Source organism: Oncorhynchus mykiss, chromosome 17 (genome assembly GCF_013265735.2).
Source record: "Oncorhynchus mykiss isolate Arlee chromosome 17, USDA_OmykA_1.1, whole genome shotgun sequence".
Taxonomy (NCBI): Eukaryota; Metazoa; Chordata; class Actinopteri; order Salmoniformes; family Salmonidae; genus Oncorhynchus; species Oncorhynchus mykiss.
The window spans coordinates 93,144,816-93,216,904 of NC_048581.1; the positions used below are offsets into that span (position 1 = coordinate 93,144,816).

The 72,089-nt window shown below is 44.6% G+C and overlaps 1 protein-coding gene across 1 annotated transcript; it reads left to right on the forward strand.

Moving 5' to 3' along the window:
• Positions 1-7,410: 7,410 nt before the first annotated feature.
• On the forward strand, positions 7,411-39,168 carry LOC110511384 (extracellular matrix protein 2). The gene is made up of 12 exons (XM_036950973.1): positions 7,411-7,712; positions 12,913-13,321; positions 20,398-20,586; positions 21,710-22,423; positions 27,537-27,652; positions 31,738-31,873; positions 32,101-32,258; positions 34,073-34,212; positions 34,474-34,586; positions 34,683-34,896; positions 37,613-37,709; positions 37,808-39,168. The coding sequence occupies exons 2-12, from the start codon at positions 12,940-12,942 to the stop codon at positions 37,877-37,879; spliced, it is 2,331 nt and encodes a 776-aa protein (XP_036806868.1). The 5' UTR covers positions 7,411-7,712; positions 12,913-12,939; the 3' UTR covers positions 37,880-39,168.
• The last annotated feature ends 32,921 nt before the right edge of the window (positions 39,169-72,089 follow it).

The following is a 72,089-nucleotide window of genomic DNA, read 5'->3' on the forward strand; positions in this document are numbered from 1 at the left end:
AGTCCCGTCTGGTACAGCTTTAGTGGGCTCTCAGTCCCGTCTGGTACAGCTGTAGTGGGCTCTCAGTCCCGTCTGGTACAGCTGTAGTGGGCTCTCAGTCCCGTCTGGTACAGCTGTAGTGGGCTCAGTCCTGTCTGGTACAGCTGTAGTGGGCTCAGTCCCGTCTGGTACAGCTGTAGTGGGCTCAGTCCCGTCTGATACAGCTGTAGTGGGCTCTCAGTCCCGTCTGGTACAGCTGTAGTGGGCTCTCAGTCCCGTCTGGTACAGCTGTAACGGGCTCTCAGTCCCGTCTGGTACAGCTGTAGTGGGCTCAGTCCCGTCTGGTACAGCTGTAGTGGGCTCTCAGTCCCGTCTGATACAGCTGTAATGGGCTCTCAGTCCCGTCTGATACAGCTGTAACGGGCTCTCAGTCCCGTCTGATACAGCTGTAGTGGGCTCAGTCCCGTCTGATACAGCTGTAGTGGGCTAACCCCGTCTGGTACAGCTGTAGTGGGCTCTCAGTCCCGTCTGATACAGCTGTATTGGGCTAACCCCGTCTGGTACAGCTGTAGCAGGCTCTCAGTCCTACATCCAAAAACTGACCACACCTTGGATACTTCTCCCGGTAGACTGACCACACCTGGATACTGCTCCCGGTAGACTGACCACACCTGGATACTTCTCCCGGTAGACTGACCACACCTTGGATACTTCTCCCGGTAGACTGACCACACCTTGGATACTTCTCCCGGTAGACTGACCACACTTGGATACTTCTCCCGGTAGACTGACCACACCTTGGATACCTCTCCCGGTAGACTGACCACACCTTGGATACTTCTCCTGGTAGACTGACCACACCTGGATACTTCTCCCGGTAGACAGACCACACCTTGGATACTTCTCCCGGTAGACTGACCACACATTGGATACCTCTCCCGGTAGACTGACCACACCTGGATACTTCTCCCGGTAGACAGACCACACCTTGGATACTTCTCCCGGTAGACTGACCACACCTTGGATACTTCTCCCGGTAGACAGACCACACCTTGGATACTTCTCCCGGTAGACTGACCACACCTTGGATACCTCTCCTGGTAGACTGACCACACCTGGATACTTCTCCCGGTAGACTGACCACACCTTGGATACTTCTCCCGGTAGACTGACCACACCTTGGATACTTCCCCTGGTGACAGAAGACTCACACTAGGAATAAGATCAATGTAGTCACACCATGGAATGGATCAATCTCATCTCTTTCTGTGGTTGTATAGGTAGTACAATGAATCAATATAAATGCTTGGTTGACACCTCTGAGACCAAACTTCTTTATTGTTCTATCTAAAACACGATTTAGAAATTATCATGTAACTATATATTTTCAAATAAGTGCCCTTTTTTTCAGGCCCGCAAATTGATCTTGACAAATAAATGGGTCCAACAGCAATATGTGCGGCCATCCGATGAATTTCCCGAACCCTGATGTGACCGTTGAGCCCCAAAAGGTGTCCACCCTGGGCATGATTCTCTTCTCTGTGTCCCTGTAGACCTGCAGACTGCGGTCAACAGTCAGTCAGGTAGTGGTTAGACCTGCAGACCACGGTCAACAGTCAGTCAGGTAGTGGTTAGACCTGCAGACCACGGTCAACAGTCAGTCAGGTAGTGGTTAGACCTGCAGACTGCGGTCAACAGTCAGTCAGGTAGTGGTTAGACCTGCAGACTGCGGTCAACAGTCAGTCAGGTAGTGGTTAGACCTGCAGACCACGGTCAACAGTCAGTCAGGTAGGGGTTAGACCTGCAGACCGCGGTCAACAGTCAGTCAGGTAGTGGTTAGACCTGCAGACCACGGTCAACAGTCAGTGATTAGACCTGCAGACCATGGTCAACAGTCAGTCAGGTAGAGGTTAGACCTGCAGACCACGGTCAACAGTCAGTCAGGTAGAAGTTAGACCTGCAGACCGCGGTCAACAGTCAGTCAGGTAGTGGTTAGACCTGCAGACCGCGGTCAACAGTCAGTCAGGTAGAGGTTAAACAGAGGTTAGAAGACCATACCGTCGGCATCTACAGCCTGTTGGTCCTACAGTCCGTGTTGTGTTCTGACTGGTGAGGAGGGCGAGTAGAAGCCCAAGAAATCTTGTCAGGTAGTTTAGTCTGACTCAGTCACTTCTAGGAGTTGAAGTTTGTTTCATTCACATAAAAATAGAGTAGTCTTCTGAATGAAATACCCAGAAAAGGGAAATGTTGACGCCCTTCACTTGATCTGCCCCCACAAACCAAGCTAGCCAACCACAGCACTGCAAAACATGATACAGCCAATCAGACAATGGGATCCTGTAGAGTAGATGATCCAAGATCACACACAACAAGAGATATGGTCTGGCTGGATGGGTTATATAGAGCTATGGTTTGACTGGATGGGTTATATAGAGCTATGGTTTGACTGGATGGGTTATATAGAGCTATGGTCTGGCTGGATGGGTTATATAGAGCTATGGTCTGGCTGGATGGGTTATATAGAGCTATGGTCTGGCTGGATGGGTTATATAGAGCTATGGTCTGGCTGGATGGGTTATATAGAGCTATGGTCTGGCTGGATGGGTTATATAGAGCTATGGTTTGACTGGATGGGTTATATAGAGCTATGGTCTGGCTGGATGGGTTATATAGAGCTATGGTCTGGCTGGATGGGTTATATAGAGCTATGGTCTGGCTGGATGGGTTATATAGAGCTATGGTCTGGCTGGATGGGTTATATAGAGCTATGGTTTGACTGGATGGGTTATATAGAGCTATGGTTTGACTGGATGGGTTATATAGAACTATGGTCTGGCTGGATGGGTTATATAGAGCTATGGTCTGGCTGGATGGGTTATATAGAGCTATGGTCTGGCTGGATGGGTTATATAGAGCTATGGTCTGGCTGGATGGGTTATATAGAGCTATGGTCTGGCTGGATGGGTTATATAGAGCTATGGTCTGGCTGGATGGGTTATATAGAGCTATGGTTTGACTGGATGGGTTATATAGAGCTATGGTTTGACTGGATGGGTTATATAGAGCTATGGTCTGACTGGATGGGTTATATAGAGCTATGGTCTGGCTGGATGGGTTATATAGAGCTATGGTTTGACTGGATGGGTTATATAGAGCTATGGTCTGACTGGATGGGTTATATAGAGCTATGGTCTGGCTGGATGGGTTATATAGAGCTATGGTCTGGCTGGATGGGTTATATGGAGCTATGGTCTGGCTGGATGGGTTATATAGAGCTATGGTCTGGCTGGATGGGTTATATAGAGCTATGGTTTGGCTTGATGGGTTATATAGAGCTATGGTCTGGCTGGATGGGTTATATGGAGCTATGGTCTGGCTGGATGGGTTATATAGAGCTATGGTCTGGCTGGATGGGTTATATAGAGCTATGGTCTGGCTGGATGGGTTATATAGAGCTATGGTCTGGCTGGATGGGTTATATAGAGCTATGGTCTGACTGGATGGGTTATATAGAGCTATGGTCTGGCTGGATGGGTTATATAGAACTATGGTTTGACTGGATGGGTTATATAGAGCTATGGTCTGGCTGGATGGGTTATATAGAGCTATGGTCTGGCTGGATGGGTTATATAGAGCTATGGTCTGGCTGGATGGGTTATATAGAGCTATGGTCTGGCTGGATGGGTTATATAGAGCTATGGTCTGGCTGGATGGGTTATATAGAGCTATGGTCTGGCTGGATGGGTTATATAGAGCTATGGTCTGGCTGGATGGGTTATATAGAGCTATGGTCTGGCTGGATGGGTTATATAGAGCTATGGTTTGACTAGATGGGTTATATAGAGCTATGGTCTGGCTGGATGGGTTATATAGAGCTATGGTCTGGCTGGATGGGTTATATAGAGCTATGGTCTGGCTGGATGGGTTATATAGAGCTATGGTCTGGCTGGATGGGTTATATAGAGCTATGGTCTGGCTGGATGGGTTATATAGAGCTATGGTCTGGCTGGATGGGTTATATAGAACTATAGTCTGGCTAGATGGGTTATATAGAGCTATGGTCTGGCTGGATGGGTTATATAGAGCTATGGTCTGGCTGGATGGGTTATATAGAGCTATGGTCTGGCTGGATGGGTTATATAGAGCTATGGTCTGGCTGGATGGGTTATATAGAGCTATGGTCTGGCTGGATGGGTTATACAGAACTATAGTCTGGCTGGATGGGTTATATGGAGCTATGGTCTGGCTGGATGGGTTGTAGATTACAATGTCTAGTCAAGTAAGTAACCTCTCTCTCTCTCTAACCCATTACACTGTCTTGTAGGTAACCTCTCTCTCTAACCTATTACACTGTCTAGTAAGTAACCTCTCTCTCTAACCCATTACACTCTCTTGTAAGTAACCTCTCTCTCTAACCCATTACTCTGTCTAGTAAGTAACCCCTCTCTCTCTAACCTATTACACTGTCTTGTAAGTAACATCTCTCTCTCTAACCCATTACACTGTCTAGTCTAGTAAGTAACCTCTCTCTCTAACCTATTGCACTGTCTTGTAAGTAACCTTTCTCTCTCTAACCCATTACACTGTCTAGTAAGTAACCTCTCTCTCTCTAACCCATAACACTGTCTAGTAAGTAACCTCTCTCTCTAACCCATTACACTGTCTAGTCTAATAAGTAACCTCTCTCTCTAACCCAGTAAGTAACCTCTCTCTCTCTGACCCATTACACTGTCTAGTAAGTAACCTCTCTCTCTCTAACCCATAACACTGTCTAGTAAGTAACCTCTCTCTCTAACCTATTACACTGTCTAGTAAGTAATCTCTCTCTCTAACCTATTACACTGTCTAGTCTAGTAAGTAACCTCTCTCTCTAACCCATTACACTGTCTAGTCTAGTAAGTAACCTCTCTCTCTCCCTAACCCATAACACTGTCTAGTAAGTAACCTCTCTCTCTAACCCATTACACTGTCTAGTCTAGTAAGTAACCTCTCTCTCTAACCCATTACACTGTCTAGTCTAGTAAGTAACCTCTCTCTCTAACCCATTACACTGTCTAGTCTTGTAAGTAACCTCTCTCTCTCTCTCTAACCCATTACACTGTCTTGTAAGTAACCTCTCTCTCTCTCTCTAACCCATTACACATTCTAGTCTTTAACTAACCTCTCTCTCTCTAACCCATTACACTGTCTAGTCTAGTAAGTAACCTCTCTCTCTAACCCATTACACATTCTAGTCTTTAACTAACCCCTCTCTCTCTAACCCATTACACTGTCTAGTAAGTAACCTCTCTCTCTAACCTATTACACTGTCTAGTCTTGTAAGTAACCTCTCTCTCTAACCCATTACACTTTCTCGTAAGTAACCTCTCTCTCTCTAACCCATTACACTGTCTAGTCTAGTATGTAACCTCTCTCTCTCTAACCCATTACACCGTCTAGTCTAGTAAGTAACCTCTCTATCTAACCCATTATACAGTCTTGTAAGTAACCTCTCTCTCTAACCCATTACACTGTCTTGTAACCTCTCTCTCTAACCCATTACACTGTCTAGTTTAGTAAGTAACCTCTCTCTCTAACCCATTACACTGTCTAGTCTTGTAAGTAACCTCTCTCTCTAACCCATTACACTGTCTAGTCTAGTAAGTAACCTCTCTCTCTCTAACCCATTACACTGTCTAGTAAGTAACCTCTCTCTCTAACCTATTACACTGTCTGGTCTTGTAAGTAACCTCTCTCTCTAACCCATTACACTGTCTAGTCTAGTAAGTAACCTCTCTCTCTCACTGACCCATTGCACTGTCTAGTAACCTTTCTCTCTAACCCATTACACTGTCTAGTAAGTAACCTCTCTCTCTAACCCATTACACTGTCTAGTAAGTAACCTCTCTCTCTAACCTATTACACTGTCTGGTCTTGTAAGTAACCTCTCTCTCTAACCCATTACACTGTCTAGTCTAGTAAGTAACCTCTCTCTCTCACTGACCCATTGCACTGTCTAGTAACCTTTCTCTCTAACTCATTACACTGTCTAGTCTTGTAAGTAACCTCTCTCTCTAACCCATTACACTTTCTCGTAAGTAACCTCTCTCTCTCTAACCCATTACACTGTCTAGTCTAGTATGTAACCTCTCTCTCTCTAACCCATTACACTGTCTAGTCTAGTAAGTAACCCATCTCTCTAACCCATTACACAGTCTTGTAAGTAACCTCTCTCTCTAACCCATTACACTGTCTTGTAACCTCTCTCTCTAACCCATTGCACTGTCTAGTTTAGTAAGTAACCTCTCTCTCTAACCCATTACACTGTCTAGTAAGTAACCTCTCTCTCTAACCCATTACGCTGTCTTGTAACCTCTCTCTCTAACCCATTACACTGTCTAGTAAGTAACCTCTCTCTCTAACCCATTACACTGTCTAGTCTTGTAAGTAACCTATCTCTCTAACCTATTACACTGTCTAGTAAGTAACCTCTCTCTCTAACCCATTACACTGTCTAGTCTTGTAAGTAACCTCTCTCTCTAACCTATTACACTGTCTAGTAAGTAACCTCTCTCTCTAACCCATTACACTGTCTAGTCTTGTAAGTAACCTCTCTCTCTAACCCATTACACTGTCTAGTCTAGTAAGTAACCTCTCTCTCTAACCTATTACACTGTCTAGTAAGTAACCTCTCTCTCTAACCCATTACACTGTCTAGTCTTGTAAGTAACCTCTCTCTCTAACCCATTACACTGTCTTGTAAGTAACGTCTCTCTCTAACCCATTACACTGTCTAGTAAGTAACCTCTCTCTCTAACCCATTACACTGTCTTGTAAGTAACCTCTCTCTCTAACCCATTACACTGTCTTGTAACCTCTCTTTCTAACCCATTACACTGTCTTGTCACCTCTCTCTCTAAACCATTACACTGTATTGTAAGTAACCTCTCTCTCTAACCCATTACACTGTCTTGTAACCTCTCTCTCTCTAACCCATTACACTGTCTAGTTTAGTAAGTAACCTCTCTCTCTAACCCATTACACTGTCTAGTAAGTAACCTCTCTCTCTAACCTATTACACTGTCTTGTAACCTCTCTCTCTCTAACCCATTACACTGTCTAGTTTAGTAAGTAACCTCTCTCTCTAACACATTACACTGTCTAGTTTAGTAAGTAACCTCTCTCTCTAACCCATTACACTGTCTAGTTTAGTAAGTAACCTCTCTCTCTCTAACCCATTACACTGTCTTGTAACCTCTCTCTCTAACCCATTACACTGTCTAGTTTAGTAAGTAACCTCTCTCTCTCTAAACCCATTACACTGTCTAGTTTAGTAAGTAACCTCTCTCTCTCTAAACCCATTACACTGTCTAGTTTAGTAAGTAACCTCTCTCTCGCTAAACCCATTACACTGTCTTGTAACCTGCGTAGCAGAGCAGGCTCCTCTCTGTCTCTCCGTCTGTTTTAAAAACTTGTATCTGCTTGGCAGAGTAGAGCACACTGTCTAGTTTAGTAAGTAACCTCTCCCTGTGTTTAGCTTTCAGACTCTGACTGCGGCTAGGCTAGCCTTGGCGTCCCCAGACTTCTATGAGCGTAGCGTAGCAGAGCAGGCTCCTCTCACTCTCTGTCTCTCCGTCTGTTTTAAAACTTGCATCTGCTTGGCAGAGTAGAGCACACTGTCCTACATCTGTCTTGGGAGAGGGAAGAAATTACTTGGCCTTGCACCGTACAGACAGCCTGCCTGCGAACCTCCGGTAAAGTATACTGGGTTGTCTCACTTTTATTTAGCTTTCTGGCCATCGCTGGTCATTAAGTTTACTGTGTTGGAGTGTTGATAAGGCTGCAGTGAGGGGTGTGTTCTGCATTGTGAGGCTTGTATTGATCCTTGTCCTGTCTGGAGCATGTTTTCTGTTTTCATGTAAGCGATGAGCATCAACTTTTAGTTTACTGCAATGTTAGTTATAAACAGCTTTTAAAAGTCACTTCCTGTTTCTTGCTGGTTAATCGAAGAACTTCAAGTCTTTCTCCTTCTGATGTTGGCAACAAATCCTTTCAGCATTACATCATATCCAACTATCTCGTAAGACTTAAACAAGTAAATATTTTTTTTAAAGTTAAAATAGTTGTTACAGCCTTGAAAAAGACTGTTCCAGAGGCAAACTATCGTGGGTTTCATTATTACAGTCTAAAAATGGCCTCTTTCAGTGTCTCATCCTCTCCTCTAGGTTCGTTTTTATTTCAGTCAGCTCTGTATCCCTCCCTCCCTCCCTCCCTCCCTCCCCTGTTTGTTTCGAGTTCCTTCCTCCATGTGAGCCTAGTCATCCAGAGGGTCACGTTAATCACAATGTTTTCCTCTCTTCTCCCTCTCTTTCCCCTCCTCTCTTCTCCCCTCTGAGTGGATGGAGGGAGGGTTTGTGTCCCAAAGGGCACTTTATTCCCTTCAAAAGTAGTACACTATATAGGGAACACGGTGGCATTTTGGACAAAGAAGGGGTTTTAATCCTTATATTCCAGGGACTATTTATGACTAAACACTGAGTTAACAGTACTGGCATTCTGTTGAAGGATGGTCTCCTGGGAAGGTTGGGGAAACAGTTGAGATATCCCAGGATCTGTTTACAACATAAACTAGTTTGGAGTAAATAAAACCCAATCCTCAACAGGACTGATTCTCCTCTGCCTCAGCGCTAAAGCTCAACACACTGCTTTTTGGCAGAGACCACTGCTTCATTGAGGCAGGAGCTGACGAAATCAAACAAGTACGTCAAACAGTGAAACCATTCTGCTTGTTCAAGGAATACAGGTCTTTGTTTTCTCTAGAAGTTATTTTCAGATGCAGAATAATTGTAGATCTGTATTAATAGCTGTTGTCTAGGTGACAGGATGGATGTAGATCTGTATCAACAGCTGTTGTCTAGGTGACGGGATGGATGTAGATCTGTATTAACAGCTGTTGTCTAGGTGACAGGATGGATGTAGATCTGTATTAACAGCTGTTGTGTAGGTGACAGGATGGATGTAGATCTGTATCAACAGCTGTTGTCTAGGTGACGGGATGGATGTAGATCTGTATTAACAGCTGTTGTCTAGGTGACAGGATGGATGTAGATCTGTATCAACAGCTGTTGTCTAGGTGACGGGATGGATGTAGATCTGTATTAACAGCTGTTGTCTAGGGAAGGGAGAGACTCCTTCGGGGAAGGAACCCTGCTGAGCACCGCCAAACTTCCACCAGACCAGAGCGCCGTCCGGCTATGCGGGCGTGGGTTTCCCAGTAGCTTGTGTAGGATTGCTACTTGCTTGCTAAGATTAGCCACTTTGCTCACATAGTCCTGTGCAAGCAAGTAGTTGCTACATTGAAAGTCAGCGCGGTCCACATCGTCCCGGAACAAAGCAAAGTAAACACAGCTCCTGCAGCGCTGGAAACGTTCAATAGCGACCTCCATTTGAGACCGGTGAGTCAGCTAGGCTAGCTGGGCTTTCACGTCTCTCCCCCTATTCGGAAACTGGCCAGATCCCGGGACACATAGCAGCGCTCACAGCAATTTAGCCCAACAGAGCTGCAGGATTCAAAATAAAATTAAAGTCTAGGAAAACACTGTCAGCTTTCAAAGGTCTTTAGTTCAGGTTTCAGCATTCAACAACAACAAACATACGTCGTGCTTTGATGACACGCTTTCCCTCATTTTTATTTAATTTATTTCACCTTTATTTAACCAGTGCCTTGCGAAAGTATTCGGCCCCCTTGAACTTTGCGACCTTTTGCCACATTTCAGGCTTCAAACATAAAGATATAAAACTGTATTTTTTTGTGAAGAATCAACAACAAGTGGGACACAATCATGAAGTGGAACGACATTTATTGGATATTTCAAACTTTTTTAACAAATCAAAAACTGAAAAATTTGGCGTGCAAAATTATTCAGCCCCTTTACTTTCAGTGCAGCAAACTCTCTCCAGAAGTTCAGTGAGGATCTCTGAATGATCCAATGTTGACCTAAATGACTAATGATGATAAATACAATCCACCTGTGTGTAATCAAGTCTCCGTATAAATGCACCTGCACTGTGATAGTCTCAGAGGTCCATAAAAAGCGCAAAGAGCATCATGAAGAACAAGGAACACACCAGGCAGGTCCGACATACTGTTGTGAAGAAGTTTAAAGCCGGATTTGGATACAAAAAGATTTCCCAAGCTTTAAACATCCCAAGGAGCACTGTGCAAGCGATAATATTGAAATGGAAGGAGTATCAGACCACTGCAAATCTACCAAGACCTGGCCGTCCCTCTAAACTTTCAGCTCATACAAGGAGAAGACTGATCAGAGATGCAGCCAAGAGGCCCATGATCACTCTGGATGAACTGCAGAGATCTACAGCTGAGGTGGGAGACTCTGTCCATAGGACAACAATCAGTCGTATATTGCACAAATCTGGCCTTTATGGAAGAGTGGCAAGAAGAAAGCCATTTCTTAAAGATATCCATAAAAAGTGTCGTTTAAAGTTTGCCACAAGCCACCTGGGAGACCCACCAAACATGTGGAAGAAGGTGCTCTGGTCAGATGAAACCAAAATTGAACTTTTTGGCAACAATGCAAAACGTTATGTTAGGCGTAAAAGCAACACAGCTGAACACACCATCCCCACTGTCAAACATGGTGGTGGCAGCATCATGGTTTGGGCCTGCTTTTCTTCAGCAGGGACAGGGAAGATGGTTAAAATTGATGGGAAGATGGATGGAGCCAAATACAGGACCATTCTGGAAGAAAACCTGATGGAGTCTGCAAAAGACCTGAGACTGGGACGGAGATTTGTCTTCCAACAAGACAATGATCCAAAACATAAAGCAAAATCTACAATGGAATGGTTCAAAAATAAACATATCCAGGTGTTAGAATGGCCAAGTCAAAGTCCAGACCTGAATCCAATCGAGAATCTGTGGAAAGAACTGAAAACTGCTGTTCACAAATGCTCTCCATCCAACCTCACTGAGCTCGAGCTGTTTTGCAAGGAGGAATGGGAAAAAATGTCAGTCTCTCGATGTGCAAAACTGATAGAGACATACCCCAAGCGACTTACAGCTGTAATCGCAGCAAAAGGTGGCGCTACAAAGTATTAACTTAAGGGGGCTGAATAATTTTGCACGCCCAATTTTTCAGTTTTTGATTTGTTAAAAAAGTTTGAAATATCCAATAAATGTCCTTCCACTTCATGATTGTGTCCCACTTGTTGTTGAAAAATACAGTTTTATATCTTTATGTTTGAAGCCTGAAATGTGGCAAAAGGTCGCAAAGTTCAAGGGGGCCGAATACTTTCGCAAGGCACTGTATTTATATATATAACCCTAACCCTTTATTTAACCAGGTAGGCCAGTTGAGAACAAGTTCTCATTTACAACTGCGACCTGGCCAAGATGAAGCAACGCAGTAAGACACAAACAACACAGAGTTACACATGGAATAAACACACGTACAGTCAATAACACAATAGAAAAGTCTATACACAGTGTGTAAATGTAGTGAGATTAGGGAGGTAAGGCAATAAATAGGCCATAGTGGCAAAATAATTTCAATTTAGCATTAACACTGGAGTGATAGATGTGCAGAAGATGAATGTGCAAGTAGAGATACTAGGATACAAAGGAGAAAAAAAATAATAATATGGGGATGAGGTAGTTGGATGGGTTATTTACAGATGGGCTATGTACAGGTGCAGTGATCGGTAAGCTGCTCTGACAGCTAACGCTTAAAGTTATTGAGGGAGATATAAGTCTCCAGCTTCAGTGAGTTTTGCAATTCGTTCCAGTCATTTGCAGCAGAGAACTGGAAGTAAAGGCGGCCAAAGAGGTGATGGCTTTGGGGATGACCAGTGAAATATACCTGATTTAGCGTGTGCTACGGGTGGGTGTTGCTATGGTGACCAGTGAAATATACCTGATGGAGCGTGTGCTACGGGTGGGTGCTGCTATGGTGACCAGTGAGCCAAGGCAGGGCTTTACCTAGAAAAGACTTATAGATAACCTGGAGCCAGTGGATTTGGCAATGAATATGAAGCGAGGGCCAGCCCACGAGAGCATGCAGGTCGCAGGGGTGGGTAGTATATTGGGCTTTGGTGATGAAACGGTTGGCACTGTGACAGACTGCATCCAGTTTGTTGAGTAGGCCAGTTCAGAACAAGTTTTCATTTACAGCTGCGACCTGGCCAAGATAAATCTGGAGACTATTTTGTAAATGACATCGCCGAAGTCGAGGATCGGTAGGATAGTCAGTTTTACGAGGGTGTGTGTGGCAGCATGAGTGAAGGATGCTTTGTTGAGAAATAGGAAGCCGATTTCTAGATTTAATTTTGGATTGGAGATGCTTGATGTGAGTCTGGAAGGAGAGTTTACAGTATAACCAGACACCTAGGTATTTGTAGTTGTCTTCGTATTCTACTGTCTGTCTGACTGGGACTAGAGACCAGAGGCTTGTTATTATGGCGGTATAGCATGTGGAAACTGCACAATTTGGAAAAATTGAAAATTATTCCCTATGTAGTGCACTACTTTTGACCAGAGCCCTATGGGGGGAATAGGGAATAGGGTGCCATTTGTTACGCCATTTGTTACGCAGTCTCCCACAGCTCTCTATATCAGCTTTACCGGCATCTAAACCCCTCGATCCGATGTGTTACCCACAGCCATGAAGCTGTAATTGATGAACTGTTTTATGAGGTCTTCCTATTGGAAGATGTTGTTGCCTGTTTTCCCCAGAGTAGGATAGAAAAAAAACACTGGAATCAGACTATTCTTTAGGGATACCATGGTGCCTTTGTGTCTTCATAATATTTTTTAAATATTTTTTTAAAATCATGTCTTGTCATTGTAATTCATTGACAATGCATGCTGGGATAAAACAATTTCCCAAGTCGGGCTTAATAAAGTAATACTCTACTCTCTCTCTCTCTACTCTACAGACTAGCCTGACTTTCTCCTGAGCCTCTATGGAGCGCTGGGTTCTCTTCTCTCTATTGCTCCTGGTCTCCCTGTATTTGGAGGTGTCTGGAGCTGAAGCTGGGGCCCAGGACCAGAGAGTGCTGACTGGCCAGGGGAGGAGGAGGAGGAGAGGGCCATGGGAACCAGGGGGCCCGGAGTTCAACCAGCCCCAGCGAGGAGAGCTAGAATGGGGGAAGAGGAGGAAGGCAGGAGGGCCTGGGCAGGGGAGAGCCAGGGGGAACAGGGACAACCAGCGATCTCAAACCCCTCTGGGTCTGACGAGGCTGGGGAGCCTTCCAGCCAACGCCGGAGGAGACGATGGAGCGTCTATTTTCATTGAGTCATACAAGAGTGTTGACGAGAGACAGACTAACTACAATGTCATCCCGGGTTGGTTCACCACCACACCTCTCTTTGTCTTCCTCTCCCTGGCCCTCTCTCTCCCTCTGGCCCTCTCTCTCTCTCTCCCTCTGGCCCTCTCTCTCTCTCTCCCTCTGGCCCTCTCTCTCTCTCTCTCTCTCCCTCTGGCCCTCTCTCTCTCTCCCTCTGGCCCTCTCTCTCTCTCTCTCTCTCTCTCTCTCCCTCTGGCCCTCTCTCTCTCTCTCTCTCTCTGGCCCTCTCTCTCTCTCTCTCTCCCTCTGGCCCTCTCTCTCTCTCCCTCTGGCCCTCTCTCTCTCCCTCTGGCCCTCTCTCTCTCTCTTTAATTCTCTCAATAACTCTATTTGCCTTCCATCTGCCTCTCTCCCTGATTTTCTCTCTCTCTCGTACTAGATGGTTGTTCTCTCCCTTATTTTCTCTCTCTCTCGCACTAGATGGTTGTTCTCTACCTGATTTTCTCTCTCTCGTACTAGATGGTTGTTGATATTACGCACCAAGAGTTATACTCACAGTCCTTTTATTTCCTACACAGTCAAACATTTAACCAGTTTGATTAGGTTTGGTGTGTTAGTACAGTTGTAGAACTGAAAAAGGCAGCAGATTATTTCAACAGGGACCAATGTCCTGTATTAGACTAGTAGGTAATGTACTGAAATAATTATCTTGTATTTAACACTAGTAGACCACAGTCAGTGGTTTCCAGGGTGCCAGTCTGCCTGTGCTATCATACCAACTCCTTGTAACTCATTGTCATGTTTGACTTGAAATTGACAGCAATGGTGGTGTCAAGGGCACCGACAGATTTATGGAGGTGTCAAGGGCACCGACAGATTTACGGAGGTGTCAAGGGCACCGACAGATTAATGGCGGCGCCGGAGTGAAGGGCGATTCTGGCAGCTCCTGGCTGGCTGACGGCTCTGGCAGCTCCTGGCTGGCTGACGGCTCTGGCAGCTCCTGGCTGGCTGACGGCTCTGGCAGCTCCTGGCTGACTGACGGCTCTGGCAGCTCCTGGCTGGCTGACGGCTCTGGCGGCTCCTGGCCGGCTGACGGCTCAGGCGGCTCCTGGCTGGCTGGCGGCTCAGGACAGACTGGCGGCTCTGGCGGCTCAGGACAGACTGGCGGCTCTGGCAGCTCAGGACAGACTGGCGGCTCTGGCAGCTCAGGACAGACTGGCGGCTCTGGCGGCTCAGGACAGACGGGAGGCTCTGGCGGCTCAGGACAGACGGGAAGCTCTGGCGGCTCAGGACTAACGGGAGGCTCTGGCGGCTCAGGACAGACGGGAGGCTCTGGCGGCTCTGGACAAACGGGAGGCTCTGGCGGCTCAGGACAGACGGGAGGCTCTGGCGGCTCAGGACAGACGGGAGACTCTGACGGCACTGAGCAGGAGGAAGGCTCTGGCGGCGCTGGACAGGCGGGAGCACCTGTAGTGAGAAGACGGAGAGACAGCCTGGTGCGGGGGGGTGGCACCGGATAGACCGGACCGTGCAGGCGCACTGGAGCTCTTGAGCACCGAGCCTGCCCAACCTTACCTGGTTGAATGCTCCCCGTAGCCAGGCCAGTGCTGCGAGGTGGAATAGCCCGCACTGGGCTGTGCTGGCATAAGGCTGGTGCCATGTACGCCGGCCCAAGGATGCAGTTTATCACAGTGCCATCAGTGCCATCCGTTTTGTTACTAAAGCACCTTATACCACCCACCACTGCGACCTGTATGCTCTAGTCGGCTGGCCCTCGCTACATATTCGTCGCCAGACCCACTGGCTCCAGGTCATCTACAAGTCCATGCTAGGTAAAGCTCTGCCTTATCTCAGTTCACTGGTCACGATGGCAACACCCACCCGTAGCACGCGCTCCAGCAGGTTTATCTCACTGATCATCCCTAAAGCCAACACCTCATTTGGCCGCCTTTCGTTCCAGTTCTCTGCTGCCTGTGACTGGAACGAATTGCAAAAATCGCTGAAGTTGGAGACTTATCTCCATCACCAACTTCAAACATCTGCTATCTGAGCAGCTAACCGATCGCTGCAGTTGTACACAGTCTATCGGTAAATAGCCCACCCAATTGTACCTACCTCTTCCCCATACTGTTTATAGTTATTTACTTTTCTGCTCTTTTGCACACCAATATCCCTGTACATGACCATCTGATCATGTATCACTCCAGTGTTAATCTGCAAAATTGTAATTATTCGCCTACCTCCTCATGGCTTTTGCACACAATGTATATAGACTCTCTTTTTTTCTACTGTGTTATTGACTTGTTAATTGTTCACTGCATGTGTAACTCTGTGTTGTTGTCTGTTCACACTGCTATGCTTTATCTTGGCCAGGTCGCAGTTGTAAATGAGAACTTGTTCTCAACTAGCCTACCTGGTTAAATAAAGGTGTTCTCAACTAGCCTACCTGGTTAAATAAAGGTGAAATAAATAAAAAATAAATAAAAAGGAGACGCACTGGAGACGAGATGCGTAGAGCCGGCTTCATGGCACCTGGCTCGATGCCCACTCTAGCCCGGCTGATACGAGGAGCTGGAATGTACTGCACCGGGCTATACACAAGCACTGGGGACACCGTGCGCTCCACCGCATAACATGGTGCCTGCGGTGGAGAGGACCAAAGCGCGGCGTGGTTAGTGTTCATCTTTTTAAAAGAGAAACTGAACACTTCAAAAATACAAAAACAACAAAGTAACAACCGAAACAGTTCTATCTGGTGCAGACACACAAAGACTGAAAACAACCACCCACAAATCACAAAGGAAAACAGGCTACCTAAATATGGTTCTCAATCAGGGACAACGATAGACAAGCTGCCTCTGATTGAGAACCATATCAGGCCAAACACAGAAATAGAAAAATATAGAAAAACTAACATAGACTGCCCACCCCAACTCACACCCTGACCATACTAAATAAAGACAAAACAAAGGAATAAAGGACAGAACGTGACAATATCTTAATCGGCGTCAGGTCAAAATTTGAAGTAAGCATACGCCAATTAAAACACATGGTTTTCTGAGTAATGTTTCAAATGGACATGTAAAGACCTTAATCGGCATTCCAGCTGTGTACTTGATCTGTGCTAGCATCAGCCAAGCTAGCCTGTAACGGTTCTCTTGGGGTGAAGTAGAGGCGGACCAAAATGCAGTGTGGTTGTTTCATTGTACTTTAATAAAGAAACTGTACATGAATAAACTAACAAAACAACAAACGTGAGAAAATCTAAAACAGTCCTATCTGGTGCAAAACACAGAGACAGGAACAATCACCCACAAACACACAGTGAAACCCAGGCTACCTAAGTATGATTCTCAATCAGAGACAACTAATGACACCTGCCTCTGATTGAGAACCATACTAGGCCGAAACATAGAAATACCCCAAAACATAGAAAAACAAACATAGACTGCCCACCCAACTCACACCCTGACCATACTAAATAAAGACAAAACAAAGGAATAAAGGACAGAACGTGACAATATCTTAATCCGTGTCAGGTCAAAATTTGAAGTAAGCATACGCCAATTAAAACACATGGTCATTTTTCAAATGGACATGTGAAGACCTTAATCGGCATTCCAGCTGTGTACTTGATCTGTGCTAGCATCAGCCAAGCTAGCCTCCCTCTTTAGCGCAAGTGAAGTGAGTTCGGAACAACTGAATGTAGTTTAGTAGAAGTAGTTTTCACATACTGTACCTTTACGTAGTATGTCTGAACTCAGAATAAATATACTTGCCAAAAATAACATGCTTGCTGGGTAAAATGTTTATTTTGATTGGCGATTATCTGCGTTTCTCAGAGTGCCATCAGGTAGCCTGTTTTCAGATGTGTCCATGTAAACATTATTATGCTCTATTGGGGAAAACCCCCTATGTTCTATTGGGGAAAACCCCCTGTGTTCTATTGGGGAAAACCCCCTGTGTTCTATTGGGGAACCCCTCCTGTGTTCTATTGGGGAACCCCCCTGTGTTCTATTGGGGAAAACCCCTGTGTTCTATTGGGGGAACCCCCTGTGTTCTATTGGGGAAAACCCCTCCTGTGTTCTATTGGGAAAAACCCCTCCAGCTAATTTGGTTCTGCTATGGAGGTGTCAAGGGCACCGACAGATTAACGGAGGTGTCAAGGACTCCGACAGAGGACTACCATTCAACTACCAACGTGGCGGTCCACTCGACTGCCACCGCGGCGGTCCACTCGACTGCCAACGCGGCGGTCCACTCGACTGCCAACGTGGCGGTCCACTCGACTGCCAACGCGGCGGTCCACTCGACTGCCAACTCAGTGCAAGAGGCGTCACTACAATCCCTGGTTTGATTCCAGGCTCTATCACATGCGGCCGTGATTGGGAGTCTTATAGGGTGACACACAATTGGCCCAGCGTCGTCCTGGTTTGGCCGGGGTAGCCGCCATTGTAAATAAGTCTGGACTTCCTAGACGATAATAGTCAGCTGCTGTTGGAGCTCCACTTCTACCACCATCACTCTCTGATAACATGACACAGTCATACTTGGAGGAACCTGACACAGCAAACACTTCCTCCCCAAGCTGGTCACCTGGAAGAACCTCACACAGCCAACACTTCCTCCCCAAGCTGGTCACCTGGAGGAACCTCACACAGCAAACACTTCCTCTCCAAGCTGGTCACCTGGAGGAACCTCACACAGTAAACACTTCCTCTCCAAGCTGGTCACCTGGAGGAACCTCACAGCCAACACTTCCTCCCCAAGCTGGTCACCTGGAGGAACCTCACAGCCAACACTTCCTCCCCAAGCTGGTCACCTGGAGGAACCTCACACAGCAAACACTTCCTCTCCAAGCTGGTCACCTGGAGGAACCTCACACAGCCAACACTTCCTCCCCAAGCTGGTCACCTGGAGGAACCTCACACAGCCAACACTTCCTCTCCAAGCTGGTCACCTGGAGGAACCTCACACAGTAAACACTTCCTCCCCAAGCTGGTCACCTGGAGGAACCTGACACAGCCAACACTTCCTCCCCAAGCTGGTCACCTGGAGGAACCTGACACAGCAAACACTTCCTCTCCAAGCTGGTCACCTGGAGGAACCTCACACAGCCAACACTTCCTCCCCAAGCTGGTCACCTGGAGGAAGCTCACACAGCAAACACTTCCTCCCCAAGCTGGTCACCTGGAGGAACCTCACAGCCAACACTTCCTCTCCAAGCTGGTCACCTGGAGGAACCTCACACAGCCAACACTTCCTCCCCAAGCTGGTCACCTGGAGGAAGCTCACACAGCAAACACTTCCTCCCCAAGCTGGTCACCTGGAGGAACCTCACAGCCAACACTTCCATTCCAAGCTGGTCACCTGGAGGAACCTCACACAGCCAACACTTCCTCCCCAAGCTGGTCACCTGGAGGAACCTCACACAGCAAACACTTCCTCTCCAAACTGGTCACCTGGAGGAACCTCACACAGCAAACACTTCCTCTCCAAACTGGTCACATGGAGGAATATCACAAGCTGGTGCTGTGCTCATTTAGCCCGGGGACAAGGTTATGCCGGGAGTCCTGAGATGGTAGTGAAGTCTCAGTTTTAAAGTTTAAAATAAGAACATAATCAAATTCCTAGAATAATGAGAATATAGTACACAAAATAAGTCCATCAGTTATTCCTGATTACTGACCATGCTGCAACTACGGTCCGTACTATCTGGGATCCTTGGGACGTCCATAAGACATTGAAGTTGACATTTAATTGTTCAAGGTTGGAAAATGCAGAAATTGCTCTGCCGTTTCCTGTTTGCTAAAATTTGAAGAGTTCACCTAATTTAAGTTGACAAAGCATGAACTCGGTGTAGAGAATCATTATACCATCTAAACTGCTGTGAAATATCTTTAACATTAACCTCCAGGTATCAGCCCCTCTGCCCCGTCTCCCCCTCCAGGTATCAGCCCCTCTGCCCCGTCTCTCCCTCCAGGTATCAACCCCTCTGCCCTGTCTCTCCCTCCAGGTATCAGCCCCTCTGCCCCATCTCTCCCTCCAGGTATCCACCCCTCTGCCCCGTCTCTCCCTCTAGGTATCAGCCCCTCTGCCCCGTCTCTCCCTCCAGGTATCAGCCCCTCTGCCCCATCTCTCCCTCCAGGTATCAGCCCCTCTGCCCCGTCTCTCCCTCCAGGTATCAGCGTCTCTGCCCGTCTCTGCCTCGAGAACTAAGGGACAACGTGTGTACCAGAGCATCGACATGTTTCTCTCTCCTCTCTTTGTCTCTCACTTTTCCCCCTTCTGTGTCTTTCCCTCCCCCAGCTAAGAAGGGCATATGTATGCCAAGGCCTCAGCACGTTGGAGTCGTAGAGAAGGAAAGAGGTCTCAACTTATCTGTGCCATTATGGCATGCGTGACAGCATGGGCAGCTCCATTGAGGATGTATTGAACCAGGCCTTGTGTCATGTATTTATTGTGACCACTAGACCACTAGGGAGACCTTACAGTGAAATGCTTACTTACAGAAGACAATGCTCTGATCATTGGCTGATGCCTCCCAACCAATTGGAATCCCCACCCAGCTAACTACTTTAAAATGGTGGCCCTCAATAGCAACACAGACAGAACAAGGAGCCAGATGTTTCAATGGATGTATAAATCTGAAACATCTGGTTGGATCTTCCATTCCCCACCAAATATGGTGAGGAGAGGAAGCCCAGTGGCCGGCCGTGGGAGAGTATGAAGCGAGATGGAATTGAGCCGACATTCTGACAATTTTTCTCACAGTTTTCTGTTCCCAAAACTAGGATCTGTTACACACAAAGTGCACAAAGTTTTGTAGAATTGACCCTTTGCCAAAGTTTCAAAAATGGCATTGTTGCACACGCGTACTTCACAGAGAAGGCATTCCTTAACCGACTTGATTGTTTTGCCCTCTATGCTTCATTTGCTCCCATTGGAAACGACACATATGAATTATCTTGGGTTAGTTATTAATATCTTTGATGGCAATGTTCATGCATTTTTTTTTGATTTCCGAGTAGAGATCTCTATACATTTCTATGGTTTGATCAGGCCACCGGTCCCCCAAGCCATGTGTCACCTAGCATCTCCTAACAAACCTGCCCTTCCCCATCTCTCCCGCAGGTAAAAAGGGCCAGTGTGTGTACCAGGGCATCACCATGTTTGAGCAGGCCGTCTGGTCCCCCAAACCGTGTGTTACCTGTCTGTGTAGCGGAGGGGAGGTGCTGTGTGACGAGGTCACATGTCCTCCTCATCGATGTCACTTCCCCTACACCCCCTCTGGCGAGTGCTGTCCTGTCTGTATGGACACAGGTAGGTGTTTGTCTGAATGATGTGGTTGTGTTAAAGGGTATCATTATCTAGCTTAACTTAGAGTTATTAGAGTAATTTTTTAAAATCTCAATATCCAATCATTTCTAGGTAACAATTAAGTACCTTACTGTGATTGTTTTGACTTTTTTAATTTAAAACAAAGTCAAAAATAAATCAAAATTGCTTCTTCGCAAAGAACAATTTCTCAAACAATAATTTTGATATGATTTTCTGAGTGGGGGAGGGGAAAACTGAAAACATATATTTTGTTTAACTAGGCAAGTCAGTTAGGAACTCATTCTTATTTACAAAACTAGCTGTTATTGGCAGAGGTTTGGAACTCTCTTTCTTATGCGTTTATGAACTAATTTACCACCTAGTGATTTAACCAGGTAGGCCAAAACTCCATCCCACCAAAACAGGCTGAAGTTTCAGGCAGCTTTTACACTAAAAGGGCGTTAACATAATTTTCACAGTATTATTCAGACTGTTTTCAGCAGCCATCAGACTGCTGAACGCTTGAACTCGACATCTGCACTGACTCTCTGCACCTTAGTACACATGCATAGACAGATACACATATACATTCATGCTACACGCACGCACACACACACACACACACACACACACACACACACACACACACACACACACACACACACACACACACACACACACATTCATGCTACACACACACACACACATTCATGCTACACACACACACACACACATTCATGCTACACACACACACACACACACATTCATGCTACACACACACACACACACACACATTCATGCTACACACACACACACACACACACACATTCATGCTACACACACACACACACATTCATGCTACACACACACACACACACACATTCATGCTACACACACACACACACACACACACACACACACACACACACACACACACACACACACATTCATGCTACACACATCACAACTGCTGCTTCCAGACTCTTATTAAACTGCTCAGTTTATACATATTATACAAATGATGGAGACATTAATTCTCACTGGGCCATTTCTGCTTCCCTCTTTCCCCTCCCTCCCTTCTCCGTCCTCTTCTCTAACACTCTGTGGTTCTGATTGGCTGGGCCAGCTTCCCGTGGTGATGTCCTTGACTTCTCTGGCGATTCCCCAGTAGCCAATGACCCAGACTCTGTGACCCCTGACCTTGACCCAATCCTTGACCCCGTGGTGACCCGCACCAAGGCCGAGATTGAGCTCCTGAATAGAGAGGAGGAGCAGCGCCTCCTCGAGAAGGAAAAGAGGAGGAAGAAACAGAAGGAGGAGGCGGATAGACAGCGGCGGCGGCAGGAGGAGAAGAGGCGGCGGCAGGAGGAGAAGAGGAGGCAGGAGGAGGAGAGGCTGCAAATGGAGAAGGAAGAGAGAAGGCAGGAAGAGGCAAGGAGACTAAAGGAGGAGGTGGCCATGAAGGAGCGGGAGAGGAAGCTGGAGGAGGAGAGGAGAAGACATGAGGAGGAGCTAAAGGAGAAACTGAGGGAACTAGCAGAGCTGGAAGAGGAAGAAGAAGAAGAGGAGGACGAAGAGGAGGAGATGGAGTGGCTGCTGAGAGGAGATGTTTTCCAAATGTTTCCAGATGAGCCGACCGAAGAGGACCTCCTTCCTCCTCCCCTAGCCAAGCCCACTGACAGAGAAGAGGAGGATGGAAAAGAGGTGGTGGTACATAGACCTGGGATCACCCTCCCGCTAGGTTGTGATATCTCTGATGTCACTGTGACGTGTGAGAACGCTAAACTGACCAACTTCCCTCCTCTCAACATCCCTGAGCTCAAGTCCCTAAGTCTGGAGGGTAAGTCTGTGTATGTTACCCTTCCCTGAACATTGTTACAGGCATAGACCAATACAGAGATTACAGGTCATCAACTTCTATTTAGTCTCTGTAGCCAGATAGGAATTACATTCACAACCACTCTAAACACAACAACTAAAACAATCCCTTTATTGAGAAGGGAGTAGTGTGTTTGGTAATACCTAATATGGCCACAGGGACTAAAGTGAACAGAGGTAAAAACTGAGGGGGGAATATAAACCTGAGGATAGACATTTTTCCATGCTGCAGTTTTGGAGGCTTTGCATAATTAGACAATAGAGGCACGCTATGAGAGTTTAGCCTCTGGAAAATGTTTTGACTTGCTGGACACGTAGTCATGCAGAGTACAACAGTTATTCTAAACACAAGCAGTGGCATACCGTAGTTTTGCAAGGTCCCATTATTGGAGGGGGGGAAATAACAGTTAACTTCCTGCAGCTCTACACATTTCACCTGAGGGGCTGAGAGAAAATGTTGTAGTTTTAAAACTGAGTGGTTTCCCAAAATATTGCACTTGAAAGTCGCTTGTTATTTACCTCAGACCACTCGTAGAACCTCAGTGTGTGAGGTAAGTCTCAGCCCCTCCAGGTATCAGCCCCTCTGCCCCTCCAGGTATCAGCCCCTCTGCCCCTCCAGGTATCAGCCCATCTGCCCCTCCAGGTATCAGCCCCTGGGGCATCGCTAGTTTTTACCCTTCCGTTGTATACACAGAAGACCTCTGCTAAACATACACTACATGACCAAAAGGTATGTGGACACCTTCTTGTTGAACATCTCATTAAAAAATCATGGGCATTAATATGGAGTTGGTCCCCTCTTTGCTGCTATAACACTCTTCCACTCTTCTGGGAAGGCTTTCCACTAGATGTTGGAACATTGCTGCTACAACAGCCTCCACTCGTCTGGGAAGGCTTTCCACTAGATGTTGGAACATTGCTGCTATAACAGCCTCCACTCTTCTGGGAAGGCTTTCCACTAGATGTAGGAACATTGCTGCTATAACAGCCTCCACTCTTCTGGGAAGGCTTTCCACTAGATGTTGGAACATTGCTGCTATATCAGCCTCCACTCTTCTGGGAAGGCTTTCCACTAGGATGTTGGAACATTGCTGAGAGGACTTGCTTCCATTTAGCCACAAGAGCATTATGTGAGGTCGGGCACTGGTGTTGGGTGATTAGGCCTGGCTCGCAGTCGGCGTTCCAATTCATCCCAAAGGTGTTCGATGAGTTCGAGATCAGGACTCTGTGCAGGCCCGTTAATTTATTCCACACTGATCGTAACAAACCATTTCTGTATGGACCTCGCTTTGTGCATGGGGGCATTGTCATGCTGAAACAGGAAAGGGCATTCCCCACACTTTTGCCACACAGTTGGAAGCACAGACTCGTCTAGAATGTCGTTGTATGCTGGAGCATTAATATTTGCCTTCACTGGAACAAAGGGGCCAACCCGAACCATGCAAAAAGAGCCCCAGACCATTATTCCTCCTCCACCAAACTTTAGTGCTGCCTCCATTGGGGCAGAAAGCATTCTCTTGGCACCTGCCAAACCCAGATTTGTCCATCGGACTGTCAGATGGTGAAGCGTGAATTATCACTCTAGAGAACGCATTTCCACTGCTCCAGAGTCCAATGGTGGCTTTACACCACTCCAGCCGACGCTTGGCATGGCCCATGGTGATCTTAGGCTTGTGTGTGGCTGCTCAGCCATGGAAACCCATTTCATGATGTTTCCGACTAACAGTTCATGTGCTGACGTTGTTTAGAGGTAGTTTGGAACTCGGAAGTGAGTGGCCCCGGTGCACAACTGTGGAAGAGGACAAGTATATTAGAGTGTCTAGTTTGAGAAACAGACGCCTCACAAATCCTCAACTGGCAGCTTCATGAAATAGTATCCACAAAACACCAGTCTCAACGTCAACAGTAAAGAGGCGACTCCGGGATGTTGGCCTTCTAGGCAGAGTACCTATGTCCAGTGTCTGTTCTTTTGCTCATCTTAATCTTTTATTTTAATTGGCCAGTCTGAGATATGGCTTTTTCTTTGCAACTGCCTAGTGACTAGTGATCCATTTATTGAAGTGGCCTTCTGGATGGTAACGGCGTGAACAGGCAGTGGCTCGGGTGGTTTTTGTCCTTGATGATCTTTTTGGCCTTCCTGTGACATCGGGTGGTTGTTGTCCTTGATGATCTTTTTGGTCTTCCTGTGACATCGGGTGGTGTAGGTGTCATGGAGGGCAGAATGTTTGCCCCCGGTGATGCTTTGTGCAGACTACACCACCCTCTGGAGAGCCTTACGGTTAAGGGCATATGTATGGCAACTGTGAAACAGCCTGACAGGATGCTCTCGATTATGCTTCTGTAAAGGTTTGTCATGATTTTGGGTGACAAGACACATTTCTTCAGGCTCCTGAGGTTGAAGAGGCGCTGTTGTGCCTTCCTCACCACACTGTCTGTGTGGACCATTTCGGTATGTCTGTGATCCGAGGAACTTAACTTTCCAACTTCTCCACCGCTGTCCCTTCGATGTGGATACGGTGGTGCGCCCTCTGCTGTTTCCTGAAGTCTACGATCATCGCCTTTGTTTTGTTGACGTTGAGTGACTCCGCACACTCCGAGTGCCCTCACCTCCTCCCTGTAGGCTGTCTCGTCGTTGTTGGTGATCAAGCCCACTACTGTAGTGTCGTCTGCAAACTTGATGATTGAGTTGGAGGAATGCATGGCCACGCAGTCATGGGTGAACAAGGAGTACAGGAGAGGGCTCAGAACGCACCCTTGTGGGGCCCCAGTGTTGAGGGTCAGCGAAGTGGAGATGGTGTTTCCTACCTTCACCACATGGGGGGGGGGGGGGGGGGGCCGTCAGAAAGTCCAGGACCCAATTGCACAGGGCCGGGTTGAGACCCAGGGCCTCCAGCTTGATGATGAGCTTGGAGGGTACTATGGTGTTGAATGCTGACCTGTAGTCAATGAACAGCATTCTTACATAGGTATTCCTCTTGTCCAGATGGGATAGGGCAGTGTGCAGTGTGATGGCGAATTCGTCGTCTGTGGACTTGTTTGGGCGGTATGCAAACTGAAGTTGGTCTAGGGTGGCAGGTAAGGTGGAGGTGATATGATCCTTGACTAGTCTCTCAGAGCACTTCATGATGATAGAAGTGAGTGCTATGGGGCGGTAGTCATTTAGTTCAGTTATCTTTGACTTCTTGGGTGCAAGAACAATGATGGCCATCTTGAAGCATGTTGGGACAGCAGACTGGGATATGGAGTGATTGAATATGTCCGTAAACACACCAGCCAGCTGGTCTACGCATGACCTGAGGACATGGCTAGGGATGCCGTCTGGGGTAGCAGCCTTGCGAGGGTTAACACGTTTAAGTGTTTTACTCACGTCGGCCACGGAGAAGGAGAGGGGTGGGCGTGGTCATTGTTAACGGGCCGCGACAGTAAAATCCTCACAGCGGGAAAAGAAGGTGTTTAGTTTGTTTGGAAGCAAGACGTCGGTGTCCCTGACGTGGCTGGTTTTCTTTTTGTAGTCCATGATTTCCTGTAGACCCTGCCACATACGTCTCGTGTCTGAGCTGTTGAATTGCGACTCCACTTTGTCCGTGTACCGGCATTTCGCCCGTTTGATTACCTTACGGAGGGAATAACTACACTGTTTATATTCAGCCAGACCTCTTGCCATGGTTAAATGCTGTGGTTTGCACTTTCAGTCTTGTGCGAATGACCATCCACAGTTTCTGGTTAGGGTACCTTGATGTCAAGAGACTGGACATTGGTGAGTACTATATTCGGGAGCGGTGGGCGATGTGCACGTCCACGTCTGACCAGGAGGCCCCTTCTGCGGCTCTGTTGTTTTGGGTTGGCTACAGGGATCTGATCCATTGTCCTGGGTGGTGGTCTGAACAGAGGATCTGATTCGGGAAACTTGTATTCCTGGTCGTAATGTTGGTAAGTTGACGTTGCTCTTATATCCAATAGTTGTATGTATGTATGTATGTATGTATGTATGTATGTATGTATGTATGTATGTAATAAGACTTAATATTTCCTGGGGTAACAATGTAAGAAATAATCCATTAAAAACTAAATACATAGTTTCCTAAGGACTCGAAGCGAGGCGACCATCTCTGTTGGCGTCATCTTGCATATGGAGATTGCATAGCTGTGTGCTCAATTTTATACACCTGTCAGCAACGGGTGTGGCTGAAATAGCTGAATCAACTAATTTTAAGGGGTGTCCACATACTTTTGTATATATAGTGTCATTGCAATCTAAACCCAACCTTCATTTACTCATTGTGACACACTGAGAATCCAAACTCAGTTTTTGACCAGACTGACTCCTATTGTCACTTTGCAGTCCATTTTGACACTAGAATAAATGTTTCTGACCATTTTCAAAAGGATTTAGTTGTGTTTTTTTGAGGGACAGTTGCTATTTAAGGTCTTGTTGAGCAGCTAGTTAGTATAATCAGTGTTAAATTGGGATTGGACTGAAAACCCACAGGACTGTAGATCTCCAGTTAGAGGGTTGGACTGAAAACCCACAGGACTGTATAGATCTCAAGTTAGAAGCTTGGACTGAAAACCCACAGGACTGTAGATCTCCAGTTAGAGGTTTGGACTGCAAACCCACAGAACTGTAGATCTCCAGTTAGAGGGTTGGACTGAAAACCCACAGGACTGTATATCTCCAGGGAGAGGGTTGGACTAAAAACCCACAGGACTGTAGATCTCCAGTTAGAGGGTTGGACTGAAATCCCACAGGACTGTATAGATCTCAAGTTAGAAGCTTGGACTGAAAACCCACAGAACTGTAGATCTCCAGTTAGAGGGTTGGACTGAAAACCCACAGGACTGTAGATCTCCAGGGAGAGGGTTGGACTGAAAACCCACAGGACTGTATATCTCCAGGGAGAGGGTTGGACTGAAAACCCACAGGACTGTAGATCTCCAGGGAGAGGGTTGGACTAAAAACCCACAGGACTGTAGATCTCCAGGGAGAGGGTTGGACAACCCTGATCTAGACGATCTAAGCATTGAGGATAAAAATGTGAAGGGATTTCATATGAATGTTTGTGCTGAACCACCAGGTAACTCCATCACAACCATCCCAGTGGGGGCGTTCAACGGCATCCCCAACCTGGAGTCCATCAACCTGGGAAAGAATAAGTTGACAACTGCTGGAATCGCCCCACACACCTTCAAAGTAAGAGTATTTCCTTCAAAATAAGAGTGCTTCACAACCATTTCCACACGCCTTGAAAGTATGAATCTCACCTTCATAATACAAGTCTTTCTCTTCTGGCATCAGAAGAGTAAGAGTTACACTGCATCAATGCTAGGTATGTTAATAGCACCACCCTGGATTGCATGGTGCTACAGAGGGTGGTGCGGACAGCCCAGTACATCACTGGAACCGAGCTCCCTGCCATCCAGGACCTCTCTTTATCAGGCTGTGTGAAAGGAAGGCCTGGAAAATAATTAAAGACTCCATCCAAGCCATAGACCGTTCTCTCTGCTTGGTGTCAAGACTTGCCTATCAAGTCTGACACCAACAGGCTCCTGAACAGCTTCTGTCCCCGAGCCATAAGACTAAATGGTTACCTGGACTATTTGCATTGACCCCCTTATTTTAGTAAATAGTTATTCATATGTTTGGCACTGACTCTCTTGAACAGACTCAATGTACACTCACTGGTCTCTAACCACACACTTACATTCTACACTGACTCCAACACGCACGCACGCACGCACGCACACACACACACACACACACACACACACACACACACACACACAAAACACGCATATTGACCCAGACATGCAAACACTGCTGCTACTCTTTGTTTATTATCCAAGTAATTTTACCCCTACCTACATGTGCATATTGTGTTCAGGACCAAAAGTGAATTGCTTTGCCACATTTTTGCATTAGTGCCTCGTTGCAAACAGGATGCATGTTTTGGAATATTTTTATTCTGTACAGGCTTCCTTCTTTTCACTCTGTTATTTAGGTTAGTATTGTGGAGTAACTACAATGTTGTTGATCCATCCTCAGTTTTCTCCTGTCACTGCCATGAAACTCTAACTGTTTGTCACCATTAGCCTCATGGTGAAATCCCTGAGCAGTTTCCTTCCTCTCTGGCAACTGAGTTAGGAAGGACGCCTGTATCTAGTGTGGGGGTGTTGATAATAACTTCACCATGCTCAAATGGATATTCAATGTCTGCTTTTTGTATTTTTACCCATCTACCAATCTGTGCTCTTCTTTGCAAGGCATTGGAAAACCTCCCTGTTCTTTGTGGTTGAATCTGTGTTTGAAATACACAGCTCAGCTGAGGGACCTGACAGATAATTGTATGTCTGGGTACAGAGATGAGGTAGTCATTCATTTAAAAAACCATATTAAACACTATTACTGCACAGAGTCTATTCAACTTATTATGGGACTTGTTAAGACACGTTTTTACCCCTGAACTTATTTAGGTTTGCCATAACAAAAGGTTTGAATACTTGTTGACCCAAGACATTTCATCTTTTCAGTTTTTATTAATTAGTGCAATTTCAAAAAACACTCCGCTTTCACATTATAGGTTGTTATTGTGTGTAGTCCCATGACAAAAACATCTCAAATGAATCCCTTTTAAATTCAGGATGTAACATTTTAACAATGTTTTGTATGCTAAAATTTTTTGGGGGAAAGATTATATTATTTCGTACTAATATACTAATATGCTCAGAGAAATATTTTGTTAAAGTAATACAAAATAGATATATTTTTAAAAGACGGGTCAAAATGCTTGGATCTCCTGTTTTCTACATCATCCTGCTCTTAAGAGGATCACGACACTGAGCCTTTTTCTAAAATGTTTTATGAGATTGGAAAACACAGAGATCTTAGACCATGGGAGAGATCTTAGACCATTCCTCCATACAGAATCTTCACAGATCCTTGATATCCTTTGTCTGCTCTTATGAACTGCACTCTTCCACGACTGAAGGTCAATGTAATTCAAATCCGGAGACTGTTGATTTTGTGGTCAACTAAACATTTCCTTGTGGATTCTGATGTTTGCTTAGGGTTATTATCTCGCTGGAAGTTTCAGCCTCCTGGTTGAAACCAACCAGGTTTTTGTCTCTGTTTTATTCCAAGTGCCGTTTAGTATGTTTTTCTTCTCTATTTCCAAGGTCCCTTAAGGTGAGAATCTAGAGACAGTCAGGATGTTTCTATAACAAAAATAAAGCTTGATTTTGTTAACAAGAAACTCCCTATCGTGACAGGAGTGCCAACATCGACCGTTTTATTTCCAAACCACACCCACTCACTGCTACGGGTCACATCCACCCACTGCTACGGGTCACACCCACCCACTGCTACGGGTCACACCCATCCACTGCTACGGGTCACACCCACCCACTGCTACGGGTCACACCCACCCACTGCTACGGGTCACACCCATCCACTGCTACGGGTCACACCCACCCACTGCTACGGGTCACACCCATCCACTGCTACGGGTCACACCCACCCACTGCTACGGGTCACACCCACCCACTGCTACGGGTCACACCCACTCAAAGTATTTCTAAGAAAATAAATATTCCTGCTATTTCAATCCAGGTCTGATACTGAGTAGTTTACAATCCAATGTACAATATTTCAATTTCTTTAACTGTTTCCAGTATGACAGAATGACAGATTATTATCCAATACTATTACATGTCAATGATACATGTTTATTGATCTACTTTATTAGCCAATACTATTACATGTCAATGATACATGTTTATTGATCTACTTTATTAGCCAATACTATTACATGTCAATGATACATGTTTATTGATCTACTTTATTAGCCAATACTATTACATGTCAATGATACATGTTTATTGATCTCCTTTATTAGCCAATACTATTACATGTCAATGATACATGTTTATTGATCTACTTTATTAGCCAATACTATTACATGTCAATGATACATGTTTATTGATCTACTTTATTAGCCAATACTATTACATGTCAATGATACATGTTTATTGATCTACTTTATTAGCCAATACTATTACATGTCAATGATACATGTTTATTGATCTACTTTATTAGCCAATACTATTACATGTCAATGATACATGTTTATTGATCTACTTTATTAGCCAATACTATTACATGTCAATGATACATGTTTATTGAAGGATCGGACCCCTTTTTTCAATTTTCTCCTAAAATGACACCCAAATCTAACTGCCTGTAGCTCAGGACCTAAAATGACATACCCAAATCTAACTGCCTGTAGCTCAGGACCTAAAATGACATACCCAAATCTAACTGCCTGTAGCTCAGGACCTAAAATGACATACCCAAATCTAACTGCCTGTAGCTCAGGACCTAAAATGACATACCCAAATCTAACTGCCTGTAGCTCAGGACCTAAAATGACACCCAAATCTAACTGCCTGTAGCTCAGGACCTAAAATGACACCCAAATCTAACTGCCTGTAGCTCAGGACATAAAATTACATACCCAAATCTAACTGCCTGTAGCTCAGGACCTAAAATGACACCCAAATCTAACTGCCTGTAGCTCAGGACATAAAATGACATACCCAAATCTAACTGGCTGTAGCTCAGGACCTGAAACAAGGATATGCATTTTCTTGGTACCATTTGAAAGGAAACACTTTCAAGTTTGTGGAAATGTGAAATTAATGTAGGATAATATAACACATTAGATCTGGTAAGAGATAATACAATGAAAAAACGATGCCTTGTTTTGTATTTTTTCTGAACCATCTTTGAAATGCAAGAGAAAGGCCGTAATGTATTATTCCAGCCTCTTTGCAATTTAGTCTTTGGCCACTAGAGGGCAGCAGTGTATGTGCAAAGTTTTCAACTGATCCAATGAACCATTGCATTTCTGTTCAACATGTTGTATCAAGTCTGCCCAAATGTGCCTAATTGGTTTATTAATAACTTTTCAAGTTCATAACTGTGCACTATCCTCAAACAATAGCATGGTATTCTTTCACTGTAATAGCTACTGTAAATTGGATAGTGCAGTTAGATTAACAAGAATTTAAGCTTTCTTCCCATATCAGATATGTCTATGTCCTGGGAAATGCTCTTGTTACTTACAACCTCATGCTAATCACATTAGCATAGAGGTTAACTTTATTGTCCATTACTATTACATGTCAACGAAACAACTGACATTGATCGTCTAGCTTTCGCAACACCCCAGCGCTCGCGCGCACACAGACACACAGACTTTGTTAATGTTTGTTGTTCAGGGCCTGAAGTTCCTGAGCCGTCTTTACCTGGACAACAACCTCCTAGAGACGGTCCTACCAGACTTTCCATCAACACTACAGGAGCTGAAGATCAACGAGAATCACCTCAAAGGGATCGAAGAGAACAGCTTCCAAGGTAGTACAAATAAATAACTAATTTGCCTGCTGCTACTTACTGGACAAAAATACAAATTACTTTTCAAACTTCTTTTGGGGGTGTTTCAGGCCATATAGTGCTTCAATCTAAAATACTTTGACAACAGAAACATACATAATTGTTATTGGAAGAGTCTGAAACTATAAACAAACTCAGGGAGACGTTTTTATAGGAAAATGTTTTAAGTTCTGTGTAATTTCTCGAAGGTCTGAGCGACCTGTTGACCTTGGAGTTGGAGGGGAATCTCCTGAGTGAAGGCAACGTGGATCCTCTAGCTTTCAGACCCCTCTCCCAGCTCTCCTACCTCCGTCTGGGCAGAAACCACTTCAGGACCGTCCCCCAGGGCTTGCCCCCATCTCTACTGGTGAGCTTTTATACATTTTATAGAAAAACCTTGGATAAATCTAAGGTACATTTTGTACTTCCTCAAGGCTCTGTTTTCGACCACTATGTTTCTTTTGCTACCTCTCTGCAATTTTAGTCATAGACACAGTGTACATTTCCACTGCTAAGGGGACGATACACATTTCCACTGCTAAGGGGACGATACACATTTCGATGAAACGGTGATGCAACTGCAAACTTTTTCTTACTTCTTGAGTGTAGGGGGCAGTATTTTCGTATTTGGCAACAAAAAAAACATACCCATTTGAAACTGCCTATTTCTCAGGCCCAGAAACTAGAACATGCATATAATTGTCAGATTAGGATGGAAAACACTCTAGAGTCTCCAAAACTGTCAAAATATTGTCTGTGTGTATAACAGAACTGATATTTCAGGTGAAAACCTGAGGAAAATCCAACAAGGAAGTGCTGTTTTTCCTGAAAGCTCTCTGTTCCATTGGATGCCTCACCTCCATTCAAAGGGATATCAACCATATTACTTTTCCTATGGCTTCCTCAAGCTGTGAACAGTCTTTAGACATAGTTTCAGGCTTTTATTTTGAAAAATGAGCGAGAAAGAACCCATCGCGTCAGTGGATGGCTGGGTGCCAGCAGAGCTTTTCATGCGCAACAGCCATTTTCTCTCTCTCTCCTATGTAAGAAGCTACATTCCGGTTGACATATTATCGATTATGTATTGTAAAAACAACCTGAGGATTGATTCTAAAAAACATTTGACATCTTTCTACGCACTTTACGGATACTATTTGGAATTTTCGTCTGCGATGTCGTGACTGCTCGAGCCTGTGGATTTCTGAACATAACGCGCCAAACAAATGGAGGTATTTTGGATATAAAAATAATCTTTATGGAACAAAAGGAACATTTATTGTGTAACTGGGAGTCTCGTGAGTGCAAACATCCGAAGATCATCAAAGGTAAGCGATTTAATTTATTGCTTTTCTGACTTTCATGACCAATCTACTTGGCTGCTAGCTGTTTGTAATATTTTGTCTACTGAGAGAGATGTTCTTACATAAACGCTTGGTATGCTTTCACCGAAAAGCTTTATTGAAATCTGACACGCCAGGTGGATTAACAACAAGCTAAGCTGTGTTTTGCTATATTGCACTTGTGATTTCATGAAAATTAAATATTTTTAGTAATTTAATTTGAATTTGGCTCTCTGCAATTGAGCGGATGTTGATGAAAATATTCCCGCTGACGGGATGGGTGCGTCAAGAAGTTTTAAGAAGTATTTTCCACAACTCACTCTCATGCTCTGGTTAAAGGCAAGGCGCCATGCAGGCCAGGAAGGAGTGGCTCTGTCAGATAAGTTTCTCCTTAAAACTACCACTGAGGTCTGTCTGTGGGGAAACAATCTGAACAAACATACCAACGATGGCTAACCCAAACAGTCAGGCTGACCACAGACATGGAGGCCTGCTTCAATTAACACCCAGTATAACATGTTCAATAACAACAGCTATGTATGCTGAGTATACACGAGAGGAACATCAGGGTCTCATCAGGGTCTCATCAGAGCATCTCTCCCAGAGGAACGAAGGGCCTCATCAGAGCATCTCTCCCAGAGGAACGAAGGGTCTTATCAGAGCATCTCTCCCAGAGGAACGAAGGGCCTCATCAGAGCATCTCTCCCAGAGGAACGAAGGGTCTCATCAGAGCATCTCTCCCAGAGGAACGAAGGGTCTCATCAGGGCATCTCTCCCAGAGGAATGAAGGGTCTCATCAGAGCATCTCCATTCTTCATTGTATCATTCTGTTTCTTTGCAGGAGGTTTATCTTGAGAACAACCTGATAGAAGAGATATCTGACTCTGTCTTCAACCAAACCACTAACCTGAACGTGATCTCACTGAGACACAACAGACTGGAGGAGTCCAGGATTGCACCTCTAGCATGGATCAACCACAAGTAAGAAAACAGTAAGATCTCACAAGTCTTCTTTTTTTCTCATCAATAAATCTTACAGGGAATAACATTCCTTTCCTTTCTCTTTCATGTGTTGGCTCTCTCTCTCTCTCTCTCTCTACACACACACACACACACACACACACACACACACACACACACACACACACACACACACACACACACACACACACACACACACACACACACACACACACACACACACACACACACACACACACACACACCCCATCCATCCATCAGGAACCTGGAGTCCATTGACCTGTCCTACAACCGTCTGTACCTGGTCCCATCCTACCTGCCCAGAGCTCTGGTCCACCTGGTCTTGGTAGGGAACCAGATTGAGAGGATCCCAGGTATTTACCATCGAGGACAAGTGTTTTAATGAATACTTCTTAAGTACTTATCTTCTGGGAATACAAATGTTCATCTTGTTGTATGTTTTAATACAGGGTTTGTGTTTGCCCACATGGAGCCGGGCATAGAGTACCTGTACCTGTCCCACAACAAGCTGGATGGGGAGGGAGTGGAGCCACAGTCCTTCTTGGGCACCTATACCTCCATGACAGAGCTGTGTTTAGACCACAACCAGCTGATAACGGTTCCCCTTGGTATCAACCAGATGAGCACTCTGCACTTCCTGCGCCTCAATAACAACAACATTAGGTATTGGATTGTTACTGTACATTGACGTAAATGTTTATAGATGCACCGTTTCACCATGTGCTATTTCAATAGCTACACTGACTGCAAAAAAAACTAAAGTTATTTATCCCAAGATGATGAAGTAACGGTATTCGATTGATGGATCATTGGGCTATAATAACCTAGTGGCAGGGCTATAATAACCTAGTGACAGGGCTATAATAACCTAGTGACAGGGCTATAATAACCTAGTGACAGGGCTATAATAACCTAGTGGCAGGGCTATAATAACCTAGTGGCAGGGCTATAATAACCTAGTGACAGGGCTATAATAACCTAGTGGCAGGGCTATAATAACCTAGTGGCAGGGCTATAATAACCTAGTGGCAGGGCTATAATAACCTAGTGACAGGGCTATAATAACCTAGTGGCAGGGCTATAATAACCTAGTGGCAGGGCTATAATAACCTAGTGACAGGGCTATAATAACCTAGTGGCAGGGCTATAATAACCTAGTGACAGGGCTATAATAACCTAGTGGCAGGGCTATAATAACCTAGTGACAGGGCTATAATAACCTAGTGGCAGGGCTATAATAACCTAGTGACAGGGCTATAATAACCTAGTGGCAGGGCTATAATAACCTAGTGACAGGGCTATAATAACCTAGTGGCAGGGCTATAATAACCTAGTGGCAGGGCTATAATAACCTAGTGGCAGGGCTATAATAACCTAGTGGCAGGGCTATAATAACCTAGTGGCAGGGCTATAATAACCTAGTGGCAGGGCTGTAATAACCTAGTGGCAGGGCTATAATAACCTAGTGGCAGGGCTATAATAACCTAGTGACAGGGCTATAATAACCTAGTGGCAGGGCTATAATAACCTAGTGACAGGGCTATAATAACCTAGTGACAGGGCTATAATAACCTAGTGGCAGGGCTATAATAACCTAGTGGCAGGGCTATAATAACCTAGTGGCAGGGCTATAATAACCTAGTGACAGGACTATAATAACCTAGTGACAGGGCTGTAATAACCTAGTGGCAGGGCTATAATAACCTAGTGGCAGGGCTATAATAACCTAGTGACAGGGCTATAATAACCTAGTGGCAGGGCTATAATAACCTAGTGGCAGGGCTATAATAACCTAGTGGCAGGGCTATAATAACCAAGTGGCAGGGCTATAATAACCTAGTGGCAGGGCTATAATAACCTAGTGGCAGGGCTATAATAACCTAGTGGCAGGGCTATAATAACCTAGTGGCAGGGCTATAATAACCTAGTGGCAGGGCTATAATAACCTAGTGGCAGGGCTATACTAGCCTAGTGACAGGGCTATAATAACCTAGTGGCAGGGCTATAATAACCTAGTGGCAGGGCTGTAATAACCTAGTGGCAGGGCTATAATAACCTAGTGACAGGGCTATAATAACCTAGTGGCAGGGCTATAATAACCTAGTGACAGGGCTGTAATAACCTAGTGACAGGGCTATAATAACCTAGTGACAGGGCTGTAATAACCTAGTGGCAGGGCTATAATAACCTAGTGGCAGGGCTATAATAACCTAGTGGCAGGGCTATAATAACCTAGTGGCAGGGCTATAATAACCTAGTGACAGGGCTATAATAACCTAGTGGCAGGGCTATAATAACCTAGTGGCAGGGCTATAATAACCTAGTGGTAGGGCTATAATAACCTAGTGACAGGGCTACAATAACCTAGTGACAGGGCTGTAATAACCTAGTGACAGGGCTATAATAACCCAGTGACAGGGCTGTAATAACCTAGTGGCAGGGCTATAATTACCTAGTGGCAGGGCTATAATAACTTAGTGGCAGGGCGATAATAACCTAGTGGCAGGGCTATAATTACCTAGTGGCAGGGCTATAATAACTTAGTGGCAGGGCTATAATAACCTAGTGGCAGGGCTATAATAACCTAGTGGCAGGGCTATAATAACCTAGTGACAGGGCTATAATAACCAAGTGGCAGGGCTATAATAACCTAGTGGCAGGGCTATAATAACCTAGTGGCAGGGCTATAATAACCTAGTTGCAGGGCTGTAATAACCTAGTGGCAGGGCTGTAATAACCTAGTGGCAGGGCTATAATAACCTAGTGACAGGGCTATAATAACCTAGTGGCAGGGCTATAATAACCTAGTGGCAGGGCTGTAATAACCTAGTGGCAGGGCTATAATAACCTAGTGGCAGGGCTATAATAACCTAGTGGCAGGGCTATAATAACCTAGTGGCATGGCTATAATAACCTAGTGGCAGGGCTATAATAACCTAGTGACAGGGCTATAATAACCTAGTGGCAGGGCTATAATAACCTAGTGGCAGGGCTATAATAACCTAGTGGTAGGGCTATAATAACCTAGTGGCAGGGCTATAATAACCTAGTGGCAGGGCTATAATAACCTAGTGGCAGGGCTATAATAACCTAGTTGCAGGGCTGTAATAACCTAGTGGCAGGGCTGTAATAACCTAGTGGTAGGGTTGTAATAACCTAGTGACAGGGCTATAATAACCTAGTGGCAGGGCTATAATAACCAAGTGGCAGGGCTATAATAACCTAGTGACAGGGCTATAATAACCGATTTGAATAGGCCTTCACAGAACACAGAAGATTTATCAATTCAAGAGTATTGACTTTCTTCTAGACGTCCAATACAGAGTATAGGTAATCACTTCATGCTGTACAACCAATTCACCTTTTCAACATCTTACAGGACGTTTGCAGAGGACGCTTTCTGTGACCCCGAGAACGACGAGGACGCTAACATATTGACGCTGCGTCTGGAGAACAACTACATCGACCCCAGGAAGATCTCTTCCTCCGCCTTCTCCTGCGTACGCTCCTACTCCAGCATCGTCTTGAAACCTCAGTGGACCAAGTAACATGCAACTACATCGACCCTAGGAAGATCTCTTCCTCCGCCTTCTCCTGCGTACGCTCCTACTCCAGCATCGTCTTGAAACCTCAGTGGACCAAGTAACATGCAACTACATCGACCCCAGGAAGATCTCTTCCTCCGCCTTCTCCTGCGTACGTTCCTACTCCAGCATCGTCTTGAAACCTCAGTGGACCAAGTAACATGCAACTACATCGACCCCAGGAAGATCTCTTCCTCCGCCTTCTCCTGCGTACGCTCCTACTCCAGCATCGTCTTGAAACCTCAGTAGACCAAGTAACATGCAACTACATCGACCCCAGGAAAATCTCTTCCTCCGCCTTCTCCTGCGTACGCTCCTACTCCAGCATCGTCTTGAAACCTCAGTGGACCAAGTAACATGCAACTACATCGACCCCAGGAAGATCTCTTCCTCCGCCTTCTCCTGCGTACGCTCCTACTCCAGCATCGTCTTGAAACCTCAGTGGACCAAGTAACATGCAACTACATCGACCCCAGGAAGATCTCTTCCTCCGCCTTCTCCTGCGTACGCTCCTACTCCAGCATCGTCTTGAAACCTCAGTGGACCAAGTAACGTGCAACTACATCGACCCCAGGAAGATCTCTTCCTCCGCCTTCTCCTGCGTACGCTCCTACTCCAGCATCGTCTTGAAACCTCAGTGGACCAAGTAACATGCAACTACATCGACCCCAGGAAGATCTCTTCCTCCGCCTTCTCCTGCGTACGTTCCTACTCCAGCATCGTCTTGAAACCTCAGTGGACCATGTAACAAGCGTCTTTTTACCACTAAAATTCCAGTAAAATGTAACTAAATCACCAGCTGTGTTGAAACCTCAGTGGATGAAGTCACATGCTTCTAACATTAACAACATAACATAACATAACAAGCATACCCCTTAGCACCTTCTCTTTAGGCACTCCTGTAGATCTGAAAGGTGTAAACAATATGGCTACATTTCCACACAGCCAATCAGAAGGCAAGATCACGTAATTACCATATTGTTTCAGCCAATTACAAAGGAAGAATTAAATGACGATGATCCTCTCAGATCGAGAGGAAATGCCTGGAAGTCCACGTGGAATTCAGCCTGTGTATTCTGTCTGTTATTCTAGTAAAAACCAAAAGAAACTGTCACTGGCCGTGTCCCGAAATCTGTCAAGTACGGGTTGTTACAGTATATCAAGAAAATGTCCCTAAATCAGCAGCCTCCGACGGTGTCTCAATATTACTGAGTGATGCGTACAACCTGCGACGCATGTTAATGTACTGTTAAGGTCTGTGGGAAACATTCTGCTAGGTAAACACACTGTATGTACCTTCCATTTCTCAGTGTTTTATTCATCTTTATTAAACTGGTTGTTGTTTTTTTTACCATGGAAGGAAAATGTCTTGGGGGGGATTAAGGCACAACTTCTTGGGCTTTTTCCTGAAACCTTTCATTTAAAGATTGAAGAGTTTCATCCATTGTAGAGAAACCTCAGTCAATCAAAAGCACTGAGGCTGGATCTGGGTGTAACATCGGGTGAGTGATGAGTGAGGAGTCAAATGCAGAGAGCGAAGTGAATGGGAAAAACGCTTTAATGTCCTTCAAAACGTAACAGGTCCAAACATGGGTGAATGCCCTAAAACACTGGTGGTAAACAAACCCAAAACCTAGTTACAAACACTGGACAGCGAAAACCCCAAAACAAACACAATACATCACCAAACGTAACAACCAACAAGCCCTCACAAACACCAGCGGGCAGACCAAACTTAAATAACACCCATCCCAAAACCCCAACAAGGAACAGGTGAAAACAATTAGACCAAAACAAACGAAAAGGAAAAAGGAATCGGTGGCAGCTAGTAGACCGGTGACGACGACCGCCGAGCGCCACCCGAGCAGGAAGTGGAGCCACCTTCAGTGGCAGCTAGTAGACCGGTGACGACGACCACCGAGCGCCACCCGAACAGGAAGGGGAGCCACCTTCAGTGGCAGCTAGTAGACCGGCGACGACAACCGCCGAGCGCCACCCGAACAGGAAGGGGAGCCACCTTCGGTGGTATTCGTGACACTGGGCTGCTTTTGAAATGGCACACTATACCCTATGCAGTGCACTACTTTAGACCAGGGCCCATAGGGAATAGGGTGCACTACTTTAGACCAGGGCCCATAGGGAATAGGGTGCACTACTTTAGACCAGGGCCCATAGGGAATAGGGTGCACTACTTTAGTACTTTAGACCAGGGCCCATAGGGAATAGGGTGCACTACTTTAGAACAGGACCCATAGGGAATAGGGTGCACTACTTTAGACCAGGGCCCATAGGGAATAGGGTGCACTACTTTAGACCAGGGCCCATAGGGGATAGGGTGAAACGAGGTCCTGGTGACGGAGGGTTACAATAAGGACCTAACAGAGATCAAAACAAACTTTATTAGTCACATGCGCCGAATACAAAAAGTCTAGACCTTACTGTGAAATGTTGACTAACATTAACCAACAGTGCAGTTCAAGAAAGAGAAAATATTTAACAAATAGACTAAAGTAAAAGATAATAATAAAAAGTAACAAAATAAGAATAACAATGTGGAGACTACATACAGGGGGTACCGGTACAGAGTCAATGTGGAGGCTATATACAGGGGGTACCGGTACAGAGTCAATGTGGAGGCTATATACAGGGTGTTACGGTACAGAGTCAATGTGGAGGCTACATACAGGGTATTACGGTACAGAGTCAATGTGGAGGCTATATACAGGGGGTACCGGTACAGAGTCAATGTGGAGGCTATATACAGGGTGTTACGGTACAGAGTCAATGTGGAGGCTACATACAGGGGGTACCGGTACAGAGTCAATGTGGAGGCTATATACAGGGGGTACCGGTACAGAGTCAATGTGGAGACTATATACAGGGGATACCAGTACAGAGTCAATGTGGAGGCTATATACAGGGGGCACCGGTACAGAGTCAATGTGGAGACTATATACAGGGGGTACCAGTACAGAGTCAATGTGGAGGCTATATACAGGGGGCACCGGTACAGAGTCAATGTGGAGACTATATACAGGGGGTACCAGTACAGAGTCAATGTGGAGGCTATATACAGGGGGCACCGGTACAGAGTCAATGTGGAGGCTATATACAGGGTATTACAGTACAGAGTCAATGTGGAGACTATATACAGGGGGCACCGGTACAGAGTCAATGTGGAGGCTATATACAGGGGGTACCGGTACAGAGTCAATGTGGAGGCTATATACAGGGGGCACCGGAACAGAGTCAATGTGGAGGCTATAAACAGGGGGCACCGGTACAGAGTCAATGTGGAGACTATATACAGGGGTACCGGTACAGAGTCAATGTGGAGGCTATATACAGGGTATTACAGTACAGAGTCAATGTGGAGACTATATACAGGGGGAACCAGTACAGAGTCAATGTGGAGGCTATATACAGGGGGCACCAGTACAGAGTCAATGTGGAGACTATATACAGGGGGTACCGGTACAGAGTCAATGTGGAGGCTATATACAGGGTAGTACAGTACAGAGTCAATGTGGAGACTATATACAGAGGGTACCAGTACAGAGTCAATGTGGAGGCTATATACAGGGGGCACCGGTACAGAGTCAATGTGGAGGCTATATACAGGGGGTACCGGTACAGAGTCAATGTGGAGGCTATATACAGGGTGTACCAGTACAGAGTCAATGTGGAGGCTATATACAGGGGGCACCGGTACAGAGTCAATGTGGAGGCTATATACAGGGGGTACCGGTACAGAGTCAATGTGGAGGCTATATACAGGGGGTACCGGTACAGAGTCATTGTAGAGGCTATATACAGGGTATTACGGTACAGAGTCAATGTGGAGGCTATATACAGGGGGTACCGGTACAGAGTCATTGTAGAGGCTATATACAGGGTATTACGGTACAGAGTCAATGTGGAGAATATATACAGGGTATTACGGTACAGAGTCAATGTGGAGGCTATATACAGGGGGTACCGGTACAGAGTCAATGTAGAGGCTATATACAGGGTATTACGGTACAGAGTCAATGTGGAGAATATATACAGGGTATTACGGTACAGAGTCAATGTGGAGGCTATATACAGGGGGTACCGGTACAGAGTCAATGTGGAGGCTATATACAAGGGGGCACCGGAACAGAGTGAATGTGGAGGCTATATACAGGGGGCACCGGTACAGAGTCAATGTGGAGGCTATATACAGGGTATTACAGTACAGAGTCAATGTGGAGACTATAACAAGGGGTACCAGTACAGAGTCAATGTGGAGACTATATACAGGGGGTACCGGTACAGAGTCAATGTAGAGTCTATATACAGGGGGTACCGGTACAGAGTCAATGTGGAGGCTATATACAGGGTGTTACGGTACAGAGTCAATGTGGAGGCTATATACAGGGTATTACGGTACAGAGTCAATGTGGAGAATATATACAGGGTATTACGGTACAGAGTCAATGTGGAGGCTATATACAGGGGGTACCGGTACAGAGTCAATGTAGAGGCTATATACAGGGGGCACCAGTACAGAGTCAATGTGAAGGCTATATACAGGGGGCACCGGTACAGAGTCAATGTGGAGGCTATATACAGGGGGCACCGGAACAGAGTCAATGTGGAGGCTATATACAGGGGGCACCGGAACAGAGTCAATGTGGAGGCTATATACAGGGGGTACCGGTACAGAGTCAATGTGGAGGCTATATACAGGGGGGCACCGGAACAGAGTCAATGTGGAGGCTATATACAGGGGGTACCGGTACAGAGTCAATGTGGAGGCTATATACAGGGGGCACCGGAACAGAGTCAATGTGGAGACTATATACAGGGTATTACGGTACAGAGTCAATGTGGAGACTATATACAGGGTATTACGGTACAGAGTCAATGTGGAGACTATATACAGGGGGTACCAGTACAGAGTCAATGTGGAGGCTATATACAGGGTGTTACGGTACAGAGTCAATGTGGAGGCTATATACAGGGGGTACCGGTACAGAGTGAATGTGGAGGCTATATACAGGGGGTACCGGTACAGAGTCAATGTGGAGACTATAACAAGGGGTACCAGTAAAGAGTCAATGTGGAGGCTATATACAGGGGGTACCGGTACAGAGTCAATGTGGAGGCTATATACAGGGGGTACCGGTAGAGAGTCAATGTGGAGGCTATATACAGGGGGTACCGGTACAGAGTCAATGTGGAGGCTATATACAGGGCGCACCGGTACAGAGTCAATGTGGAGACTATATACAGGGGGTACCAGTACAGAGTCAATGTGGAGGCTATATACAGGGGGCACCTGTACAGAGTCAATGTGGAGGCTATATACAGGGTATTACAGTACAGAGTCAATGTGGAGACTATATACAGGGTATTACGGTACAGAGTCAATGTGGAGACTATATACAGGGGGTACCAGTACAGAGTCAATGTGGAGGCTATATACAGGGTGTTACGGTACAGAGTCAATGTGGAGGCTATATACAGGGGGTACCGGTACAGAGTGAATGTGGAGGCTATATACAGGGGGTACCGGTACAGAGTCAATGTGGAGACTATAACAAGGGGTACCAGTAAAGAGTCAATGTGGAGGCTATATACAGGGGGTACCGGTACAGAGTCAATGTGGAGGCTATATACAGGGGGTACCGGTACAGAGTCAATGTGGAGGCTATATACAGGGGGCACCGGAACAGAGTGAATGTGGAGGCTATATACAGGGGGCACCGGTACAGAGTCAATGTGGAGGCTATATACAGGGTATTACAGTACAGAGTCAATGTGGAGACTATAACAAGGGGTACCAGTACAGAGTCAATGTGGAGACTATATACAGGGGGTACCGGTACAGAGTCAATGTAGAGGCTATATACAGGGGGTACCGGTACAGAGTCAATGTGGAGGCTATATACAGGGTGTTACGGTACAGAGTCAATGTGGAGGCTATATACAGGGTATTACGGTACAGAGTCAATGTGGAGAATATATACAGGGTATTACGGTACAGAGTCAATGTGGAGGCTATATACAGGGGGTACCGGTACAGAGTCAATGTAGAGGCTATATACAGGGGGCACCAGTACAGAGTCAATGTGAAGGCTATATACAGGGGGCACCGGTACAGAGTCAATGTGGAGGCTATATACAGGGGGCACCGGAACAGAGTCAATGTGGAGGCTATATACAGGGGGCACCGGAACAGAGTCAATGTGGAGGCTATATACAGGGGGTACCGGTACAGAGTCAATGTGGAGGCTATATACAGGGGGGCACCGGAACAGAGTCAATGTGGAGGCTATATACAGGGGGTACCGGTACAGAGTCAATGTGGAGGCTATATACAGGGGGCACCGGAACAGAGTCAATGTGGAGACTATATACAGGGTATTACGGTACAGAGTCAATGTGGAGACTATATACAGGGTATTACGGTACAGAGTCAATGTGGAGACTATATACAGGGGGTACCAGTACAGAGTCAATGTGGAGGCTATATACAGGGTGTTACGGTACAGAGTCAATGTGGAGGCTATATACAGGGGGTACCGGTACAGAGTGAATGTGGAGGCTATATACAGGGGGTACCGGTACAGAGTCAATGTGGAGACTATAACAAGGGGTACCAGTAAAGAGTCAATGTGGAGGCTATATACAGGGGGTACCGGTACAGAGTCAATGTGGAGGCTATATACAGGGGGTACCGGTAGAGAGTCAATGTGGAGGCTATATACAGGGGGTACCGGTACAGAGTCAATGTGGAGGCTATATACAGGGCGCACCGGTACAGAGTCAATGTGGAGACTATATACAGGGGGTACCAGTACAGAGTCAATGTGGAGGCTATATACAGGGGGCACCTGTACAGAGTCAATGTGGAGGCTATATACAGGGTATTACAGTACAGAGTCAATGTGGAGACTATAACAAGGGGTACCAGTACAGAGTCAATGTGGAGGCTATATACAGGGGGCACCAGTACAGAGTCAATGTGGAGACTATATACAGGGGGTACCGGTACAGAGTCAATGTGGAGGCTATATACAGGGTATTACAGTACAGAGTCAATGTGGAGACTATATACAGGGGGTACCAGTACAGAGTCAATGTGGAGGCTATATACAGGGGACACCGGTACAGAGTCAATGTGGAGGCTATATACAGGGGGTACCGGTACAGAGTCAATGTGGAGGCTATATACAGGGTGTTATGGTACAGAGTCAATGTGGAGGCTATATACAGGGGGTACCGGTACAGAGTCAATGTGGAGGCTATATACAGGGTGTTACGGTACAGAGTCAATGTGGAGGCTATATACAGGGGGCACCGGTACAGAGTCAATGTGGAGGCTATATACAGGGGGTACCGGTACAGAGTCAATGTGGAGGCTATATACAGGGGGCACCGGAACAGAGTCAATGTGGAGGCTACATACAGGGGGTACCGGTACAGAGTCAATGTGGAGGCTATATACAGGGGGTACCGGTACCGAGTCAATGTAGAGGCTATATACAGGGTGTTATGGTACAGAGTCAATGTGGAGGCTATATACAGGGTGTTACGGTACAGAGTCAATGTGGAGGCTATATACAGGGGATACCGGTACAGAGTCAATGTGGAGGCTATATACAGGGGGTACCAGTACAGAGTCAATGTGGAGGCTATATACAGGGTGTTACGGTACAGAGTCAATGTGGAGGCTATATACAGGGGGTACCGGTACAGAGTCAATGTGGAGGCTATATACAGGGGGCACCTTTACCCAGTCAATGTGGCGGCTATATACAGGGGGTACAGGTACAGAGTCAATGTGTGGGAGTACAGGTTAGTCGAGTAGGTGGGGGTAAAGTGACTATATATATAGTCTCGTTATTGTTATTTTATTGTGTTTTTATCATTTTTTACGTTAGTTTAATTGGTAAATATTTTCTTAAATCGTCTTGAACTGCATTGTTGGTTAATAAGGGCTTGTCAGTAACCATTTCAAGGTAAGGTACCTGTTTTATTCGGCCCATACCTGTTGTATTTGTTTCAAGGTAAACCTGTTGTATTCGGCCCATGTGACAAATAAAGTTTGATTTGATTTGACTTAGTTGACCACGGCGGGTCTTGCAGGGCAGAAATTTGATGACCTTGTAGGAAGTCACTGAGCTCTTCAGTAAGGCTATTCTACTGCCAATGTTTTTCTATGGAGATTGCATTGCTGTGCTCGATTTTATGCACCTTTCAGCAACGGGTATGGCTGAGAAAGCCAAATCCACTCATTTGAAGAGCTGTCCACATACGTTTGTGTATATATACACTACCAGTCAAAAGTTTGGACACACCTACCCATTCTAGGGTTCTTCTTTATTTTTTACTATTTTCTACATTGTAGAATAATAGTGAATACATCAACACTATGAAATAACACACATGGTAACCAAAACAGTGTTAAACAAATTCAAATATATTTTAGTCTTCAAAGTAGCCACTACTTAGCACATTCTTTGCATTCTTCATGAGGAATGCTTTTCCAACAGTCTTGATAGAGTTCCCACATACAGTGGGGCAAAAAAGTATTTAGTCAGCCACAAATTGTGCAAGTTCTCCCACTTAAAAAGACAGTCACCGTTCTTGTGGTAATTTTGATCCCACGGGGTGTGATCTTGCGTGGAGCCCCAGATCGAGGGAGATTATCAGTGGTCTTGTAGGTCTTCCATTTCCTAATAATTGCTCCCACAGTTGATTTCTTCAAACCAAGCTGCTTACCTATTGCAGATTCAGTCTTCCCAGCCTGGTGCAGGTCTACAATTTTGTTTCTGGTGTCCTTTGACAGCTCTTTGGTCTTGGCCATAGTGGAGTTTGGAGTGTGACTGTTTGAGGTTGTGTACAGGTGTCTTTTATACTGATAACAAGTTCAAACAGGTGCCATTAATACAGGTAACGAGTGGAGGACAGAGGAGCCTCTTAAAGAAGAAGTTACAGGTCTGTGAGAGCCAGAAATCTTGCTTGTTTGTAGGTGTCCAAATACTTATTTTCCACCATAATTTGAAAATAAATGCATAAAAAATCCTACAATGTGATTTTCTGGATTTTTTTTTCTCATTTTTGTCTGTCATAGTTGAAGTGTACCTATGATGAAAATTACAGGCCAGGGAGAACTTGCACAATTGGTGGCTGACTAAATACTTTTTTGCCCCACTGTATGCTGAGCACTTGTTGGCTGCTTTTAATTCACTCTGAGGTCCAACTCATCCCAAACCATCTCAATTTGGTTGTTGTTGGGAGATTATGGAGGCCAGGTCATCTAATGCAGCACTTCAAATAGCACTTACACAGTCTAGAGGTGTGTTGGGTCATTGTCCTGTTGAAAAAAACATTTATAGTCCCACTAAGCGCAAACCAGATGGGATAACATATCGCTGCAAAATTCTGTGGTAGCCATGCTGGTTAAGTGTTCCTTGAATTCTAAATACATCACAGACAGTGTCACCAGCAAAGAAACCTCACACCATCACACCTCCATGCTTCATGATGGTAATGACACATGCATCTGTTCTACTCTGCGTCTCACAAAGACCCGGTGGTTGGAACCAAAAAAAAGTCAGATTTTGATAAACACTTGACACCGAAATGCCTATTTTGACAAAATAAAGATCGGTAAAGTGATAATTGAAACATGATAATTTAAACATCTAACAGAATAATTAATTAGATTGGAAAGAAAAAGCCATATCTCAGACTGGCCAATAAAAATAAAATATTAAGGTGGGCAAAAGAACACAGACACTGGACAGAGGAACAGTGCCTAGAAGGCCAGCATCCTGGAGTCACCTCTATACTGTTAAAGCTGAGACTGGACAGAGGAACTCTGCCTAGAAGGCCAGCATCCTGGAGTCACCTCTATACTGTTAACGCTGAGACTGGACAGAGGAACTCTGCCTAGAAGGCCAGCATCCTGGAGTCACCTCTATACTGTTAACGCTGAGACTGGACAGAGGAACTCTGCCTAGAAGGCCAGCATCCTGGAGTCACCTCTATACTGTTAACGCTGAGACTGGACAGAGGAACTCTGCCTAGAAGGCCAGCATCCTGGAGTCACCTCTTTACTGTTAACGCTGAGACTGGACAGAGGAACTCTGCCTAGAAGACCAGCATCCTGGAGTCACCTCTTTACTGTTAACGCTGAGACTGGACAGAGGAACTCTGCCTAGAAGGCCAGCATCCTGGAGTCACCTCTATACTGTTAATGCTGAGACTGGACAGAGGAACTCTGCCTAGAAGGCCAGCATCCTGGAGTCACCCCTTTACTGTTAACTCTGAGACTGGACAGAAGAACTCTGCCTAGAAGACCAGCATCCTGGAGTCACCTCTTTACTGTTAACGCTGAGACTAGACAGAGGAACTCTGCCTAGAAGGCCAGCATCCAGGAGTTGCCTCTTCACTGTTGATGTTGAGACAGGTGTTTTGTGGGTACTATTTAAGGAAGCTGCCAGTTGAGGTCTTGTGAGGCGTCTGTTTCTCAAACTAGACACTATAATGTACTTGTCCTCTTGCTCAGTTGTGCACCGGGGCCTCCTACTCCTCTTTCTATTCTGGTTGGCAATTTCTCGGATGGAATAGCCTTCATTTCTCAGAACAAGAATAGACTGACTAGTTTCAGAAGAAAGATCTTTGTTTTTGGCCATTTTGAGCCTGTAATCAAACCCACAAATGCTGATGCTCCAGATACTCAACTAGTCTAAAGAAGGCCGGTTTTATTGCTTCTTTAATCAGAACAACAGTTTTCAGCTGTGCTAACATAATTGCAAAAGGGTTTTCTAATGATCAACTAGCCTTTTAAAATGATAAACTTGGATTAGCTAATACAACGTGCCATTGGAACACAGGAGTGATGGTTGCTGATAATGGGTCTCTGTCCACCTATGTAGATATTCCATAAAAAAATCTGCCGTTTCCTGCTACAATAGTCATCTACAACATTAATAATGCCTACACTGTATTTCTGATAAATTTGATGTTATTTTAATGGACAAAAAATGTGCTTTTCTTTAAAAAACAAGGACATTTCTAAGTGACCCCAAACTTTTGAACGGTAGTGTACATGTGATATGAGTAATGTAAGATATGTAAACATTATTAAAGTGCCATTATTTAGAGTGCCATTGTATAAAGTGACCAGCAATCAGCCATGAACCACTGATCACATCTCTTCCTGTCACATGACTTCTGTTCTGATGATGCAGTAAGTAGGTATGAACATTCACTTTACCGTAAGCTGCCGAGTCATATTTTCCCCTAATTTCAATGAGAACCTGGGTTCAAATACTATTTGAAATCTTTCAAGTAATTTGAGTGTTTGCTTCATCCTGCCTGGGATGCCAAATGGACTGGGTTTACAGTTTTGGGATTATTTTATTGGTTTCATTAAGCCAGGCAAGCTCAATCAATCACAGCTATTGTATTTGAAACTATTTCAAATAGTATTTGATCCCAGGTCTGGAAGACATACACAGTTTATTGGTGTCCATGGAAATGACTCTAAACTGTCTGTGTCTTGTGCTAAGCTAATTGGACATATGTTTATACTGAATGGAACTCATTTGAAAAGGTTGACTATCTATAGATCTCATGAGCACAGACATAACTAATTGACATCACGGTCATAGAAGAGAATGGAGAGGGCTCTTTATTCATGTTTCAATATAGTAAATATGGTAGTATTGATTCTTGAAAGATTTGAATCCTTTCAATATTTAAGCATGCAGAATGTGAGAGAAGAGTGAAGCAGGCTCTATGCTTGATACCGAATCATCTGGTTGTGTTGTGAATATGCATATTTTGATTTAACTTTTATTTATTCATGCAGGTCAGTTAAGAACAAATCTGTTTTATATGGCCCTAAAGTCTAATGAATCTGAACAATGCAGACAAAATCAACTGAAAATTATTGTTAGAACAAGATCTCAGTCTACAGACTGATCTTCTGTAGGAAAATAATACAAACCAACTCAGTATGAGAGAGATGATGCACTGAAACATGAATAAAAACCCCCTGTCCATTATAGCTGGGTGTTTCAGCCAAACCCTAACCTAGTTGGGCCCTCTGGGTTTCACCCTTCAGACTGCAGTGTGCTGTGGCAAGCAAATATCAGATGCCACAAGCATTTTAAGCACTGAAGGAAACATGCACTTAGACCTATTCTGTGCTTTTGTTGAGTATGAGTAGGGAGATTTCTGGTAATTCCAACCTAATTCAATGGTTATTTTGGCCATGACTCATTCCTAAAACAGAATTCAAAGTGAAACTGGGAAGTGAGAATGCAATCCCAGCTGCTGCTAAAGAGTGTAAACAAGAGACGCATTAACTGAGCTATGGGGCCATTTTAGAGAATCATTAACTAACTGAGCAATGGGCCGTTTTAGAGAATCATTAACTAACTGAGCTATGGGGTCATTTTAGAGAATCATTAACTAACTGAGCTATGGGGCCATTTTAGAGAATCATTAACTAACTGAGCAATGGGCCGTTTTAGAGAATCATTAACTAACTGAGCAATGGGCCGTTTTAGAGAATCATTAACTAACTGAGCTATGGGGCCATTTTAGAGAATCATTAACTAACTGAGCTATGGGGCCATTTTAGAGAATCATTAACTAAATTAGCAATGGGGGCATTTTAGAGAATCATTAATTAGCTATGGGGCCATTTTAGAGAATCATTAACTAACTGAGCTATGAAGCCATTTTATAGACACATTAACTAACTTAGCTATGGGGGCATTTTAGAGAATCATTAACTAACTGAGCTATGGGGCCATTTTAGAGAATCATTAACTAGCTAAGCCATGGGGCCATTTTAGAGACACATTAACTAGCTAAGCCATGGGGCCATTTTAGAGACACATTAATTAGCTAGCTAAGCCATGGGGCCAATTTAGAGACACATTAATTCTTTGGGATAGGGGGCAGCATTTTCACTTTTGGATGAATAGCGTGCCCAGAGTGAACTGCCTCCTACTCAGTCCCAGATGCTAATATATGCATATTATAGAAAACATTCTAAAGTTTCTAAAACTGTTTGAACGATGTCTGTGACTATAACAGAACTCATATGGCAGGCAAAAACCTGCCAATCCAAACAGGAAGTGGGAAATCTGAGGTTTGTAGTTTTTCCAACTCAGCCCCTATCAAATTCACAGTGGGATATGGGTTATGTTGCACTTCCTAAGGCTTCCACTAGATGTCAACCGTCTTTAGAACGTTGTTTCAGGCTTCTACTGTGAAGAGGGGCCGGATGGGAGCTGTTTGACTAAGGGGTCTGCCTGCAGCCTCGTTCTCAGTCACGCGCTTTCACATGAGAGGTATCTCTCTTTCCATTGCTTTTCTACAGACAATGGAATTCTCCGGTTGGAACATTATTGAACATTTATGATAAAAACATCCTAAAGATTGATTCTATACTTATTTTGACAAGTTTCTTCGACCTGTAATATAACTTTTTGAACTTTCCGTCCTACTGGACCTGAACTCGATTTTGGTTTGTTTATCAAACGCCCTAACAAAAGAAGCTATTGGACATAAATGGACATAAATGACGGACATTATCGAACAAAACAAGCATTTATTGTGGAACTGCGATTCCTGGGAGTGCATTCTGATGAAGATCATCAAAGGTAAGTGAATACTGGGCTTTAGGTGAGGCAGGTGAACCTGTAACTTTATTACTTCAACAGCCATTTAACATGAGGTCCTCTTGTAGCTTTACAGGAAAATGACTCTGAGCATAAAAGGCAACACCTCCACCATTGGCATTCCCGTATCTTGTGAATATGTTTTCTTTAGGACCTTTTTTAGGACCTCCATTCAGACACATATTATCTAGTAATTTAACATCATAGTATCTTTTCACATTTATTGCATAACTACATACTGATTAAAATGTGTTCTTGGATCACGCTATCGCTATGTTACATTCTCTGCTGACTTAGTGTTATTTTTTTTTTTTTTTTTTTTTTTTTTTTTTTTTTTTTAACCTTTATTTAACCAGGCAAGTCAGTTAAGAACAAATTCTTATTTTCAATGACGGCCTGGGAACAGTGGGTTAACTGCCTGTTCAGGGGCAGAACGACAGATTTGTACCTTGTCAGCTCGGGGGTTTGAACTCGCAACCTTCCGGTTACTAGTCCAACACTCTAACCACTAGGCTACCCTGCCGCCCCGATATAGCGGTTGCTATATCCCCTGCCAAAATAGCAATGACTCATTGTTTCCTCTCTAATTTAGGGAGTAGGGAGACAGCAGGTCATAGTGGAGTAACTGACTGTAGTTAACCTACTGGTCATAATTTATTCTCTAATAAAGGGAGACAGCAGGTCATAGTGTAGTATCTGACTGTAGTTAACCTACTGGTCATTACTTATTCTCTAATGTAAGGAGACAGCAGGTCATAGTGGAGTATCTGACTGTAGTTAACCTACTGGTCATTACTTATTCTCTAATGTAAGGAGACAGCAGGTCATAGTGGAGTATCTGACTGTAGTTAACCTACTGGTCATTACTTATTCTCTAATGTAGGGAGACAGCAGGTCATAGTGGAGTAACTGACTGTAGTTAACCTACTGGTCATTATTTATTCTTTAATGCAGGGAGTAGGGAGACAGCAGGTCAAAGTGGAGTAACTGACTGTAGTTAACTTACTGGTCATTATTTATTCTCTAATAAAGGGAGACAGCAGGTCAAAGTGGAGTATCTGACTGTAGTTAACCTACTGGTCATTATTTATTATCTAATGTAAGGAGACAGCAGGTCAAAGTGGAGTATCTGACTGTAGTTAACCTACTGATCATTATTTATTATCTAATGTAAGGAGACAGCAGATCAAAGTGGAGTAACTGACTGTATTTAACTTACTGGTCATTATTTATTCTCTAATAAAGGGAGACAGCAGGTCATAGTGGAGTAACTGACTGTAGTTAACCTACCTGTGATCTGGGTGGGATTAAACAAACCCTTTGGCTTTCTGTCTGTCATTATCTGGATAATATGTGTGAAATGCTTGATAATGTATTTGATATCAACGGAGAGGTATATTTTCTGGGAAACCTAAATACTGACTTGCTTTCATCAAGCTGCTCACTCAAGAAACTCAAACTCAAACTGGAACCATTTTTTAAATATATTTTTTATTCCACCTTTATTTAACCAGGTAGGCCAGTTGAGAAAAAGTTCTCATTTACAACTGAAACCTGCCCAAGATAAAGCAAAGCAGTGCGACAAAAACAACAGAGTTACACATGGAATAAACAAACATACAGCCAATAACACAATAGGAAAGTCTATATACAGTGTGTGCAAATGAGGTAAGATAAGGGAGGTAAGGCAATAAATAGGCCATGGTGGCAAAATAATTACAATTTAGCAATTAAACACTGGAGTGATAGATGTGCAGAAGATGAATGTGCAAGTAGAGATACTGGGGTGCCAAGGAGCAAAATAAATAAATAGCAGTGTGGGGATGAGGTAGATTGGATGGGCTGTTTACAGATGGGCTGTGTACAGGTGCAGTGATCTGTGAGCTGCTCTGACAGCTGGTGCTTAAAGTTAGAGAGGGAGATATGAGTCTCCAGTGATTTTTTGTAATTAGTTCCCGTCATTACCAGCAGAGAAGTGGAAGGAAAGGCGGCCAAAGGAGGAATTGGCTTTGGGGGTGACCAGTGAAATATACCTAATGGAGCGCGTACTACAGGTGGGTGCTGCTATGTTGACCAGTGAACTGAGATAAGGTGGGGCTTTACCTAGCAAAGACTTCTAGATGATCTGGAGCCAGTGGGATTGGCGACGAATATGAAGCGAGGGCAAGCCAACGAGAGCATACAGGTCACAGCGGTGGGTAGTATATGGGGCTTTGGTGACAAAGCGGATGGCACTGTGATAGACTGCATCCAATTTGTTGAGTAGAAGTACGGGTAACGCAGACGACACCATTCTGTATACTTCTGGCCCTTTTTTGGACACTGTGTTTAACTAACTTCCAGATGAGCGTCAATGCCTTACAACACTCCTTCCGTGGCCTCCAACTACTCTTAAAAGCAAGTAAAACTAAATGCATGCTCTTCAACCGATCAGAAAAGAGTCAGCCTGAGAATTTAACCCTGTGGCACCCCCATAGACTGCCAGAGGTCCGGACAACAGGCCCTCCGATTTGACATAATTAACTCTGTCTGAGAAGTAGTTGGTGAACCAGGCGAGGCAGTTATTAGAGAAACCAAGGCTGTTGAGTCTGTCGATGAGTATGTGGTGATTGACAGAGTCAAAAGCCTCGACCAGGTTGATGAATACGGCTGCACAGTATTGTCTTTTGTCGATGGCGGTTATGATATCGTTTAGGACCTTGAGCGTGGCTGAGGTCCACCCAAACCAGATTGCATAGCGGAGAAGGTACGGTGGGATTCAAATTGGTCGGTGATCTGTTTAACTTGGCTTTCAAAGACCTTAGATAGGCAGGGTAGGATAGATATAGGTCAGTAGCAATTTGGGTCTAGAGTGTCTCCCCCTTTGAAGAGGGGGATGACCACGGCAGCTTTCTAATCTTTGGGAATCTCAGACGACACGAAAGAGAGTTTGAACAGACTAGTCATAAGGGTTGCAACAATTGCGGAGGATAATCTTAGAAAGAGAGGGTCCAGATTGTCTAGCCTAGCTGATTTGTAGGGGTCCAGATTTTGCAGCTCTTTCAGAACATCAGCTATCTGGATTTGGTTGAAGGATATGGGGAGGCTTGGGGAGGCTTGGGCAAGTTACTATGGGGGGTGCAGAGCTGTTGACCGGGGTTGGGGTAGCCAGGTGGAAAGCATGGCCAGCCGTAGAGAAATGCTTATTGAAATTCTCAATTATTGTGGATTATCGGTGGTGACACTTTACAGTGTCCCAAAATGTTTTGGAATTAGTGCCACAGGATGCAAATTTCTGTTTGAAAAAGCTTGCCTTTGCTTTCCGAACTGACTATGTATATATGGGTTTCTGACTTCCCTGAAAAGTTACATATCGCTGGGACTATGCGATGCTAGTATGCCACAGGATGTTTTTGTGCTGGTCAAGGGCAGTCAAGTCTGGAGTGAACCAAGAGCTAAATCTGTTCTTGGTTCTAAATATTTTGAAAGGGGCATGCTTATTTAAGATGGTGAGGAAAGCACTTTTAAAGAACAACCAGGCATCCTCTACTGACAGAATGAGGTCAGTATCCTTCCAGGATACCCGGGCCAGGTCAATTAGAAAGGCCTGCTCACAGAAGTGTTTTAGGGAGCGTTTGACAGTGATGAGTGGAGGTCATTTGACCGCAGACCCATAATGGACGCTGGCAGTGATTGCTGAGATCCTGGTTGAAAACAGCAGAGGTGTATTTAGAGGGAAAGTTGGTCAGGATGATATCTAAGAGGGCGCCCATATTTACAGATTTGGGGTTGTACCTGGTAGATTCCTTGATCATTTGTGTGAGATTTTTTTTTTTTTTTTTACCTTTATTTAACTAGGCAAGTCAGTTAAGAACAAATTCTTATTTTCAATGACGGCCTAGGAACAGTGGGTTGTGGGTGGCCTGTTCAGGGGCAGAACGACAGAGCTGTACCTTGTAAGCTCGGGGGTTTGAACTTGCAACCTTCCGGTTACTAGTCCAACACTCTAACCACTAGGCTACCCTGCCAAGCACAAAAGGGAAACTATAAAAATCAAGATCAATATAAAATGTATGCTTGCACAAAATACAATAACTGACAAAATACAATAATATATTTTTAATCCACTTAACTTGTTACCAAATAGTCTTTGGGTATTGAAAAGTACTTTATATGATTCTAAAAAGATTTTGTAGATTTTATAGCGTTTGTCTGTGATGTTAAATATTTTCCAATGAATCACCACCGTCAAGTATTTGTGGGTAGAAACAGCATTGGGTTGCAGAATGGAGCTGACCATGATCACACACAACCACACTTCTGCTCCTTTTCTCTCTGTCGGAAAGTCTGAGAAATGCTACATAGCTAGTTTTGAACACACACCGAGAAGATCATGAACATAATCCTCTGTGTGTGTGTTCAGGCATCAGTTGTTTTATTCTCTTCTCACACTCCCACAATCAACCCACCGTTGATTATGGGTGAATAACCCTGACCTGAGGGTTCCAAAGAGGATTGTAGCCAGATGTAAATTTAAAAAAATAATAAACATTTTCCAAATCTAATTATTCTTCAGAGGAGAATAAAAATAAATAAATGAAAAGCAACGTACACACACCATATAAAGATCTTTTCTTAAAATGTAATGTTGCTCAAAGTAATTATGAAAGACGATCTGATTATTGTCATGATTATTAAAATCCTTATTATTAAAAGAAAAAGATTCACCACTTAAAAATAATGTCATTTTAAAGTCGCCTGAAAACTAAAGCGGTTCAATAAATAACACATGAAGATATGACAAACCAATCTGAAGGAAGCTTCCATTTCCCTAAGTCATGAGCTGGCATCAGTTTAGATCACAGTTTGAGAGGATCATAAATGGAACTCAAATCAAATCAAACCACATTGTATTTGTCACGTGCCCCGAATACAACCTTACTGTGAAAGGCTTAATACATCAGATGTAGACCTTACTGTGAAAGGCTTAATACATCAGATGTAGACCTTACTGTGAAAGGCTTAATACATCAGATGTAGACCTTACTGTGAAAGGCTTAATATAACAGATGTAGGTAGACCTTACTGTGAAAGGCTTAATACATCAGATGTAGACCTTACTGTGAAAGGCTTACTGACATGCCCTTAACCAACAATGCAGTTCAAGAAATATAGTTTTTATATTAAATATTTACTAAATAAACAAAAGTAAAAAATAAAATAAATCAAAAAGTAACACAAGAAGGGTACATAACAATAAGGAGGTACCGGTTAGTAATGGGACTATATACAGGAGGTACCGGTTAGTAATGGGACTATATACAGGGGGTACCGGTTAGTAATGGGACTATATACAGGGGGTACCGGTTAGTAATGGGACTATATACAGGGGGTACCGGTTAGTAATGGGACTATATACAGGGGGTACCGGTTAGTAATGGGACTATATACAGGGGGTACCGGTTAGTAATGGGACTATATACAGGAGGTACCGGTTAGTAATGGGACTATATACAGGGGGTACCGGTTAGTAATGGGACTATATACAGGGGGTACCGGTTAGTAATGGGACTATATACAGGAGGTACCGGTTAGTAATGGGACTATATACAGGGGGTACCGGTTAGTAATGAGACTATATACAGGGGGTACCGGTTAGTAATGGGACTATATACAGGGGTACCGGTTAGTAATGGGACTATATACAGGGGGTACCGGTTAGTAATGAGACTATATACAGGAGGTACCGGTTAGTAATGGGACTATATACAGGGGGTACCGGTTAGTAATGGGACTATATACAGGGGGTACCGGTTAGTAATGGGACTATATACAGGGGGTACCGGTTAGTAATGGGACTATATACAGGGGGTACCGGTTAGTAATGAGACTATATACAGGGGGTACTGGTTAGTAATGAGACTATATACAGGGGTACCGGTTAGTAATGGGACTATATACAGGGGGTACCGGTTAGTAATGGGACTATATACAGGGGGTACCGGTTAGTAATGGGACTATATACAGGGGGTACCGGTTAGTAATGGGACTATATACAGGGGGTACCGGTTAGTAATGGGACTATATACAGGGGGTACCGGTTAGTAATGAGACTATATACAGGGGGTACTGGTTAGTAATGAGACTATATACAGGGGGTACCGGTTAGTAATGGGACTATATACAGGGGGTACCGGTTAGTAATGGGACTATATACAGGGGGTACCGGTTAGTAATGGGACTATATACAGGGGGTACCGGTTAGTAATGGGACTATATACAGGGGGTACCGGTTAGTAATGAGACTATATACAGGGGGTACCGGTTAGTAATGGGACTATATACAGGAGGTACCGGTTAGTAATGGGACTATATACAGGGGGTACCGGTTAGTAATGGGACTATATACAGGAGGTACCGGTTAGTAATGGGACTATATACAGGGGGTACCGGTTAGTAATGGGACTATATACAGGGGGTACCGGTTAGTAATGGGACTATATACAGGGGGTACCGGTTAGTAATGGGACTATATACAGGGGGTACCGGTTAGTAATGAGACTATATACAGGGGGTACCGGTTAGTAATGGGACTATATACAGGGGGTACCGGTTAGTAATGAGACTATATACAGGGGGTACCGGTTAGTAATGGGACTATATACAGGGGGTACCGGTTAGTAATGAGACTATATACAGGGGGTACCGGTTAGTAATGGGACTATATACAGGAGGTACCGGTTAGTAATGGGACTATATACAGGGGGTACCGGTTAGTAATGGGACTATATACAGGGGGTACCGGTTAGTAATGGGACTATATACAGGGGGTACCGGTTAGTAATGGGACTATATACAGGGGGTACCGGTTAGTAATGAGACTATATACAGGGGGTACCGGTTAGTAATGTGACTATATACAGGGGGTACCGGTTAGTAATGGGACTATATACAGGGGGTACCGGTTAGTAATGGGACTATATACAGGGGGTACCGGTTAGTAATGGGACTATATACAGGGGGTACCGGTTAGTAATGAGACTATATACAGGGGGTACCGGTTAGTAATGGGACTATATACAGGGGGTACCGGTTAGTAATGGGACTATATACAGGAGGTACCGGTTAGTAATGGGACTATATACAGGGGGTACCGGTTAGTAATGGGACTATATACAGGGGGTACCGGTTAGTAATGAGACTATATACAGGAGGTACCGGTTAGTAATGGGACTATATACAGGGGGTACCGGTTAGTAATGGGACTATATACAGGGGGTACCGGTTAGTAATGGGACTATATACAGGGGGTACCGGTTAGTAATGAGACTATATACAGGGGGTACCGGTTAGTAATGGGACTATATACAGGGGGTACCGGTTAGTAATGGGACTATATACAGGGGGTACCGGTTAGTAATGAGACTATATACAGGGGGTACCGGTTAGTAATGGGACTATATACAGGGGGTACCGGTTAGTAATGAGACTATATACAGGGGGTACCGGTTAGTAATGGGACTATATACAGGGGGTACCGGTTAGTAATGAGACTATATACAGGGGGTACCGGTTAGTAATGAGACTATATACAGGGGGTACCGGTTAGTAATGGGACTATATACAGGGGGTACCGGTTAGTAATGGGACTATATACAGGGGGTACCGGTTAGTAATGAGACTATATACAGGGGGTACCGGTTAGTAATGGGACTATATACAGGGGGTACCGGTTAGTAATGGGACTATATACAGGGGGTACCGGTTAGTAATGAGACTATATACAGGAGGTACCGGTTAGTAATGGGACTATATACAGGAGGTACCGGTTAGTAATGGGACTATATACAGGAGGTACCGGTTAGTAATGGGACTATATACAGGGGGTACCGGTTAGTAATGGGACTATATACAGGAGGTACCGGTTAGTAATGGGACTATATACAGGAGGTACCGGTTAGTAATGGGACTATATACAGGGGGTACCGGTTAGTAATGAGACTATATACAGGAGGTACCGGTTAGTAATGGGACTATATACAGGAGGTACCGGTTAGTAATGGGACTATATACAGGAGGTACCGGTTAGTAATGGGACTATATACAGGGGGTACCGGTTAGTAATGGGACTATATACAGGGGGTACCGGTTAGTAATGGGACTATATACAGGGGGTACCGGTTAGTAATGGGACTATATACCGGAGGTACCGGTTAGTAATGGGACTATATACAGGGGGTACCGGTTAGTAATGAGACTATATACAGGGGGTACCGGTTAGTAATGAGACTATATACAGGGGGTACCGGTTAGTAATGAGACTATATACAGGGGGTACCGGTTAGTAATGAGACTATATACAGGGGGTACCGGTTAGTAATGAGACTATATACAGGGGGTACTGGTTAGTAATGAGACTATATACAGGGGGTACCGGTTAGTAATGGGACTATATACAGGAGGTACCGGTTAGTAATGGGACTATATACAGGGGGTACCGGTTAGTAATGGGACTATATAAAGGGGGTACTGGTTAGTAATGAGACTATATACAGGGGGTACCGGTTAGTAATGGGACTATATACAGGAGGTACCGGTTAGTAATGGGACTATATACAGGGGGTACCGGTTAGTAATGGGACTATATACAGGGGGTACCGGTTAGTAATGAGACTATATACAGGGGGTACCGGTTAGTAATGGGACTATATACAGGGGGTACCGGTTAGTAATGAGACTATATACAGGAGGTACCGGTTAGTAATGGGACTATATACAGGGGGTACCGGTTAGTAATGGGACTATATACAGGGGGTACCGGTTAGTAATGGGACTATATACAGGGGGTACCGGTTAGTAATGAGACTATATACAGGGGGTACCGGTTAGTAATGGGACTATATACAGGGGGTACCGGTTAGTAATGGGACTATATACAGGGGGTACCGGTTAGTAATGAGACTATATACAGGGGGTACCGGTTAGTAATGGGACTATATACAGGGGGTACCGGTTAGTAATGAGACTATATACAGGGGGTACCGGTTAGTAATGGGACTATATACAGGGGGTACCGGTTAGTAATGAGACTATATACAGGGGGTACCGGTTAGTAATGAGACTATATACAGGGGGTACCGGTTAGTAATGGGACTATATACAGGGGGTACCGGTTAGTAATGAGACTATATACAGGGGGTACCGGTTAGTAATGGGACTATATACAGGGGGTACCGGTTAGTAATGGGACTATATACAGGGGGTACCGGTTAGTAATGAGACTATATACAGGAGGTACCGGTTAGTAATGGGACTATATACAGGAGGTACCGGTTAGTAATGGGACTATATACAGGAGGTACCGGTTAGTAATGGGACTATATACAGGGGGTACCGGTTAGTAATGGGACTATATACAGGGGGTACCGGTTAGTAATGGGACTATATACAGGGGGTACCGGTTAGTAATGGGACTATATACAGGGGGTACCGGTTAGTAATGGGACTATATACAGGAGGTACCGGTTAGTAATGGGACTATATACAGGGGGTACCGGTTAGTAATGAGACTATATACAGGGGGTACCGGTTAGTAATGAGACTATATACAGGGGGTACCGGTTAGTAATGAGACTATATACAGGGGGTACCGGTTAGTAATGAGACTATATACAGGGGGTACCGGTTAGTAATGAGACTATATACAGGGGGTACTGGTTAGTAATGAGACTATATACAGGGGGTACCGGTTAGTAATGGGACTATATACAGGAGGTACCGGTTAGTAATGGGACTATATACAGGGGGTACTGTTTAGTAATGGGACTATATAAAGGGGGTACTGGTTAGTAATGAGACTATATACAGGGGGTACCGGTTAGTAATGGGACTATATACAGGAGGTACCGGTTAGTAATGGGACTATATACAGGGGGTACCGGTTAGTAATGGGACTATATACAGGGGGTACCGGTTAGTAATGAGACTATATACAGGGGGTACCGGTTAGTAATGAGACTATATACAGGGGGTACCGGTTAGTAATGGGACTATATACAGGGGGTACCGGTTAGTAATGGGACTATATACAGGAGGTACCGGTTAGTAATGGGACTATATACAGGGGGTACCGGTTAGTAATGGGACTATATACAGGAGGTACCGGTTAGTAATGGGACTATATACAGGAGGTACCGGTTAGTAATGGGACTATATACAGGGGGTACCGGTTAGTAATGGGACTATATAAAGGGGGTACTGGTTAGTAATGAGACTATATACAGGGGGTACCGGTTAGTAATGGGACTATATACAGGAGGTACCGGTTAGTAATGGGACTATATACAGGGGGTACCGGTTAGTAATGGGACTATATACAGGGGGTACCGGTTAGTAATGAGACTATATACAGGGGGTACCGGTTAGTAATGAGACTATATGCAGGGGGTACCGGTTAGTAATGGGACTATATACAGGGGGTACCGGTTAATAATGGGACTATATACAGGGGGTACCGGTTAGTAATGAGACTATATACAGGGGGTACCGGTTAGTAATGGGACTATATACAGGGGGTACCGGTTAGTAATGGGACTATATACAGGAGGTACCGGTTAGTAATGAGACTATATACAGGGGGTACCGGTTAGTAATGGGACTATATACAGGGGGTACCGGTTAGTAATGGGACTATATACAGGGGGTACCGGTTAGTAATGGGACTATATACAGGGGGTACCGGTTAGTAATGGGACTATATACAGGGGGTACCGGTTAGTAATGGGACTATATACAGGGGGTACCGGTTAGTAATGGGACTATATACAGGGGGTACCGGTTAGTAATGGGACTATATACAGGGGGTACCGGTTAGTAATGGGACTATATACAGGGGGTACCGGTTAGTAATGGGACTATATACAGGGGGTACCGGTTAGTAATGGGACTATATACAGGGGGTACCGGTTAGTAATGGGACTATATACAGGGGGTACCGGTTAGTAATGGGACTATATACAGGGGGTACTGGTTAGTAATGAGACTATATACAGGGGGTACCGGTTAGTAATGGGACTATATACAGGGGGTACCGGTTAGTAATGGGACTATATACAGGGGGTACCGGTTAGTAATGGGACTATATACAGGGGGTACTGGTTAGTAATGGGACTATATACAGGGGGTACCGGTTAGTAATGAGACTATATACAGGGGGTACTGGTTAGTAATGAGACTATATACAGGGGGTACCGGTTAGTAATGGGACTATATACAGGGGGTACTGGTTAGTAATGGGACTATATACAGGGGGTACCGGTTAGTAATGGGACTATATACAGGGGGTACCGGTTAGTAATGGGACTATATACAGGGGGTACCGGTTAGTAATGTGACTATATACAGGGGGTACCGGTTAGTAATGGGACTATATACAGGGGGTACCGGTTAGTAATGGGACTATATACAGGGGGTACCGGTTAGTAATGAGACTATATACAGGGGGTACCGGTTAGTAATGGGACTATATACAGGGGGTACCGGTTAGTAATGGGACTATATACAGGGGGTACCGGTTAGTAATGGGACTATATACAGGGGGTACCGGTTAGTAATGAGACTATATACAGGGGGTACCGGTTAGTAATGGGACTATATACAGGGGGTACCGGTTAGTAATGGGACTATATACAGGGGGTACCGGTTAGTAATGAGACTATATACAGGGGGTACCGGTTAGTAATGGGACTATATACAGGAGGTACCGGTTAGTAATGGGACTATATACAGGGGGTACCGGTTAGTAATGGGACTATATACAGGGGGTACCGGTTAGTAATGGGACTATATACAGGGGGTACTGGTTAGTAATGAGACTATATACAGGGGGTACCGGTTAGTAATGGGACTATATACAGGGGTACCGGTTAGTAATGAGACTATATACAGGGGGTACCGGTTAGTAATGAGACTATATACAGGGGGTACCGGTTAGTAATGAGACTACATACAGGGGGTACCGGTTAGTAATGGGACTATATACAGGGGGTACCGGTTAGTAATGAGACTATATACAGGGGGTACCGGTTAGTAATGGGACTATATACAGGGGTACCGGTTAGTAATGGGACTATACAGGGGGTACCGGTTAGTAATGGGACTATATACAGGGGGTACTGGTTAGTAATGAGACTATATACAGGGATTCAGGGTAAATTACCGGGTTGTACCCAGTCAGTGACAGTGACTAAGGTTCAGGGTAAAGTACTGGGTTGTAGCCGGCTAGAAACAGGGACTAAGGTTCAGGGTAGTGTACCGGGTGGTAGTCGGGTAGTGACAGGGACTAAGGTTCAGGGTAGTGTACCGGGTGGTAGTCAGCTAGTGACAGTGAGTAAGGTTCAGGGTAGTGTACCGGGTGGTAGTCGGCTAGTGACATTGACTATGGTTCAGGGTAAAGTACTGGGTGGTAACCGGCTAGAAACAATGACTAAGGTTCTAAGGTTCAGGGTAAAGAACCGAGTTGTAGTCGGCTAGTGACAGTGAGTAGGGTTCAGGGTAAGGAACCGGGTTGTAGTCGGCTAGTGACAGTGAGTAGGGTTCAGGGTAAAGAACCGGGTTGTACCCAGTCAGTGACAGTTACTATGGTTCAGGGTAAAGAACTGGGTGGTAGTCGGCTAGTGACAGTGAGTAAGGTTCAGGGTAGTGTACCGGGTGGTAGTCGGCTAGTGACAGGGACTAAGGTTCAGGGTAGAGTATCGGGTGGTTGCCGGCTAGTGACAGTGACTAAGGTTCAGGGTAGAGTACTGGGTGGTAGCCGGCTAGTGACAGTGAATAAGGTTCAGGGTAGAGTACTGGGTGGTAGCCGGCTAGTGACAGTGACTAAGGTTCAGGGTAGAGTACCGGGTGGTAGTCGACTAGTGACAGTGACTAAGGTTTAGGGAACATTGAACATTTGAACATCTTGGCCATGTTCTGTTATAATCTCCACCCGGCACAGCCAGAAGAGGACTGGCCACCCCACATAGCCTGGTTCCTCTCTAGGTTTCTTCCTAGGTTTTGGCCTTTCTAGGGAGTTTTTCCTAGCCACCGTGCTTCTACACCTGCATTGCTTGCTGTTTGGGGTTTTAGGCTGGGTTTCTGTACAGCACTTTGATATATCAGCTGATGTACGAAGGGCTATATAAATACATTTGATTTGAATTGATTTGGTTCAATTATCCTACATCATAGTACATTTTATGGCAATGTAGTACAGTAGCTACATGAGTCTGGATGGTGAATAATTGGTATGACAGAGTCGTATGTTGAAGACCTACTACTGCTTGAGATGCAGCTGGAGGCAAGGGTCTGTTCACTTCTTATTATACATGATACCTCTCTGTGATTTTAGTGGTAAACACAGATTCAGTCTTTACTGCCACGTGGAGATACACAGCTGGTAGATTGGATTTTACATTTCAACTGTGTTCCCTGACATCTTGTATCCACAGGTTTGCTCTTCGTGCCTGAGAACGTCCCGACCGACACATTAATGATCGACCTCCAGAACAACGACCTCACTGAGATTGAGGACGACTTCAAAAGACAAGCTATGTAAGAAACACTGACACGTCTCCTACTATGAACAAACTCTACATAAGAAACATAAACATCTCTCCTACTTTGATCAACACTGTAAATTCCTTCACTGTTTCCTCTCAGTTTGGACTAGAGCTTGCCCACTGTGCACAAACTGGTTGAATCAACGTTGTTTCATCGTAATTTGTCAAAGTATTGTGATGTTGAATCTGCAAAAAGTAATCAGTGTTGAAATTAGGGTAAAACTTCAACTTAAATACAATGACTTAACCTGACTAACAGGTTGGTTTTTATTTAATTGAACCTTTCTAGGCAACTCAGTTAAGAACAAATTCTTATTTACAATGACGGCCTACCAAAAGGCAAAAGGCCTCCTGTGGGGATGGGGGCTGGGATAAAAAATTAAAAAATAAATAAAATAAATATAGGACAAACACACATCATGACAAGATAGACAACAACACTACTTAAAGAGAGACCTATGACAACACTACATAGAGAGAGACCTATGACAACAACACTACATAGAGAGAGACCTAAGACAACAACACTACATAGAGAGAGACCTAAGACAACAACACTACATAAAGAGTAATTGTATATGATTGAGTCTTTGAATGAAGAGAGAATGAAGAATTGCTACATTAATCTTATTTCAATGTAGTCATCAAAACAATGTATTACAATGGCTGTTGTAACACAATCTCATCTCAGCACCTCCTCCCAGCTGTCCACTGCACTGAGGCTAGGAAACACAGTCACAACCGATAAATCTACAATATTTGAGAATTTCAATTACCATTTTTCTACGGCTGTCCATGCTTTCCACCTGGCCACCCCTACCCTGGTCAACAGCCCTGCGCTCCTCACAGCAACTCGCCCAAACCTCCGCCACTTCTCCTTCACCCAAATCCAGACAGCTGATGTTCTGAAAGAGCTGCAAAATCTGGACCCCTACAAATCAGCCGGGCTAGACAATCTGGACCCTCTCTTTCTAAAATGATCTGCTGAAATTGTTGCAAGCCCTATTATTAGCATGTTCAACCTCTCTTTCGTATCGTCTGAGATCCTCAAAGATTGGAAAGCTGCCGCGGTCATCCCCCTCTTCAAAGGGGGAGACACTAGACCCAAACTGCTACAGACCTATATCTATTCTACCCTGCCTTTCTAAGGTCTTCGAAAGCCAAGTTAACAAATAGATTACTGACCATTTCGACTCTCACCGTACCTTCTCCGCTATGCAATCTGGTTTCAGAGGTGGTCATGGGTGCACCTCAGCCACGCTCAAGGTCCTAAACGATATCATAACCGCCATCAATAAGAGACATTACTGTGCAGCCGTATTCATCGACCTGGCTAAGGCTTTCGACACTGTCAATCACAACATTCTTATTGGCAGACTCAACAGCCTTGGTTTCTCAAATGATTGCTTCGCCTGGTTCACCAACTACTTCTCAGATGGAGTTCAGTGTGTCAAATTGGAGGGCCTGTTGTCCGGACCTCTGGCAGTCTCTATGGGGGTGCCACAGGGTTCAATTCTCGGGCCGACTCTCTTCTCTGTATACATCAATGAGGTCGCTCTTGCTGCTGGTGAGTCTCTGATCCACCTCTACGCAAATGACACCATTCTGTATACTTCTGGCCCTTCATGGACACTGTGTTAACTAACCTCCAGATGAGCTTCAATGCCATACAACTGTCCTTCCATGGCCTCCAACTGCTCTTAAATGCAAGTCAAACTTAATGCATGCTCTTCAACCGATCGCTGCCTGCACCTGCCCGCCCATCCAGCATCACTACTCTGGACGGTTCTGACTTAGAATATGTGGACAACTACAAATACCTAAATGTCTGGTTAGACTGTAAACTCTCCTTCTAGACTCACATTAAATATATCCGATCCAAAATTAAATCTAGAATCGGCTTCCTATTTCGCAACAAAGCATCCTTCACTCATGCTGCCAAAAATACCCTTGTAAAACTGACCATCCTACCGATCCTCGACTTCGGCGATGTCTTTACAAAATGGCCTCCAACACTCTACTCAACAAATTGGATGCAGTCTATCACAGTGCCATCCGTTTTGTCACCAAAGCCCCATATACTACCCACCACTGTGAACTGTATGCTCTCGTTGGCTGGCCCTCGCTTCATACTTGTCGCCAAGCCCACTGGCTCCAGGTCATCTACAAGTCTCTTCTAGGTAAAGCCCCGCATTATCTCATCTCACTGGTCACCATAGCAGCACCCACCCATAGCACGCGCTCCAGCAGGTATATTTCACTGGTCACCCCCAAAGCCAATTCCTCCTTTGGCTGCCTTTCCTTCCAGTTCTCTGCTGCCAATGACTGGAACGAACTGCAAAAATATCTGAAGCTGGAGACTCTTACCTCCCTCACTAGCTTTAAGCACCAGCTGTCAGAGCAGCTCACAGATCACTGCACCTGTACATAGCTCATCTGTAAATTGCCCCTCCAATCTACCTCATCCCCATACTGTATTTATTTACTTATTTATCTTGCTCCTTTGCACCCAAGTACTTCAACCTGCACATTCATCCCCTGCACATCTACCATTCCAGTGTTTAATTGCTATATTGTAATTTACTTCGCCAACATGGCCTATTTATTGCCTTACCTCCCTAATATTACCTTATTTGAATATTCTGTATATAGATTTTTCTACTGTGTTATTGATTGTATGTTTGTTTATTCCATGTGTAACTCTGTGTTGTTGTTTGTGTCGAACTGCTTTGCTTTATTCTTGGCCAGGTCGCAGTTGTAAATGAGAACTTGTTCTCAACTTGCCTACCTGGTTAAATAAAGGTGTTCTCAACTTGCCTACCTGGTTAAATAAAGGTGTTCTCAACTTGCCTACCTGGTTAAATAAAGGTGTTCTCAACTTGCCTACCTGGTTAAATAAAGGTGTTCTCAACTAGCCTACCTGGTTAAATAAAGGTGTTCTCAACTAGCCTACCTGGTTAAATAAAGGTGTTCTCAACTGGCCTACCTGGTTAAATAAAGGTGTTCTCAACTAGCCTACCTGGTTAAATAAAGGTGTTCTCAACTAGCCTACCTGGTTAAATAAAGGTGTTCTCAACTAGCCTACCTGGTTAAATAAAGGTGTTCTCAACTAGCCTACCTGGTTTAAATAAAGGTGAAATAAAATAAAAATGTTGTTTATTGTGGTACTTGTGTAAATACGTTCAACATGCAACATCAGATCCACGTCATCATATTTACGATGTTGACGTTTTAGCATATTCTCACTGTTTAACCAATGTCTGTTTTTCATCATATATACTGTATATTGGATGGTTGAAATGATGTAATATTTCACCATTTATTTGACCTCATTTCAACGATGATAGTATAGTAAAATGGTATATGTTTGGATCAACGTCATTGTTTCAACGCCATGCAATCAACATAAATAGAAGTGCTAGCACCTATAATAAATGTAATTTAACATGGTCTTTTATTTATATCACACATGGATGTCAATATCCAAATGTAAATGTTTATTATATTAATATGATGAATTTGATGTCCTAATTACTGTGCAGGGCTTGTTTCTAGAGAGTTTTCCACCATGCCATTAGCCACCGTGTCACACCCTGGTCGAAGTATTTTGTGTTTATCTTTATTTATTTGGTCAGGCCAGGGTGTGGCATGGGTTTTTGTAGGTGGTGTGTATGTATGGAGATTGTAGCTAGTGGGGTGTTCTAGCTAAGTCTATGGCTGTCTGAAGTGGTTCTCAATCAGAGGCAGGTGTTTATCGTTGTCTCTGATTGGGAACCATATTTAGGCAGCCATATTCTTTGAGTTTGTCGTGGGTGATTGTCCTTAGTGTCATTGTTCTGTGTTAGGTTACACAAGTATAGGCTGTTTCGGTTTTCGTTAAGTTTATTGTTTTGATAGTGTTTGTGTTTAGTGTGTTCCTTCATTAAACATGGATTGCAATAGACACGCCACATTTTGGTCCGACTCTCCTTCACATACAGAAGACCGTTACACACCGTGCCTCAAGGTGTCTAGTCAACCTGTTCACGACGTCGTCTGACAGCTGTACCCTGTTCACCTGATTGCCTTAATAGTATGGGTAGCCTACGATAATTAACACAGTCATACGGCCAGGCAAATGAGGTGGTGGTAGCTGTGTTTTTATGTAGAGAAGGCCTAGGGTATGTTGTGGAAGGAAGGCCGACTTATCAAGGTGAATAGCATGGGAGTTGGAGGAAGGGTTTTTAACTGGATAAAGGATTTTCTTTTTGGGCGATCAATTCAAGTGAGGGTGGGGAGCTCTAAGTCAGAAAGGGATGAGGTAGATAATGGTGCCCCCCAGGGAAGTGTCATTTTTTATTTTTTGTTGTCCATTATGATTGGCAATGTATTCCTAAGGGTGAGACCTGATATTGGGAGGTCATTGTTTGCGGAAGACAAGGGCACTGTGGAAGAGGGAGAAATATTACTCATACAGTCAGGAGAATTCAAGATTTAATCAGTGAAGTTGAGCAGTAGTCCCTCAGGTGGGGCTTCAAGTTTTTAGTTGAGAAAACACAGACTGTGTTTTTTTCTAGAAGGAAATATACCTGAAGTTGGAAGGAAGGAATATGGAGAGGGTGGGAGGGGTTTGGTTCCTGGGGGCTTTGACAGTCGAATGACATGGGCGGAGCATAGAGTCAAAGGAAAGAAAATATTGAATGTGAAGGAAAAGCAGCCAACAAGTACTCAGCATATGTGGGAACTCCTTCAAGACTGTTGGGAAGCATTCCTCATGAAGCTGGTTGAGAGAATGCCAAGAGTGTGCAAAGCTGTCATCAAGGCAAAGGTTTTGAAGAATCTAGAATATATTTTGATTTGTTTAACACTTTTTTGGTTACTACATGATTCCATGTGTTATTTAATAGTTTTGACATCTTCACTATTATTCTACAATGTAGAAAATAGTAAAAAATAAAGAAAAACCTTTGAATGAATAGGCGCAGTAAGGCCCCAGTTTGGCCCACACGTCCCAGTTTGCCCTGAAGGCCACAGTTTGGTCGGCCCTGGACTAGAGTGACTGACTTTGGCTGCGTATGCACAGGCAGCCCAATTTGTTTTTCCCAAAAGCATCTTCATGCAAAGGTCATTGTTAGAATGATTTTGGTGAACCGGGCCCAGATCTTTTGCCAATAAATTATCAGAATTGGGCTGCCTGTGTAAACGCAGACTTTTTCCCCCGAGTCCGAATCACCTTCAAACACCCATTTCCCCCATAGGCCTCTATGAAACACAGTGTCCATATTAGGACAGATTCAGAACTTCCATGGTTGTGTCCTGATATGGACACTGTTCTACATGACCCAGTCTAACACTGTAACAGCTGAGGGAGAGATGTGTGGACAACAGAGAAAACAAACCACTAACATCTGTTCATCAGACGGAGACCTTTGATTGTGCTCTGCGGTCACAGCTTGCAGTCAACTACACGAAGGAATGCCTGAGCCAAGCAGTGCTTTATCGAAAGTCTCCTTTTTGACGGAATGAAAAACTGAACCAGCGTTGTTAACCTGTAGATCCATCGGTCTATACAGGCTAAAACACCCTGTCGAAGGCTATATGATTCAACTGTAATTGTAAAGGTAGGTCAGACCACCTCGCCAAGAAATGTTGCCTAAGAAAAAGAAACATGACTCTGGATGTTGCTTCACCCGGACTTTGAAAATAAAGACGACCCCTTTTAGTTTATCGCCAAATTTTTTTCCTAAACAAAGTCCGTTGTCCTCCAGGGGTTGCTGAATATCTTTCCCATGTTTCCCATGATGTTCCTAGTGAGCAACAAGATCTCTAAAATCCATCCCAAGGCCTTCTTTAACATGGAACAGCTGCAGTTGCTGTTGCCTGTCCTACAACCAGCTGACCCAGATCCCTGCCAACCTGCCCCGGAACGTCCTGGAGCTGCTGCTTCCTGTCCTACAACCAGCTGACCCAGATACCTGCCAACCTGCCCCGGATCGTCCTGGAGCTGCTGTTGCCTGTCCTACAACCAGCTGACCCAGATACCTGCCAACCTGCCCCGGGACGTCCTGGAGCTGCTGTTGCCTGTCCTACAACCAGCTGACCCAGATACCTGCCAACCTGCCCCGGAGTCCGGGCTCTGGCTGGGCCACTCATGGACATTCAGAGACTTGTCCCGGAAAATCTAAAATACTTTTTTGGTTACTACATGATTCCATATGTGTTACACACGGGGGTACAGCTGGGTAACAACAGGAGAAGGTAACATCCACATGCATGATCAAGCACACAAGCATACGTAAACACACACACACACACACACACACACGCGCACACACACACACACACACACACACACACACACACACACACACACACACACACACACACACACACACACACACACACACACACAGGTCTGTCCAATATCCTCCCTGGTCTCATCACAGCTGAGATGCTGGACGACAGACTGAGTGACAATCTGTTTCAATGTCTTGTTGCACCATATCTGTTGTATGTCCCACTGTCAGGTCTGTTTCCTGGCACTGTGGTCCATCTCTAAGGACTGGATAGGGGGAAGCAACATGGCAGACAGTTTCTGGCCCCAGCCTATCAGATGGCAAGGGGAAGCTTGGACCATATTGCTGATATCTATCCTATATCCTGTCAGATCTATCACCATCACAAGCATCCTATAGCGCCTTCTGGTGGTGGACTTCAGTAACAACTACGTCCTCAGCACCATTTCCTCAGCACACAGGATTTATTTTTTATGAATACCAACTCTTCTATCTCTTCTCAATGAGTCGACAGTGAACACGTCCCTGATTTTACTTCAATACCTTTTTGTGTGTTTTTTTTACCTTTCTTGTAGCATTTAGTGTTTGGTCCCCTTGTATATTTATTTCTTAACATTGCTCACTTCACAAATCTGTTAGATAAATAAGACTAGTGGTGCTAAGTCCATAAAATTCGCTGTGATTCGCTGTTGCAGCGTGTGTTCATCGTCTGTGGACTTGTTAGGGCGGTATGCCAACTGA

Bases quoted from the DNA above. Each gene is read 5' to 3' on its own strand.
- LOC110511384 (XM_036950973.1), top strand. From the start codon at position 12,940: ATGGAGCGCTGGGTTCTCTTCTCTCTATTGCTCCTGGTCTCCCTGTAT. The intron at 13,322-20,397 runs GTTGGTTCACCA...TCTCTCCCGCAG, and splicing joins TAACTACAATGTCATCCCGG to GTAAAAAGGGCCAGTGTGTG. The intron at 37,710-37,807 runs ATCTCTTCCTCC...GACCCTAGGAAG, and splicing joins ACTACATCGACCCCAGGAAG to ATCTCTTCCTCCGCCTTCTC.